This window comes from Panthera uncia, chromosome F1 (genome assembly GCF_023721935.1).
Source record: "Panthera uncia isolate 11264 chromosome F1, Puncia_PCG_1.0, whole genome shotgun sequence".
NCBI lineage: Eukaryota > Metazoa > Chordata > Mammalia > Carnivora > Felidae > Panthera > Panthera uncia.
The window spans coordinates 65,522,299-65,590,763 of NC_064813.1; the positions used below are offsets into that span (position 1 = coordinate 65,522,299).

The 68,465-nt window shown below is 60.6% G+C and overlaps 1 protein-coding gene across 2 annotated transcripts; it reads left to right on the top strand.

The window, feature by feature from the left end:
- The first annotated feature begins 5,241 nt into the window (after positions 1–5,241).
- Positions 5,242–34,610, top strand: MEF2D (myocyte enhancer factor 2D). 2 transcript variants are annotated; one of them, XM_049634789.1, is made up of 11 exons: positions 5,242–6,072; positions 21,935–22,009; positions 22,578–22,781; positions 23,897–24,034; positions 24,948–25,158; positions 25,337–25,393; positions 26,849–27,039; positions 28,517–28,646; positions 32,009–32,249; positions 32,621–32,927; positions 33,202–34,610. In XM_049634789.1, the coding sequence occupies exons 2-11, from the start codon at positions 21,956–21,958 to the stop codon at positions 33,211–33,213; spliced, it is 1,545 nt and encodes a 514-aa protein (XP_049490746.1). In that variant the 5' UTR covers positions 5,242–6,072; positions 21,935–21,955; the 3' UTR covers positions 33,214–34,610. The 2 variants fall into 2 exon arrangements, with proteins under 2 accessions (XP_049490746.1, XP_049490745.1); XM_049634788.1 differs by having other exon boundaries at positions 5,243–6,072; positions 21,818–22,009.
- The last annotated feature ends 33,855 nt before the right edge of the window (positions 34,611–68,465 follow it).

A 68,465-nucleotide genomic window follows, 5' to 3' on the forward strand; every position in this document is an offset into this window, starting at 1 on the left:
GGGGATGGGAGGCAGAGCCGGGCACAGGACAGACAGGGCTCCGGAGAAGGAGAGGCCAAAGATGGACCCGTGTCTGGGCTAAGAGACTCTGAAGGGGCAAGAAACTCCCCTCGTCCAGCTCCATTTAGTGTCCTCTGCCCCTGGCAGCCCAGCCTGGGGGTCCCGGGTCAGGGTTCTAAGCAGCAGAGCTGGGGTGGGGAGGCCCCCTCAACTCTCCACTGCAGACCCATCATTTCTGGCTTGTTTGCATAATACTTTTGGTTCAACCACAGTGATGAGGGCCTCACCCCAACCTCTGCCACAGAGCTGAAAAGCTGGGGCACAGAGGGGGGGCATTTGTAATGTTTTCTCCCTTTGGGTAACAGCTTCAGGGGTGGGTTTGGAGGTCAGATTTCAGGAAATACTGAAATCACTCATTCACTCATGTTTATTCACTCAGCAAACATTTTTAAATCACCAACCCTAAACCCTGCATGGTGTGGGTTCTGGGAATAAATTAGTGGGCACGGTCCTCGCTCTCAATAAGCACACAGTTTAGTGGGGGAGGGAAGCATCCTAAAACGCACTCCCCACCATCACTGAGCGGCTTACAATGAAACAGATACCATGCAAGAGGGGCGGCCTCCTTCAATCCCGCTGACAAGTATGTGGTCCAAGCAGCGTTAGCCCCATTTCACACTTAGCAGAGGTAAGATGAACACACTTGTTCCAAAGTCCCTCAGCTAGTAAACAGTATAAAGGGGATTCGACCCCCCGTGCCTACATCACTCCAAGATCTGAGCGCTTCAGCACTGCCTCGTGGTCGCTAATGCAAGGAAGGAAGACGCAGGTTCGTTGAATGCTGTGGGCGGTCCGTCCTTAGCAGTGTTCGCGCTAGCCCGCCGGTGGGGCTTTCAGGGAGAGCCTCCTGAAGGAGGCGACTTTGCACTGGATCCCATTGGTTCTACAAATACCGAATACCTGCCTACCAGGAGCTTTGCTCTCCGTGCTGGAGATGCCGAGGAGAACGAGTTCCTTGCGTTGCGGACATGCGGGGCAGGGATGAAGGAAGGACTGACATTATAACTGGGCGAGTCTTAAGTGCCAGCCTCCTCTACCCTCAGAGCTGTTCTCCTCCAGCGCTGCTCTCCCGGGCGCAAACCCCAACCTTCTGGGGAGTCTAGAGGAAACGCCTGGCCCTCCTACTCTGGGAAGGAGCACAACTCCTACCTGTCCTTCCTAACGTCTATCCTGCATGTCCTCTCGCTCCAATAGATTTCCCCACCTCTCATTTCACGCCTCCTTTCCAAGGCCAAACTCACAGCTGCGACCCTGCCGTCCGAAGGCGGCTGGCCCTTTAAGGCCACCTTCTTCCCCCCACGTGCCGTCTGGTTGGGCTGGCGACGCTGACGCACGCGTGACGTCAATGGCAGCTGGCGGAGTCTGGGCACGAGGAGCGAAGTTGGGATGGGGGCGGGGGGCGAGAGCGAGAAGGCAGTTCATTTGCATTTAAAGGGGCCACTCCCGAATTGGTGAGCAGGGCTTTCAAGAAATGTGTATCTGGCAAACTTTCTGTCCTGGGCTACGAGGCAAGAAAAAGGCGTGGTACTGCTGAAGTCGAAGGTGACTTGAGTTTGCCATGTCAATTATGTCCTTCCGCAGAAAGGGAGAAATAGTCCGTCGGTGCCCGGGCTAGAAGCACGTGACCTGGAGGGGGCGGGCTGGGGGGGGAGGGAAGGAGGGAGGAGCTGGGGAGGCGAATGTCAGGCTTCGTTTCAGCTGCCCCCACCCCCACATCCTGCCCACCCTCTTGCAGCTGCCACCACATCCTGCCCAGCCCGGGGCAGGGAACTCTTGTAGGGGGGGCACGGACCGAGGACCCGGCTTTGGCACCCCTTTCCTGCCCCCTTCAGATCCAGGGTGGGGCCTCTGCCCTTTGCCCCGGGCCTGGCCCCAGACAGGGCACCCTGGCACTGAGCTTGGGGCACAGCTTTGCCAGCACAGCCTGGGACAACTCTCTGCTTAACTCCTCCCCCCCCCCGCCCCCCTTTCTGGCCTAGAGCTGGACTTGTCTGGGCCCCAGATCAGAGCCCCATCCCTGGGCCAGCACAGAGTAATCAATGGACAAATAGAGGAGATATCCATTAAAGTTTTTGTAATCTTAACTGAGATACACGGCTACGTACACAGATATGCACAGATTCATGTAACAGACATTGGCTGAACGCGTTCCACTCCAGGCCCTGCAAAACCAAAGCTTATTTAACTGCTGCCCTCAAGGAGATCAGGACCTGGTGCAGAAGAGTAAATTGGAAACCAAAAATGTCAGTCCAGCCCGATGTGTACTGGCGAGGTAGCCACGTGGCTTACAGAGCACTCTACACAAGCAGATGATACACAGGCCCCGGCGGAGAATGTGCGCACAGGAGGGCCCCCAGGCCCCCGCTGATGGCCCCTGCCCTCACAAACAAGGTGGAAGGTGTGGGGAGAGATTGAAAAATGGGGAGGAAGAATGATCAGCCCAGTAGAAGGGATGAAATGGAGGGAGGTGGGGGGCGGGGATCCTCCAAATGGCAGTGAGGAAGGAGAAAGGGGTCAAACCAAGCAGCCAGAAGAAGGCTGGAACAGCAGCAGTGGCTTCCTAGGGTTCTGGAACAACAGGCAAGAAGGGAAGCAGCCCTTGGGGGTGAGGAAGACCTTTCCCAATTACGATGGCGGTGTGAATAAAGGGTGTCCCTTTGTTGTAGAAACTGCGAGGGCCACGCTGTACAGAGGAGTCACACACTTTATAGGCCTTTGGTGGGCACTTGTCTGCCTCCTCGGGGGTTTTATAGCAACTTTGGGCTGTAAGATGACTTTTCTCTACAAAAGATGGGTTGGGAGCCAGAGGGGGAGAAGGAAGAATGAAAACCCAGGCCCCTGAGGCTGCCAGGGTATTCTTCCCCCTAAAGGATCCTGGGATGGGTAGTGCAGGGGCTAGAAGGCAAAGATGCGGTGAGTCAGTTTCAGGAAGTTTTTATTATAATCTAACTCCCAGCAACATTTCTCCCTAGATCCTTTCTTAGTCTTTCTCGGAAATGAAGACCTTGTATTTGTTACTTTTCCTTTCCATGAATTTCTCCCAATAAATATATGTAAATTCTACCCCGCTTGTAACGTCAGTCTCTGCGACTCTCTCCTACTCTGTTCTCTAGCGAATTATCATTCAGCATCGCAGGGTTCGGGACACTCCATCTCCGTCACTGAACTGTTCCCTCGCTCCTTTCTCTCTCCAGCTCCTGGCCCTTTAACACCCTCCCAGGTGACTCACCTTCCTTCCTCATTCCTTTGTTAAGGACCCAACATTCCAAGGCAGGAGGACTAGCCAGCCAATCACAGCCCTGGCAAGCCGGCCTCCGGCTTGAGATTGGCTGGAGCTGTGGTTGGCGGGAGGCTCACCGCGCAGATCTATCAGAGGTTGGGGAGGGGGTTTCTGGGAATCAGCGGTCAGGGAGAATTTGTTCTGGGGGCTGCTTATGTTCTTGGAGAAAATCCTTCAAGTAGAGCTGGGGCCATAGGGGTCTCTGGCTTGGAGAGACTCCAAACTGGAGGCAGGCTGAGAACCCATCTCTCGGTCTCCTGGGGGCTTGGCTGCCCCGTGCCCACTTTGGTTTTTAACTACGATCTTGGGACCCAAAGGTCTGAAGGCTGAGTTCCCAGGCCTGTTCCTAAGAAGTCTTTTCCAGCAGCCCTGGATCTCTCCAGTCTCAACATTCTGCTTTCCCGACGTCGGAAACAGCCGGAAAATAAACACCCTGATGACTAAACGGTTTCTCCAGCGAGAGCCTGGGGAAGCACTAAAAATAGAGGCCACAAGTGAGGGGAGGTTCCCCACTTGAGGGGGGAGGCACTTTCCCATCTTGCTACTGCCACAGCCCCAGCCCTGGCACAAGGCTCTGCTCCTCTCACGGTCCTCTGGGACGGGACAGATGGGCTCCCCTAGCCTCCCCTGAGTGAGGTCTTTGGGGCAAGCTAGCCCTGCCTCGCAGGGAAGACTGACATCTTCTGGTGCTGGGGCCCCATCTCCCAGATCTGATGGAGAACTGAGAAGCTACATTTGGGGACAAAGCAGGACACTGTTTAAATCAGGTTTCCCGAAGGAGGGGCCAGGTGGAAGGGTTGGAAACTGAGGCCAAGGAAATAGGAGCCTGCTGGCTTCCTGTTTTAGGACATTTTTAGGACATACAAGATAAACCTCCAACCTATTGGCAAAGCAGTTCCACTGATCTTGCCTCCTTTGAGGCTCGTATGGGATAATGGGCCTAAAGTTGTCTTGGGAGTCCAACCCTTAAGTTATTATAATGTAGCGTGAGGCACTGTTCTAAGCAGTCTGCTTGCATACGCTCACTTAATCTCCACACCAAACGTGGGAGTTAGGCACTGTTATCACCATCTCCATTTTAGCCATGAGGATCACGAGGCTCAGGGAGGTTAACCGATGTACCCGTGTTCACAGGTAACATACATGGGGGAAGGTAACGCAGGGTAAGGTGAGGACTCGAACCCAGGCAGCTCCACTGCTCCACTGTTGATGCTTTCAATCACCACGACTAGCTGTCTCTCTCGTATGTATTAGTCTCTTCACCCAGAACTTAACCCAACACTTCACGCAGAATCTCGTCTTTGTTCAGTAAATCAGACCCAGCCAGATAGAAATCAGGGTGTGTGAAGAACTGAGCGCCCCTCTGTTCTGCAAGGTTCTTAGAGATCGAAGCCGGATTCCATCATTTCCTAAGGCTGCAGGTAGAAAGCAGCAGGATCTGGAGGTAATAGGTTTGCTGGAGAAGAAGTCTGCCCGGGTCAGTGGGGTAGGCAGGCATGGCACCCACACTCCTGTTGTAGGGCACGTGAAGATTCACCACGCCCTGGGGCAACTAGGGATTTTTTAATTTTTAATTTTTTTTTTTTTTTTTAAGAGCTACTACTGCTTCTTTAATAAGATGCTTTCGGGCGTTTCCTGTGCTGCGGGAAATTAAGGTCCCGCCCCTTTAAATTGCCCCCCTCGGCTGTAAGTGCTCTGGGACCGCAGGCACTGGGGATTAGGTCACCCAAGAACTATGAGCTGTCGCTTTAAATTGCTGGGCGTCTGCCGAACCGGGCCCGGGGAGGGAGGCGCCCGTCACAGGTAGAGGGGCGGGCGAGCTCCCCAGGTAACCCCCGGCAGAGAAGTGCTCCTCTGCGCGCGGCTTCGGCGCACACTAAGTGGGGGAGCCGGAATCTTGTCGCCATTTGGCGTCCACCCTGAATTTGTCTACTTAGACCGCCACCTCCAACTCTCCCGGGGCTTGGGGGCCGAGGGGGGCCGCTCGTGTGCGCGGCGGCTGCCGCGCCTGCGGGGAGGACCGCGGCAAGCGCACGGGGGCAGCAGCGCCGAGGGGCGCCCCGCGCCGGCCGGCCCTCCGCGATCGGCTAGCCTCGCCTCCCCGCGCCGCCAGCCCGGCCCCCTCCCCATCCCTCCCTTCGCCTCGCCTCGCCTCGCCTCGCCTCGCCTCGCCTCGCCACCCCTCCCCTCCCCTCGCGGCCGGCGGAGGGATCCGCCGCTCCCGGCGCCGCAGCCTAGCCTGGAGGGCGGTGGGTGGGGCGCCCGGCCCGCCCGGCCGGCCGCGGGAGGCGCGAGGCGGGGCCGCGGCCAGATCCGCCCCCTCCGGCCCCGCCCCGCCGCCGCGGGCTCCTCCCATTGGCCCCCCTGCCTGCCCGTCAGCCCCGGGCCCCACCCCTCAAGCTAGGCTGAGCTGTGCCTACGTCGGCCTCGACTCCCGGGGGCTGGAGGAGTTACCTTTGGAGCCCGAAAGGAGGAAGGAAGCAAAATATCAACAACGCCGAGGCGGCTCGGGCGCTCGGCCCCGGTTCCCCCTGCCCGCCGCGCGCCTGTCCGCCCCCGCGCCCCCGGCGGGGGCCCAGGCCCCCCGGCGCCGCCCAGGGCCCGCGCGGACGCCGGCCTCATTTGTTATTCCCCCCGCCCGGAGCTGCGGCTGCCCGGTGTTGAAGATCCCCCGGACCGGGGGCGAGGGCCACCCGTCCCAGCCGTGACACCCCCTTCCCCCAGCGGGGCCGGTGAGTAGGGGAAAATAATGCGCCTGCCGCTTTAAGAGGCCCCCTCCCCCACCCCGTCCTGGGTTTGGGGTGGAGGGTGGTCGGGACCGTCCCCCTGAGGGGTGGGATGGGGTGGCCCCCGGGTGGGAGGAACTCGCGGAGCTGGCTGTTTCCGGGCGGCGCCGGTGGGAGACTACGTGGGGGGCTGCTTGTTTGTGTGGGGGACGCGGCCGGGGGACAAGTGCAGGGGGCTCATTCCCCTGCGCGTCGGGGTCGGGGTGGGGACCCGCGCTTGGGGACGCGCCCGGCTGCGGGTGTCCGGGGTTACGACGGCCTCCGAGTGGTCTGCCGAAGGGGCGCCATCCTCAGAGGGGGTCTCCGGTGACAGCCGGGAGCGACTGACATTTTAACAGGCGGCCCTCCCTCCCTCTCCCTCCTCGCGCCGCCTGTTCACTCCTCCTTGGCCCGAAATGGTGCAGAAGGGGGCCTGGGAGGGCGGCGGGAGGGTGGGGGCGGGGGGAGCCGCAGCTGTTTGGGAAGCGGGGGAGGGAGGGGGGACGTCGTTCAGATGACACCGGGGTGGTGGGTTGGGGTGTGTGAGTGTGTGTGTGTCCGGGGCCCGGGTTTGCCGGGTGCCTGTGGAGTTGGGACGCGGGGCCGCCGCGGGCGTGGGCACGCTCGACCCTTCCTGGGGACCTCCTGCCCCCGTTCCGAGACCCCTGATCTGGATCGGCAGCAGCCCCAGTCGGAGAAACCCTGGCCAGAAGTTTGCAGCTGTTCAACATCTGGGCACGAGTTCTCCAGTCCCTCTCTCCACCAATGGCAGGCTGGACTGGTCTGGGAGTGGGGGTCGACGGAGAGTTTGGGGGGCTTTCGGGGAGGGAGGGCCAAAGGAGACTGGGATGCATCTTGTGTCTCGCGCCCACGCCAGCCCCCTCCTGTCAGGTTGGGGTCTTAGGGGGATGAGCAGAAGGCTCCTTCTTCGTGATTCCAGCCGACCTCTCAGCAGCCTCCGGAGGTCTGTCCCTGTGCGGGGAGGGTCCCGGTTGGGGGCACACTTTGCACCACGACTGGGTTACCTCGGGTTTGTCCTTCCGAGTGGGAGGCTCTCTGTACCTCCTCCTAAACGGTGCATTGTTGGTGGGTTGGGGGAGGGTACAGTGGGTGGATCCTGTGTCCCCCTTCCCTGTGCCCAGTCCCCTTTGTGAGGGTTCCCAGTTGGCCTGGTTTCTTTGGTTTGGGGGGTGGCCCTCCCCCCCTCCCTTAGCCCCTCCGCGGGTCTCCTAGGCAATTCGGGGGCCAGCCTGGACTATGGGAAGTTTGCCGTCTGGGGCGGTGACCTTGGGCTGCTCTGGCCTCAAAGTAGGAGGGGAGCCCAGGCCAGCTGGAGATTGGGTGTATTGAAGTTAGGGAGCTGTCCGCCTCCCACTTGTCCTCAAACCCCGGACAGGGAGGTCCTGGTAGCCAAGGAGAGCATTGAAAAGGCACATGTCAGTGTTCACAGCTGTCCAGCCCGCCTGTGGCCGCTGGGTCACACCCGCCCCAGGACTTAGCCTGGCTGTCCCAGCTCCCACGGCCTGCCTGGGAATGAATTTCCTTCCTGTGGTTTCCCAGTGTGTTGGGCAGGAGGTGGGGGCGGGGTGGGATCAGCGTGAGGGTGGCTGAGGACCCGTTTATGTGGGGTGACTGGGGGGACACTAGAGCTGATGTGTGGCTCTTTCCCACTTTGTCCTAGCACAGGCGTTTGGACCCTTAGGTGTCAGTGGTCATATTCTCTTTGTTGTCTCTTCCCCACCCCCCACCTACTCTGTATGTGCTTGTGTGTGTGTGTATTCGTGTGTATAGATTTGTAAGGGAGGGGTCTCTGGTTTCCCTGGAAAAGGAAGAGTTTTCACTCACACTCCTCTGAGACCAGAGAGGTTGAGCCTTTTGCCTGAGATCACACAGCAAGTCTGTGTCAGAGCTTCAGTCTCACTGCGCTGTTTCAGGCATGGCTTCGTAGTAGGGAGAGGCCATAAGAAAGAAGCCACAGTTCTTGCCCTTGGAACCCCTGGTCCAAGGGAAGAAGTGGGACCCGGTCAGAGAGCATCATAACCCTTGTGTTGGGGGATGGGCGTGAGAGGTTCCTCCGGGGCTTCTGTGCCCTGGACCCATTGGCTGGAGCAGAGTGGTGGGGGATTTAGAAGGGTGGCTGGTACTGCCCATTGCCCACCCCACTCTGTCCCTTCTGCTTCGGGGCTGGAGGGGCCTGGGCTTCCCAGCTCTGCCCTGGCTCCTGGCTCTTCTCACAGGCTGGGAGATATGATAGTCTTTCTGGCTGCTGTTATATAATCTTTCTCCAGCAGGTTTTTTTTTGTTTTTTTTTTTAATCTTCCCTGGTCTTTCCTGGGAGGTGTGTGCTGGGGGGGGGGTGCGTGGAGGATACACTTAGGTGGGGTCTAGAGTATCAGAGCAAGGAGGCGGGGTGGGGGGAGGCCCACTGGCCCCTTAGGGGTCCCGGGGAGAGGAAGCCTGAGGTTAGACCCTCACTGATTGTGACCTAACCCTTCCCACTGTTCCTCCTCTGAGCCTGCCCTGGGAAGGTGTCTCTGAGCATCCTGAGCCCTCGTGCCCGCAGAGAGGCCTGGTCCTCCGCTCATCTTGCTGACCTTCTCCTGGCCACCTGGGCCTGCACTTGTGCCCACCTTCATCAGCCTTCCCGAGGCTGGCACTGCGTCCAGAATCTCGGCGCTCACGCTGGCCTGGCGTGGGTGGGCCCCGTGCGGGACACCTTGCCAGCCCCTTCTCTGCCTGTGTGGGAGCAAGAGGAGGCAGGGACAGACGGGTGGGGCCGGCATTTCCCTACTTGCCTTTGGAGCCAAGGCCCCCGTTTCTCTGCCCTTCTAGTGCGGGCGGCCGTGGCCTTACCAGAGAAGGGGAGCTGATGGGGGGTGGGTCGTGGAGGCCCGACCTCCGGGGCACGGGTTGTAGCTGGCGTCCGTTCAGTTTCCGTGGCGGACGTGAGGATCGGACGTGGGCCTGGAGTCCGCCGTCGAGGGCCAGATCCTGGGTCTTGTGGTACGGTGGTGGCGGTGGGTTCTCCCCATCCCTGGGGACCACGGCTGGGACTCTCCGGGCTCTCTGAGGCCACCTGGTCTGAGGCAATTGTCTCCCTTTTTACAGGGAGGAGGAGGAGGTGGCGAGCCGGCAGAGCCTCAGCATCACTGTAATTGCTGGTGGCTTTTATGAGCCAGTCATGGGGCCGGAGTCCGGCCAACCGACCGTCCTTCTGTCCCAGTTTGGTGGCTTACTCATGGCGGGAGGGGGAGGTGTGAGGCGCTAGCCGCTGTGCGCGGGACGCAGGACACCTGGCCGTGCTGTGGCTGATGCTGCCCGGCCTGTCCACCCCGGCAGCATGCGGGGAGGGACCCGTGGGCGGAGCTGGCTCAGGGCACAGAGGTGGCTCTAGCCTGGCCTGGGAGAGACGGGGATCTCCAAGCACTTGCTTCTCGGGCGGTTCTAGGCGGCTCTGCTGGAAGGCCTCGCACGGCGGCCTTGTGAGGACGGGGTATTCATTTTCTCTCCTGCTCCCCTGCCTGAAGCCGAGGAGAGTTTGTCCTGGAGTCTTTGGGCCCCTTCCCCCCGGCAGGGGTGCTGGGGAAGGAGGGTCCCCTACAGACTGCTGTGCCCGGACGCACCTGGCACGTCCCCAGAGTTCAGTGGTGCACACGCATGAAGGTGTGCAAGTACACACGCGCGCACACGAGCGTGTGGACACCCACGGAGCCGCTGCCGGTCCGAGGGGGGCGGGGGAGGGCAGCAAATGGAAAGATGATTAAAGGCTCGGAGGCCCAGGACGGGTGGGGGACGAGGGGCGAGAACGTGCAAGAGGGAGGGCTGACCGGAGCAGGAGGCGCGGAGGTTAGACCACAGCTGGGCAGCCCCCCTGGCTGACCTCTGTCACCACCCCTGCAGCATCCCCACGTGCCCCTCCCCGAGGCCCTGGCTCGCACCGCCTCTGCCCCTCATGCTGACCTGTGCCCTGGGGTAAGTCAGCCCTCCAGGGATCCAGGAGTGTCACTAGCCTTGTGATCAGAGCACCCGGGAGTCCTGCTCTGGCTGTGGTCCCTGTCACCCTCCCCACTCACTCTGATGAGCAGGGTGGCGTCTGAGTCCTCAGGCATCGTGGGGGTAGATCCTCAGCCTGGCTGGTCCCCAAGCCCCTTTGCGTCTGATTTTTCCTTTTCCTGAGGCTGTGGCCGCAAACCCCCCCCCCCCCGCCCCCCCACCCCCCATTCCTGGGAGCCTAGCTATGCTTCTGGCTGGTCCTGGTTGGCGTGGAGACCTGAGGACGTGTTCACGGACTCTGCGCGGGACCCCAACAGCCTTTGCAGGGATGGGAAGTGCCTGCTGTCTGGGCTGTCTCCCTCTGCTGCAGGCTGCGAAGGGAGGGACTTGTCCAGAGCTTGGCCTGTTGCTGGCCACACCCAGGCGGGACCATATTTACTCATTTAAAGTCAGCCTCCCGGGAGGCTCCGGGCTCTAGGCCTGGTCACTGACCTTGGCTTGGTGCCCCTGGCCGGGTGCTCCGGCCACTCCCCTAGGAGTTGGGCAGACCAGGGAAGCATATAGAAAAGGAGGCGTTCTTGTCCTCTGGTCAAGGGAACTTCACCGTCGGCAGTACCCCTTTGCTCTGCTTTCCAGTATACTTTGGAGACCTAAAACTGAAAGTTTTGAGATCCCTGGGGACTGGAGGGAGGAAACTTCCATTTGTCGTGTCCCTGTGTGCCAAGCTCTGTGCTGGGCATGGTGACACGGAGACTTGCGTTTGTCTGCACGACTTCTTCCCAGTTGGGGAGCCGAGTCGGAGGTTGAAGCCACTTGCTTCGGGGCTCGTCTGCTCCACCCCTGTCTCCACATCACTCGATCCAGCTGGAGTAGGGAGACCTCACAGGCCCCTCTTCCCAGTTGGCAAGTGTCAGGGGCCTTGTCTGAGGCGAAGGGAAGGGTCCTGCCCTGCAGCCGGGGCCATGTAGCCGGGGGCCCGGGGAGGCCTGGGAGGAGGAAGAGGACGTTGGGTGGCACACCGAGGGACATGTTGCTTCGGTTCCCTGAGGAGGTGTTGTCCCCCGATGGAGTGCCACGGGAGGAGGGCCCCAGGCAAGGAGTGTGAGGGCAGGCCCCAGTGACCCCCTGCTTGTGCCCCCTCGAGCTGGGCACAGCGAGACACCAGTGCGGGAAGGCGGGCCGGGCCAGAGCTCTGACTTGCGGGAAGGCGGGAGGCCTGGCTGGTGGGGCCTGTGCCCTGGGAGGGGTTGCTAGAACCCCCAGGGGGAGGGAGGTGCGGTGGGCCCACCTCTGTCGCTCCGCTCCACCGCTGACCTGCTGACCGGGGGGGCCTGTCCCTGCCGGGCTGTGAGTTGACTTCCGCGGGGAGACGCGAGGCGGTCCGGAGAGCGGGGGCTTCGACGGTGTGCCTCTTTTCTTCTGGACCCCAGTTGCAGCCTGGCCTGGACCTGCCGGCCCTGGGCGGCCGCCCTGAAGACAGGGTGGGGGCAGGCGGTGTCCTGGCAGGGGCTTGGTTGTGTGGGAGGTACTGAGGGGGCCCTGCGGGGGCCTCCGGGCCTAGGGCTCAGTCTGACTCTGGGATGGGCTGGGGACACTGAGCGGAGCCCTGCCTCCCCAGCCAGCTGCCTCCCTGCCTCAGAACCGGCCCCTCCACCTCCACCTCGCCGTGAGTCCGAGCAGATCCCTCTGGCCGCATGCTCCCTCGGTCCTCAGGATTGCCCCCCGCCCCGCCCCCTCCCAGCAGATACTTGGGGTTCGGGTTTGGGAGAATACGGCGTAAGAGAGCTCATCCCCAACCTCAAGAGGAAACAGTCGGTGGGGGTCGGGGGGGAGAAGAGGGGTCTGTCTCCTTTCTGGAGACTTCCTGGTCCAGGCTGCAGACAATCAAGTAACCTGGAGGCCTAGAGAATGGAGCTGATGACCTCAAACCTCGAGTTTTCTCCTTTAAAGCGTGTCTGTGTTCTGCGTTTGGTGAAGGGTCACGGTTGGGGTGGACCAGGAGGAAGGGCTGATTTTGAACGGGGTGGGGGGGGACTTTGGCCTCCCCCCTCACATCTCTTCTTGACCTTTGAGCCCCTTTCCTCCAGCCAGCACAGTTGCGCCCCCCCCCACCCCGCCTTTGCTGACTCCCCGGTGCACCCCCCCATGGCAGGCCTGTGGGGCCCGGACTGACTGGGTGGAGACAGGTGTCCTGGCCCAGCTGTTCCCTCTTGTTTCTCCCACCTGTCAGCCCGGGGTGGGGGAAGGGGTGAGGGGCTGGCCGGCAGGGGAGGGTAGGAACCCCTCTGCCCCCTGGGTGGGGGTGGGTCCCAGTGGTAAAGTGTGGCAGAAGGGTTGAGAGTGGACAACTGGCCGGACTTCCCCCCGCTCAGAGGAAGGATTGCACCAGATCACAGGCAGAGAAAGCTGGTCGACAGCCAGGGGTCCCGGCCGGCGAGCAGAGGGTCTTTGCACAGAACCTTCACGCGAGGGCGGGATGCGGGGTAGCAGGAGGGGTGCGACTTGAATGTGGGGTCAAGTGTTTGCATAGCTGTGTGGAGGTACCCCCCTCCACCCGCCGGGCCCCCTCCATCTGGCTGGGCATCTTAGCCCCACCTGGCACCTTTCCTGAAAGCAGCAAGCTAATCCTGTAAGAGCTGCCTGGCTGGCCGCCTCAGCAGGCCCACGCAGCCGCACTGCCCGCCCTCCCCTGCCAGGGGCTTAGAGGACTGTCCTTCCAGTCCGGAGGAGACCCAGCCGCCGCCCTGAGCGGCCCCTTTAAATCCCCTGTGGCTCCCTGAGGTCATGATGTCTCTAGGAGGATTTGCCTTCTCTGATTGGATTGGCCTCTTTCGGCCCGGTGTGTACTGTGACTGTGGGTGGACGGTCACATTCTGACCCCCCACCTTGCCCGTCATCAGGATGGGTCCCACCCGGTGTGAGGGAGGGCCCAGGCCTCGGGCCTTCTCTTCCTCTCTTCTGGCCCCCGGGTTCTGGCAGTCAGGGCCCAGACCCCCTCCGTCTTCTTCAGCCGGGCCCCTGCCCTGTGGTTGGGAAGGAAAGATCTAACCGCTTTAAACAAGGGACCAGGCGCCGCCCTGGAAGAGACTGCCCTTCCGAGACCGTCCACCGCTCGCTTTCCTCCATTGTTTCCTTTTTAGCCTGCTCTCCCTTTGGTCGGGGGCCTCCAGTCCATAGTTACCCCATGCCCTCATTTCCACGGGAAGTCCCTCCCCTGGTCTAACCATCAGCCCACCCGTTTGCTATGGCAGGCGGCCCAGACACGGCACCGGTGGCGTTATGCTCACCCAACGGCTCCCAAGCTGACCCGCCCCCAAGGCCCCAGCTGCCACTTTCACTTCTGTCTCCTGAGACCCCAGAGGGAAGTTGGGTGGGGAGGTGGAAGGTGACACACTAACCGTCCCAACCGCTTCATCTGGCCAGGGGCCCTTGTCCACCACTCTCCTCTAGGCGACTGAAGCGGCTTTAGGTTCCAGTGGAAGGATCGGCCACTGTGGGAGGGAAGGAGGTTAGATAGCAGGAAGGACTGGCCCAGGATAGGAGGCCACTGCTGGGCTTCCCGTGTTTCAGAGGGCAGGGCTGGAAGCGTCGACACTGTAACTGGACAGGCAGAGGTCAGCTTGTCCGACCTCCTCAGGGCAGGCAGGGGACCGGTGGCCCTGGGGTGCCCATCGGTTGGAGTGGTGTACTAGGTCCCCATGCTCTCCCGTACGTTTACCCACTGCCCGTGCTTGGCTGGATGACTTTTTTTTTTAAGCTTATTTATTTTGAGCGAGTGAGCAGGAGAGAGAGAGAGAGAGAGAGAGGGAACACAGGTGGGGAAGGGCAGAGAGAGGGAGGGAGAGAGAGAGAGTCCCAAGCAGGCTCAGTGCTGTCCGTGCAGAGCACAGTGTGGGGCTCAAACCCATGAACTGTAAGACCATGACCCGAGCCAAAGCCAGACATTTAACCGACTGAGCCACCCAGGTGCCCCTGGGTGACTTCTAACAAAGCAAACTTGAGCCCCAGAGACTATTTTGAGGCCAAAACTTCAGCCCTGGGAAGTCCTCTCGGTAGCTTTGCATCTGTCTTGCCTGCTGCGCTGGGCCGCCCCCTCTCGTTTGGAGTGTTGGAAATGGATTTTAGAAATAAGGACAGGGGCAGAAGTAGAGGACAGCCCGCCGCATCCTTCTGCTGCCCCAGCCTTGGGGCCTTGGTGCTCAGCCGTGGGGCAGGGCTTTTCTCCTGGGGAGCCCCGGGCAGCCGTGCGGCGGGCACGCTTCACTGCCCGAGTCTCTCCTGCCGCAGCCCTCACTCCTCACTACACCTGCTCCCTTGTCCTCACCTGGACAGGCACCTGGGCACAAGTGGGGGACCCTGTTGCCTGAGAACTTAAGACAGGACCACCAGGATTATTGATCAATCCAGGAGTGCCTTCTGGAGGAGAAAGATGGCACTGGAGGTCTGAGGTACCAGGAACGCCATCCGAAGTGCCTAGGGATGGGGGGGGGGGGGGGGGGGGGGCAGTTCCTGGAATGGGAAGTTGAGCCCAGATGGAATAAGGTCAGAGACACTATGCAAATCCTCATGCAAATGAGTGGTAGTGAGTCATTCCTGATCAGTCGGCCCGGTAGAGTGTGAATCAAGGCTCAGGCTCGGGTTCCAGAACTGACCCCACTTATGACCATGACCGTGACCTTGGGCCAGTCATTACTTAGTAATCAGCAGTAGGACCCCAAGCCCTGGGTCCGATAGGCATTCCAGGTGTGCTTGGGCAGTGCGGTAGCTGACTCTCGGCTGCCAGGGCCCTGGTGTCCCCTCCTGGCGTGCCCTCCTCGTACCCGCCCTGGCTGACCCTGGGCCTCCATCGACCCTCGCCATCTGTTGTGAGGATGACTGTTCAGAAAACACCTTCCCCCTTTATCAGCCCCATCCCTACTCTCTTCTGGCCTCTACGCTGTCCTTCCCTCTAAGCTGGAGGACGGTGGACCCAACCGGGCCGTCTCTTCTGTTACCTCCCCATGGAATAAGCCACTCCGACCTCCCTTTTGGGCCTCTCCAAAGGGCACGGGAACCAAATGTCCTGGCTGGAAGGGCACTCAGGTGCCTAGTCCCTGCCACCCACCCATTGTACTGGCCAGCGGTGTAAAGCCTGGAGGGGGCGGTGACTTCTTCAAGGTCACGCTGCGATTTAGGGTCAGAGCAGGGACTAGAACCCAGGCATCCAGAATCCCTGTGTCCAGAGACCCCACGCCTCCCTGGGCTGTTGATTGCCCAACCGCACCCACCCCTGTTCTGCTAAGATTCAGTCTCCTGTGACCCCCAACTTCTTCCTGAGATCAGACTGGGTGGCTCCAGAAACTGGTGAGGAACTGGGTCCTCGGAGCCAGCCCAGAGGCCTCCGGGGAAGGCCAGAGCTGCGGTGGGCGGTGCTGGAGCCTGGGGGGTGGGCTGGCCGCTGCCTGTGTGGGAGCTGGACACCGACAGCTGCCGCAGGAAGGATGGGAGCTAGACTACAGGAAGGACAGGCTGGGGGGAGCAGCGGAGGAGGCTCGGGAGACGGACCCTCACTGGAGAGGCATCTCCTGGGCAGAGAACAGGATGACCCCATCCCGGGAGATTTGCCCAGAGGGAAAGCCTGGGGTGGGGCGCGGGAGAGGTGTCCAGCGGAAGCCGCGGGGAGGGCGCCCGGGGAGCGGCCACTCCGGTCGGTGCTCCTCTGGCGAGTCCATTCCTGTCCCTTCAGCCCGAGCTGCAGAGCCTGCCTCCACTTGCCCTCCTGGGGCGCCTAGGACCCGAGACCACCCGTGCCCGGGGTCCAGCTTTCCCGGACCGCTGCTCCCCCTCCCCCCAGCCTGCCAGTCCGCCCCCAGGTCCCTGTCGGTGAGTTAAAATTAGCTCAGTGCCCAGGCTAAAAATAGCCCCTGCCCAACCCTGAGGCTGCCGGGCTGGGGGAGGGGAGATCCCGAGGGAGGGGAAGATGGTGGGAACCCGGGGTTTGGGAATCGAGCCTGCCAAACAGAACTTTGAGGGGAGGAGGCTAGGGACTGGACGGGCATCGCCTGTGCCTTTGAAAGCAGACGCTGGAGCCCTGGGTTGGACGAAGAGGCTGCCCTGGCTGGGGGAGGGGCGGGACCGGAGAGGGACACCAGAGAGGAGCAGGGGAGCGGTAGGGGAGCCGGCTGGGGGCGTGAGAACTGGGCACTGCCCCCCGCTGCTGGCAACTTTGGAGTTTGCGGAGGAAGGCTCCCTGTGTGTCCCCCAGGGGCCCCGAGCCCCTGCACCCTCTCGATGTTTGGGGCCGTCACTGGGCTCACCTGCCCACCGTACCTTCCAGAGGGCACTTCCACATGTCCCTGCTTGGGGGGAAGAGGGCTGCAGGGCCAAGAGGGTGGCCAGGAGGGCTGTAAGCTCCAGGTTGGGGTGGGAACAGAGATGGCACCCAGGGGGACCCACAGGGCTCCTGGGCCTCGTGTTCACCTCTGCCCGCCGTGCAGGCCTGCCCGCCCTCAGGAGCCCAGATGCCCCATCCCAGCGGGGTCTGGGCCCAGTCCAGGCCCCTAGGGCCTGCTTGCCTCGCCCTGCCCTTGCCCTGGGTGGGACCTGCCCTTCCCTGGCCTGTCTCTTGGCTGGACTGCAAGTATTCGGAGGGCAGGCCTGGCGGCCCATCCCCTTGTGCCCACGCACCCAGCCCAGCTCCGGGGCGCTGTTGAGCCTGCTTCTGTTGTCTGCCCGCTTCTCTGAGTCTGGGCTCCAGCCTCGCCCTCCGTCCTCTGGCCCTCTGGCCTGTCGCTGCCTCCTGCCTCTGCCCCACACTTGGCCTTCCTCTTGGCCTCTCTGCCTCTTTTTTCACATCTGTGTGTCTGTCCCCTTCTCCCACCCCCCTCTGTGTCTGCCTCACCCACGCCTCCTCCCTCGTTAGTGAGCAGGCTGCTTGAGGCCGCCTGACTGTGGGGGTGACAGGTGGATTGGATTGTCACCCCCTCCCCCAGCGCCTGCTGCTTATTTCATGCCCTGCAGCCCAGCCACGGGGAAGGGGCGGGAGGAGGGATGACAGCTGTCTCCAGCGCCTCCTGCCTTCCCTTCCAGTCCACAGCCTGCAGCCTGGAGCAGCCTGGGAGGAAGGGTTGGAGGGCCTGCCTAATGAGAGCTGCCTTCCTTGCCGTGCGAAGCCCAGTGCTCTGTGATGGGAGGCCGCTCGCTCAGCCTCTCTGGGCCTCTGCTCCGTTTTGACCTGCACCGGTATGGCAGCTCCGGAGGCAGATAGGGGCCAAGGGCAGGCAGATGTGGGCGGGAGGCTATGGGGGACGCGAGGAGGCAGGAGAGGGGCTGGAGGCTGGCTGCTGGAAGGTACTTCTGGGCTCCCCGGGAAGGCCAGCCCTGCCACAGCTGCCCTGACCGCTCCCCGCAACTCTCCCCACTGGCCCCAGGCCACCCTCACACAGGAACTGAGATAGCATCATTCTGAAACCTGAGAATGGTTTGAACATTGCTCAGGTACCAAGAGGTGTTAAATTGGGGGAGGCAGGGGCCTGTTTTTTCTCCCTTGCCCCTTCCAGACTGAGACCCCCTTTGGGGTGCGTTTTGCATATTGTTCGCACCTCGTTTGCATGTAGATACAACCCTCTGGCTTCCCATTGGGTCTGGATCCCGGCTTGGGCCTGGACACATGTCTGTCTGTGGGGTCCTTCTGGATTTCCTACCATCTCTGGTTCCCTTAGCCCCTCCTTCTTGTCTGGGGTGTTGTCAGATGAGCTCCTGCCCTGCGTCCCTCTCTGTTCTCCATTTGCTAAGGCTTCTCTGCAGCCACCCTTCCCCAAAGAAGGTGGGTCTGTGCCTGTCTCCCCAGGGATCAGCCCAGCTGCCATCCTCCCCCTCTGCTCTTTCCATCCTCGCTCCCCACCCCCAGGAGGCCCACCCTGCCCAGCTCGGTCCTGCCAGCACTGCCTTGAGTGGGAGAAGCAGAAGCAGCAGCGGCCGGAGCCTTCCAAGGGCTGCTTTTGGTGACCCAGATGCTGCCAGCCTGAGGAGTCCTAGCTGTGGCCTGAGGTCAGGCGGGCCCTGGGGCCGCTGGAGCCCGAAAGCCATCCTGGCCAACCCCTTGTCTCCTTGGCGTCTTGCTAAGCCCCCTCAAGCTCTGGGCTCCAGGAGAAACAGCCAAAAGCCAGGTCTGGGAGGGCTTCGTAGAGGAGGAGGCCAGAGAGGAGAAGAGGAATGGGGGCAGGCCGGGCCAGGGAGAAAAGGTACACATCTGGAGAACAGATGCCCAGGCCTCTGGCTCCTGGCAGTTGGTGAGGTAATCAGGCAGAGGGCTCATTAAGGAGGTCCAGGTGTTCATTAGGCTCTTCCTAATTGAGTAGGAGGGAAGCAGGACAGGATGGGTCTCCGTACCTCGGGAAGGGTCTGTATAGGGTCCTTTGTGCCCACCCGGGCCCCAGCGCCCTTCTTCCAAAGTGTGTGCCCAGTTCCTCTCCTCGCCCCAGGGCTTTCAGACTGCGGCAGCATAGAAGGGATAGAAAGGATGGAAGGGGAGAGACATTATTACAGACAGCCTGCTCTGTAGGAGGGCTCCTGGTTAGATAGGAGGAAGGACTGCCGATTCAGGGGCATCTCGTGCTCTGGCAGGTGTTGTTGGCACAGAGGTAGGGGCGGCAGTGGGCACGGGGCCCTGGGGACATGGGCGGTTGGTTATAGAGGTGCTTGGGGTCCCTTGGCAGAGACCGGGGATGGATGGAGCCTGGTGTGTTCATCCCTGACTCCCCTCTGCCGGAGGACGCTCAGGGGGTCTCTGGCTTCCCTGTCTTCTCAGCCCTGATCCCTCTCACATCCCAGCTCCCCCAGCATGAGGCGGGGGTGGGGGGGTGGTGTAGGAGATCAGCCAGGGAGCTGGTTGCCAGGCGACAGTTGCCTAAGCAACCCCATCCATGTGCTCAGGGCTGCTTCTTAGAAGACTTTAGAGTCTCACCCTCTGCACCAGCCGGAGGGCCGGGAGAGTTGAGGCCTGGAGAGGCCGGTGTGGTTGGAGGGTAGATGGTATCCAAATGGACGAGTTCGGGGCGGTTGGGGGAAGAGGGGTTCCGCCCCCACGGAGGACAGAGGGAAAGGAGCTGGTCCCGCAATAGGACTGACCGAAGTTAGACCACGAGGAGCACTTCTCACAGGGTCCCGGCAGTGACACAGTCTGCCCTTTCAGCAGACGTTTCCTGAGCTGCTCCTTCCAGGGGTGGAGTAGTGGAAAGGGCAGATGTGGGTCCTGCCCTCACGAAGCCCCAGCAACTTGGGAGCCAGGCATGAAACGGAAGCTCAGACTTGGAACTAACGGACGGTCGTGACGAGCGCTAGAAGGGAAGGAACAGGGCGCCCCGAGGACCACGGGAACAAGGTCGGGCTGCAGGGGGTCGTGAGAGCAAACACAGGGTTCTCTCTCCACTTGGAGGAGGAGGCAGAATTGGCCATAAGCTTATAGAGGCCGCGTCTCCGCGAGAACCTGCTTACGCACAAAAGGTGGTGAGAGGGAGATGGGAACAGGGGTGTTGGAGGGAAGGTGGGTGCTCTGAGCCACAAAAGTGCAGCAGTGACAGCATTAACCAGTCTAGACTGGGGTTTTCATGGCCAGGCCCCAGAATCCAGTTGAAAAAGCCGTCGTCTTCGCCCCCTTGTCCTCCGCGTTCCCTCCCCACCCTCCTGCCAAGCCCAGATCACCGGCTCCGGAAGACACAGCCTTGGGGTTGCACGGGGAAGCAGCCTAGCTGTAACCCTTGGGCAGGGGCCTTTGAGGTGGGGCTTTGGCTGAGATGGGCGTCAGAGGCAAAGAATGGGGTGTCTGTTGGGCCCCCTGGGCCGTGTGGGTGTTGTCCAAGGGGGGCAAGAAGGGGGGCAGTAGGAGGCCCAGGGCCCGTGGAGCACCTTGAGGGCAAGGAAGAGAGGAAGAGGTTCTGGGATCCATCTCTGGGGCGAGAGAGGGGTACAGGACCCCTCTAGCTGTTTCCTGAAGGTCTCAGGACAGAGCAGAAACTGTCTTTGAGGCTGGGCTGGAGAAGGATGGGAAGAGGTATCCCTGGCTCCTCCCAAGTCCTCCGATCCCCTCCTTCCCTGCCCTCCGTGGCCGAGATGCCGGCAAGGGTGAACTTTGGTTTCTGCTCTGGCACCTTGGGGGCCACGGTTGAGAGGGGCTGGAAAGGCTCCAGGAAAACTCAGCAGCCGTTGGAAATGGGGGTTGGGGAGGGGGTTCCTAACTACAGGCATGGCCATCACCTGTGCCCAGGCCGGGGGGAATTGAGAACCCACCTCCCTGGACTCTGCAGTGGGGTCTCTCTGCCTGGGGCTCTATGGGGGGGAATCTCTGGAGGGGAGGCCTGGATTCCTAGGACCTAATCAGAGTGGCCTCAGGACGCATGGGCCTCGTGCTCACTGCCCGCTTGCTCGGTGTCCTGGAAGGCTCCGCCCCCAGTTCTCCTGGAATCACAGAGCTGAAGGGGTCCAGGGGTCGTCAACTGCCTCCACCCCACCCAGGGCCCTTCCAGGCCCCAAGGGCTCACCCAGCCTGTTAGGGCACCAGCCTCTCCCACACCTGAGAGCACGTAGCTTTTCTGGGTCAGGCTGGGTTTCCATCCCCGCGCCCCCTCCCGTTCTGGAAGGGCTCCGTGTCCCGTCCTCCGTCCTGGCTGTGGAACTGGGGCTCCTCGCCCGTGGGCCATGACTGGTTTATGGGTGTGTGAGATGGGGCGCCCTCTTCCCGGTGCCTGCCCCGGCCTCCCCCATGCACACCCGCGGCTGTGAACCTGGGTTCTAGACGTGGCCCGCTCCTCCAGAGCGGGACTCGGCACACTGTGACCTCTGGGCCCTATCTGACCCATGCCTGTTGTTATAAATCTGGTTTTGCTGGAGCTCAGCCACGCTTACTTGTTTATGTGTCGTCTGCTGCTGCTTTCCCGCCACAATGGCGGTCAAGTAGTTACAACAGAGCCATGTGGCCTGTGAGGCCTAAAGTAGTTGTTATCTGTCCCTTTACAGAAAAAGTTTGCAGACCTCTGCTCTAATCGGGGGGCGGTGGTCACGTATTGACTCATTTTAAGCAGCAGAGCCCTTTCTTCTAACGAAACCGTAGGCCGAGGCCCACTGAGTAGTGCCGATGGGTGTGGAGCAACCCCTGGCGGAGGGGAGACAGCCCTCCCAGCCGCCCCAGCCCCGTCGGGGACTCCAGGCTCCGGGGTTCCGTGAGGCTGGTGCGAGGACCAGCGCTCTAGCCCAGCTCTGCTGTGCTCCGGACCGGGGGCCCCAGGGCCCTGCCATCTTGGCAGGTGCACCGTGGTAGCCGCTCACGGCCTCAGCAGGTGCCCTCTGCCCACCGGGCTCCAGGACTGCAAGTGCCGTTCTAGGCCAGAGGGGCAGCCGGCGAACCCCGATGTCTCTGTTCTGGGCAGGGTCCGGGGAGAGGAAGGGGTGCGGGGCGTCCTCCAAGACCCAGAGCCCTGGACATCGGCTCTGTGTGATCTCGAACCGGAGCGTGGCAGGGCTGGTGTGGACAGAGCCTGGACCGGAGCCTGGGCCCTGGGTGCGAGTTCCAGCTGGTGCCTGGCCGCGGCCTGCCGTCATCCCCTCAGGACATCACCATTTCCTCATTCTGAGGATGGGGCTGGGCGCTGCCCAGCCTCCCCCGGGGGTGCTGTGAGCCTGGCCTGCGCGCCTGTGTGCTGGCACTCGCCGGGCTGACAGCCGTCTCCTGGCCCTCCTCTCCCAGGAGGCTGTGCAGAAGGTGTCCTGCAGACCATGAACTGAGCCCTGGTCCCAGGCCGTTCATGAGCACAGTGTAAGGCGTGCCGAGACCCGCCACCCAGCGATCCCCTCCCCTCCCTAGCACTGAGGATCCCCGGAGAAGATGGGGAGGAAAAAGATTCAGATCCAGCGAATCACTGATGAGCGGAACCGACAGGTGAGGAGGTCTTGGAGCCACGTAGAGTGGGATGAGGAGGGCAGGGAGCTGGCCTCTGCCTCCACTCCTTCCCGCCAGTCCAAGAGGGCTTCCTGGAGGAGGGGGCCTCTGGAGGCCATCATGGAAGGGGAAGGACTGAGTTAGGAGGAGAGGAGCCCCCACCTCCCGCAGCTCTTGGAACCCCGTGTCTCAGAACTCTGAGGCTCCTCTGTTGCTGCAAGCACGTGGACCTGTGCCCCCCCCCCCCCACCCAGGAGCCATACCCACGCCTCAGGCCATCCCTGGGCACACCCTCTCTTCCCCCAGAGGAATTCTTCCCCTCTTCCTACTCCAGGGGAGGAGCTGGGAAGCCCTTCTCTTCTCCTTCCCTGACCTCCTTGTAGCCCCCAGCACAGAGGTGTGGCGTTCTGTGCATCCACACCCTCTCCCTTCAGCGAGTCAGCTCTAGGCTCCGTCTCGGCCCTGTGTGGGCAGAGAGGCGCTGGCCTGTTTCTTCCCCGGGGCCAGGGGCTCCCGGGCGGGCTTTGACTGAGCCAGACCTGGCCACCCCCCTCCCCGCCACCTGCAGGTGACGTTCACCAAGCGCAAGTTCGGGCTGATGAAGAAGGCGTACGAGCTGAGCGTGCTCTGTGACTGCGAGATCGCGCTCATCATCTTCAACCACTCCAACAAGCTGTTCCAGTATGCCAGCACCGACATGGACAAGGTGCTGCTCAAGTACACCGAGTACAACGAGCCGCACGAGAGCCGCACCAACGCCGACATCATCGAGGTGGGCCCGCCTGTCCCGCCCCTGGCAGCCCCTCGCCCGTGGGCACGCCGTAGGGACCCACATCCTCTCTCGCGCTCGCTCGAGCCCAGGCTGGGGGAGGCGGGCGGGACCGGGAGGTCGAGGTCGAGGTCGGGTGGGGGCCGCCCGCCCGAACTCTCCGAGCATGAGTTCATGCTCGGCCGGCTCGCCTGACGTCTCTGCTCTGGCTTCTCTCGGGCTCGCTCGCTCGCTCGCTCTCTCCTGCTCCGTCTTTTGGGCTGCTCCTGCTTCCCACTCTTCTGCCTTTGTCTCCCTCCTTGTTTCTGTCTCCCCTGCTCCGCCGCGGCCCCTCTGTGGGTCCCTGTGGCGCAATTTTCCGTTTCACAAAGAGCCAGTGTTGCGAGCCGTCCAAGGACACGGGCTTTGGGATCCAGCTGTGGCCCTGACTGGCCACACGGCCTTGGCTGGGTCAGCCTCCCAGGGCCTCGGAGCCTGCCCCGCTCAGGTGCCCTCCCAGGGCACAGAACTGCCAGTGAAGAGGTGCCCGGAAGCCACGGGCTTGCCTTCCCCGAGAGGGACTTTAATTCCGAGATGGGGAGGAAATTGCCTTAGTTTTCTGTTCGAGAAAACAGGTTTGGTCTAGGATGGAACATTTACACTCGCTATTGACTTTAAAGACAAACCACATCTGTGAAGATGTTCTGACAGGAAGGCGGCAGCCCTGGGGTCTACTCCAGGCCTACCGGGCGTGCCCCGACCTCGTGTGGGCATGTGCGGGGAGCCCCCGGCCTCTGGGCAAGGACAGCACACGGGGCGTCGCGTCGTAGGGGCTCAAGAGACGCTGCTGTCCCCTTGGCCTTTCTCCCCCTCCTTCCTCTCCCCCCGTCTCCCTCTCTGCTTCTCTCCCAGAGCCCAGGGGCCACGCGGGGCACCACCAGCCCTGGCTGCCGTCCCCCCCCCGTGGCGCTTCCTTAGGGCCCCTCCCCACCTGCCACCCTGGAGGGAGGGGTCTGTGCCAAGTGCATGCCGCATTCTGGGGTAGGGCCCCCCCCCCCAGCACGCATTCACCCCCCCACACCCCGGGGTGGGGTTGGCCGCCCCCCCTCCCCCCAGCTGACACAGTGGTGCGCTTGCAGACCCTGAGGAAGAAGGGCTTCAACGGCTGTGACAGCCCGGAGCCCGACGGGGAGGACTCGCTGGAGCAGAGCCCCCTGCTGGAGGACAAGTACCGACGCGCCAGCGAGGAGCTGGACGGGCTCTTCCGGCGCTACGGGGTGAGCCCCACTCACTGTCTCCCTGTCGGCCCCTCCGGCCCCCCCCCCAGGCGCTGCACAAGAAACACAGGGAATGTGAGAGCCCTGAGGTGGACGAGGTGTTTGCCCTGACCCCCCAGACGGAGGAGAAGTATAAAAAGATAGACGAGGAGTTTGATAAAATGATGCAGAGTTATAGACTGGCCGTGAGTAGTCGCGTGGAGGAACGCCTGCCCGTGCTGCATGGTGTGGCTTCGTGCCGGCCCTCGGCTGCCCCCGACGGACGCCCGCCCTGCGCCGTGGGGGGCGTCGGTCGCCCCCGAGCAGCCGCTGACCTTGCTTGTGAAAACCCCGTGACCCTTGCCGAGACGCGCGTCGTGTCGGACGCAGCACAAGCGGGAGAGGCCTGGAGCGTCCCTCTCCCCGGCGAGGCGTGTGTAGATGACGTGAGGGCTTCAGCCGACAGGAAGTAGGGACCGCGCTCCTTGTCCACGGCGCCAGAGGGCAGGGACCCTGTCGGGCCTGCGCCGACACCCCCTCCAAGCAGGGAGGGCGGCGAGCGGGGTGCCGGGAGACGACAAGGGACGTGGTGGCCTGGCCGGTGGTCGCGGGCCCTTCCCGGCTGTGCGGGTGCGTTCGGGGCTGTACTCAGGGCCTCTAACCTGCTCCCTGTGTGTCCCGCCTGGCTGAGGACTAACCACCTCCTCGGGGGGCCTCGGGGCATCCCTGGGCCTGTCTGTGGTGAGCGCAGCTCCACCCCACGGCACCCCGCCCGCGTACTTCCCCCGAGAGGGCCCAGGGCAGAGAGGTCGAGCTGCTGGCCCTCGGACACACAGCCCAGAGACAAGAGGAAGGCTTGCCTGCCCCCTCAGGCAGAGTGGGTCCGGGGCGAGGGGTCACCTGGCCTGACCCTGCCTCTCCGTTTTGTGTCTAGTCAGCCGTGCCGGCCCCCAACTTTGCTATGCCCGTCACGGTGCCCGTGTCCAACCAGAGCTCACTGCAGTTCAGCAATCCCAGCGGCTCTTTGGTCACCCCCTCCCTGGTGACATCATCCCTCACGGACCCCCGGCTCCTGTCCCCCCAGCAGCCAGCGCTGCAGAGGAACAGCGTGTCTCCGGGCCTGCCCCAGCGGCCGGCCAGCGCAGGTGAGGTGGGACCGAGCCGTGCCGGGGACCTCAGGATTCCGTCTCTAGCACTGGGTATTTCCCTGCACCCAGTGCAGCATTCTGCCGTTTGTGTGGCTCCTCCCGCTGCGGGGTCCCTCGGGACACACCGTGGAAGGGGGCGTCCTGCCGACTCATCACGGTTCTGCTTGTCCCCCAGGGGCCATGCTGGGGGGAGACCTCACCAGTGCTAACGGAGCCTGCCCCAGCCCTGTCGGTGAGTGCAGCTGCCTGCCTGCTCGCGGCCTCGCGGGCCCAGGGACCAAGAGGGACCCCCATTAGATGAGAGGAAGATGCCGGGGCCTGAGTTGGCTGGGTCTCTTTTGTCCGTAGCAGTGACTGGTGTGGACGATCATCAGAGACGCAGGCCCGGGGCGTTCTGGGCAAGTGGGGGAATGAACCAACATTTCTAGTTGGATGAGAATATCCAAGTCCTTTCAGTTGAGTGGGGGCACCTGGGTGGGATCTGGAGCGTATGGTGTTGCCGATGGACTCCCACCCAGACCCCCGGCAGCCGACAGCCTCTCCCGCCCTGTGCTGTTGTCCGACTGGTGACTGTGACTTCGAATGTCACCATTGACGTCACCCTGACATTCTTGCCATTCCCAGAGTGATCCGGGAATTGGGATGAAGGCAGCCCCACACTTCCAGGGGAACAGTGTGCTCTCAGGGGACAGAGCAAGGTGACACGTCTGACTGTGGTCATCGCCACTTCTCTGGGCCTTAGAATCCCCCAGCTTAGCCCCAGGCACCACATAAACACCTTGGTGGCAGTGATTGTGTGTTGGGGTCAGAGGCGGGGATGGCGACTTCCTCTTCCTCTCGAGGAGAGGGCCAGAGAAGCGCCCGCAGACTCCCGGGCCCTCCCGGTGGTCCTTGCAGGTGCCCAGGCCCAGCGTGTGGGGTGCGGGTGCGAGCCCTGGCTTGGCCTCCGCCCGGCCGTGCTGCCCCGGGCCAGTCCTCACAGCTGTGGCAACCAGGCCTCGAGTCTGGTCTTTCGTGAATAGGGGTGATGGGCCACATCCGGTCTGCCTCGCACGGCGGGCGTGAGGATTAAATGAGATCATGTGCACGTGAAAGTCCCGTGAGGTGTTGAGCGTGGGGCAGACGTAAGAGGTAGTTGTTATGCCTGTTGTTGCCAGTGTAGTTATGGTGGTGGCCGTGTCGTCCGTTCCCCATTACCAGTGACGCCACCGCCGCCAGCGATGGCTTGTGTGCCCCAGAGCCGCGGGCGTGTTGTCATGCACCCACCCAAATCAAGGCACCCGTCTCCTGGCCAGAGGCGCTGTCTTGCGTCAATTGGCCTCGGGGGCCGGGATCCTCACCGAGGGCAGCTCCGGGCTGCCCACCCCTTCTCCAGCTGGGGCCACCGTGAGCCAGTCGGGGCAGGTGGGGGGATTGGCAGGACTTCCCGTCTGAGACCAAGAGGAGGAAAGGTGGGAAGGGCTGGCCGCGGGGCGTGGCCGCTCCTTCCTACCGGCCTTCGGGCTCCCGACCGAGCGAGCTCCGTCGTACATCACTTAGAGGCAGAGGAATGAGCCCGGCGATGCCGGAGTCAGGGCGGTTTTAGGGGAAAACCGAGAGCTCGGCACCCACCGGCAGCCTGAGCGTGGAGTCCTGGTGCGGGGGGAGTTAGCGGGGCTCTCCTTTTACCCCCATCTCTTTCTCTCAGGGAATGGCTACGTCAGTGCCCGGGCTTCCCCCGGCCTCCTCCCTGTGGCCAATGGCAACAGTCTAAACAAGGGCATCCCTGCCAAGTCTCCGCCCCCGCCCGCCCACAGCGCCCAGCTTGGAGCCCCCAGCCGCAAGCCCGACCTGAGGGTCATCACTTCCCAGGGAGGAAAGGGCTTGATGCATCACCTGGTGAGTGGGTGTCTGCACCGAGGGGTAGGGGCTGGGGAAGGGGGAAGAGCGTGAGGCTAGCCAGCAGGTGGGACCTCCGGAGAGAGACTGTAGAGGCGGGACTTCTCCTGAGCTTTCTCTCGCGAGGGCCCTGCGAGAGGTTGGAATGTGGAAGTGCCACCCACAAGGGCAGTAAGGGACAGGAGGTGGGAGAGAAGGAAGGGAGGGATTTGACATCCCTGTGGAAGCATGAGGACTGGATTGTGAAGGTTTCGTACCTGGTGGTCGTTGGGATATAGCATTTTCCGGAGTCCGAGGCTGGAGAGCCGTCCCGCTCCTGTGTGAAGAGGTAGATGGGGTGGCTGTGGGGACAGGGGTCTGGGGGGGTGTGCGGAGGTCAGAGACTGAACCAGCCCCTTGGTTTTATTTCCGCTGCCAGACTGAGGACCATTTAGATCTGGTAAGTTGAGGCTGTGAGGTGTGTGCTGTGGCTTTGAACTCCGGGTCCACCCGTGGCTCGTGCCCCAGCATGGAGTGTGCGTGTGCCCCCTGCCTCCCGCCTGCGTGTGTCGTGTGTGTTGTTTGTTTACTCGGTTGTTTGCCAGGAGCTATGCTCAGTGCCAAGCGGGGTATAGAGGTGAATGGGGCAGGGGGCAGGGTTAGACATGCATGTGTTTGTACCTGTGTGGACGTGGACGTCTTTATGTGATGCGTTCACACAGACACCCCTTAACCCTGTGTGTGTGTGTGTGTGTGTGTGTGTGCGCGCGCGCGCAAGGGGGTGGGCCGGCCTCTGGCCTTGGAGGGCCCGTCTGGATGTGCCCCAGGACGCCTGCATTGGCGGGGCTGGACCATACTTGCCCTCTGACTCAGTCCCACTGAGCACTCTTGGAACCCAGGACAGGGACCTCCTTGGGAGGGGTGCCAGCCAGACCGTGGCAGCACTTTCCCAGAGGCAGCTGCGGCCCAGGGCCAGGCCAGGGGCGTCCTTGGTAACTCCCTGCCTCCTCTCGGCCTCCTCGAGCTCAGTCCCGCTCGCAGCCCGCCTCACCTGCGCTCCCAGGCGCTCGCAGCCGCGCACGCGCGCTCACGCTTCCCTCCCGGCCCCGAGCCAGGAGCGGGGCGGGGGCTCCTCCCTCCCCAGCTCCCTGACGGGAGGCCAGAGAGGCTGGAAAAGGCAGGCGGGCTTTGGCGGCCAACACGGCGGCAGTTTCGGCCCCAGCGTGGAGCTGGAATAAACAAGTGACTCAGCGGCAGATGGAGCTGACAGCCCCACACGCGTGTGTGCTCACACGCAGGCACACGCCACGCCTGGCAGATGCGGGCGCGCCTTCCTCCCTGCACGCGTGCATGCGCCCCTCGCTGGGCCCCGGCGTCCCCGTGACGGCGTCGGCGTGCGTGTCCGCGCCGAGGCGTCCCCGTGCGTGTCCGCGCCGAGGCGTCCCCGCCAGGCGGGCCCGCCCCCCGCAACCCGTTGACACCCGCTTCTCTCCCGCAGAACAACGCCCAGCGCCTTGGGGCCTCCCAGTCGACCCACTCGCTCACCACCCCGGTGGTTTCCGTGGCAACACCGAGTTTACTCAGCCAGGGCCTCCCTTTCTCCTCCATGCCCACTGCCTACAACACAGGTGAGTGGCTGCGCGTGCCCTTGGCCTTGGGGCACTGTTCCCCGGAGGGGGGAGGGGGGTGGGGAGGGGGAAGGGGGGTGCTCCAGCCCCAGCGGGGAGACCCCACCTGGCTGCCGGTGCCAGACTCAGCAAATAGAGAGAGGATGCCCCCTGAAATTTGAATTTCAGATGAAACCCCGAGTAATCTTGCAGTATAAATACGTGTCAAAGACTTTTTTCTGCTAAAGTATGTCCCAAAGACGTACTCGTATTAAAAAAACTATTCATTGTTTTGTCTGAAATTCAAATTTGCTAACTGGGGATTCCTCGTTTTAATACAGGACCTAATGGAAGAGGAGTTCCTGTCCTTGAGGAACCTCCTTGTCTGAGGAGGGGCCAGGCCAGCGGCAGGGGTGGGGGTGGGGGGCTGAGCACATGACTCAGGCTGCCCTTGGGGGGGCAGGACAGGCTTCCTGGAGAAGGGACAGACAGGTGGAGGAGGCCAGAGAGAGGGAGGCCCATCAGGAGGGTTTGCCCAGCCTCTCGGGAAGGCCAGCTGGGGGCTTCGGGCAGGGGGAGGAGGGAGGAGACGGCCTCTCACCCAGGAGGTGGCTCTGCTGTGGGGGGTGATGGGGAGGGGAGAGGAGGGCCCTGACAAAGGGAAGGTCAGAGAGGGGTGTGAAGGTGGAGAGCCGCTTGGGGGGCGCAGGAGAGGCCTCTGGGTAGAAGAAATCAGGCCACCCAGTGCCCAGGCTGTGCTGGGTCCCCGGGGCTGTCCTGGCCTGTGTCACCCACTGTCCCCTCCCAGCAACAGCCTGTGACACTCAGCCATCCTGGCCTGCACTCTGTTGTTGCATCAGGAAGGACTTCTCGGTGGGGACGTTTCTTGTCACCTCCTTTCAGAGCACTTGTTTCCCCGCGAAGAGACCTCTGCAGCCCCCACCCCCCACTGCCGGTTCCCTCGCTTGGGAACAGCTTGCGTGAGGGCTGTTTTGTGATCAGATCAAACTAGACCAAAAGACCCCTACGCTTCTCCAGCCACCCCACACCCTGGTTCCAGAATCACACCATGACGCCTGTACAAATACAGAATCGAGGTGTCTGGCTGGCTCCGTTGGTAGAACGTACAACTCTCAATCTCAGGGTTGTGAGTTCGAGCCCCACGTTGGGTGTAGAGATTGCTCAAAAATTAAAAAAAAAAACAAAACCAAATACAAGATCCTATCTCTTCCCCCTGGGCAAAAATCTAGAACCCAGCAGCGTCCATAGGGATGCCCCTTGGGGCAGGTAAGAGACCTGGGGGAACCACCTCATGTTGAGGGGCCAGACCCTGACGTGTGTCTGTGTCCAGATCTTATCACCCAGGTGTCTAATGAGTCCCCTGTCCCTGTGTGTGTTCCTGTACGTGGACCCACTGCCCGGTTACGCTGTCCTGGGGTAGCCTCAGGCGGCCGTCCTCCTGGGCCCCGGTCTCCTCATCTGGAAGAGTCGTGGGCCCGCAAGGGGTCTCTCAGGCTCCCTGGGGGCTGGCAGGGCGTTTGGCGGAGGGCAGTGCAGGCCACTCTCCAGGAGCTGTTGTCCGGGGGGTTCCCGAAACACGTGGTGATGCCTTCCTGCCGCCTTCTGTGGCCCTTGCAGGTCTCCTCAAGCAGGAGGGGAGCTTAGTGGGTGTCCATGAACCAGGGACAGGCGCCCAGCAGGGCCAGACTTTAGACTCCGTTTGTCAGTCTGGTGTGAGGGCAGATTGTGACCCTGAGCCTGGCCCTGCGGCCCCGCCGGGAAGTGTGGGCTTCTTCACGTTGTCCCAGAAACCAGGGGCCCCGGCTCTCTTGCTGAAGGAATAGGTGAGCAGGCCTCGGTTTAAACAGCACGTGTTTTCAGGTGACCCTAGGTATCTAAACAAAACCCCGGCAAACACACCGCTGTTTAGTTATTCCCCGTTCATAGTCCTTGGCCCCCCGTTCAAGTTCCGGCTGAGGTTGATCTGGCTCCGGTAATGTCCTGGGTAAGGGACAGGCCTGGCCCCTTGTTGACCCTGGCTGCGGAGGTCTGGCTCTGTTTGCTCCGGGAGCAGATCGAGTGGGCCTGTGGGCCGTGTTCCTCCTGCCCAGGGCGGCGGGCGACGACGCAGTGCGCCTTTCTAGGCTGGGCTTCCTTTTTGTAAGATGAGTGTGGCAAGGAGCTGGTCCTAGGGGCTCCTCCTGCCCTGGCTCTGGTTTTTAAGCAGGCGTCTCGAAGCTGCTGGCTGATGTTAGAAGATCAGAGGCAAGTGTGGAGCGGATATCCCTAGGGGGGATTTACGGGTAATCGGAAGCCCTGGGGTCTTGCCTCAGCTCAGCCGTTGGCTTTCTCTGTGAGAAGCCCACGCTTCTCATAGAGGCTCCCCAAATGAGAGGCTGCAGTTGCCTCGTTTGTGGATTCTGGAATATTTCCTGAGTGCCAGAGTCTGTTGTGTGCGCCCCACGTGTGAGAGCTCGGTCCTCACAACCGCTGTGCGGTGCATTTGGCTCTCATGTGTCCGGTCCATGAACAGGGAGCAAGGCACTTGTCCCCGCTCACGGACCTCCGTGGAGGCCACCGGGACATCTGACCACGTCGCTCTGGCCCTTCCCCTTGCTCTGTGCCCGGCGGTGTCTTCCCTGCGCGGAGCTGGGGCCACGGTATGCGACTCCTCGAGGAAGAGCATGGTGGTGTGGTGGCGACAGCACGCGGGGTGTGCCCGTGCCCACTGCCACTGCCGTTGTCACCTTGGGCTCCGAGGGGGACGCTGCTAAACCACCCCAAACAAGCTGCAGCGTGAAATACACCAGCGCGTGTAAATTGTGAACCCCCTCGCATTGGTTTAGTCTCTGGTGGAGATTCCGCAGCTTCTTCACGAAGACAGGAATTTAGAAAGTGAGAAGCAGGGGAGGCTTGGCCGGCTATGCTGAGGGCAGGCTCCCCTCCCCGCCCCCCTGTTCCGCGGGGGCCCGTCAGGGCAGGCGAGCGGAGCCTCGCCGCCCTCCTCTCCCTGACTGGTGTTGGCGGTCTCGAGGCCGCAGGTGGAAGGGCGGCGACGGTGGTCTGCCCCAGAACGCCATTCCCCGGGTGTCCCCGCGATGCCCCTCTGTCTGGGAAAGGCCCCGGAAGTCCTGGCAGTGGAAGAGGTGACACTTGACGTATATTGGGCCTTCCTGACGTTTTCCTCTTCTTTTCCAGTCGACATTCTGAAAGCGATACTTACGGGTGGGTTAGAAAGAAACGACTTCAAGGCCATTTTAAAAACCCAGCCCCTGGTGGTGGTTACGATTTGCTTCAGCTTTGGGTGCCGATGCCCGGCACGGTGACGGACGCCGCACGGGGGTGTGCCCGCTGACCTGTCCCTTTCTCCCCTGCCCCTGCAGATTACCAGCTGACCAGCGCAGAGCTCTCCTCCCTCCCAGCCTTCAGCTCGCCAGGGGGGCTGTCGCTCAGCAGCGTCACCGCCTGGCCGCAGCCGCAGCAGCCCCAGCCGCCCCAGCCGCAGCCGCCCCAGCCGCCGCCGCAGCAGCCGCAGCCGCCCCAGCCGCCCCAGCAGCCCCAGCAGCCCCAGCAGCCACCCCAGGCGCAGCCCCACCTGGTCCCCGTGTCTCTCAGCAGCCTGATGTGAGTCCCGGGGCTCCGTGGGAGGGTTGGGGACAGAGCCGAGGGCGGGAAGACGGGGTCCTCTGGGGGAGCTGGGGCCCCTTCGAAGGGCCCTGTCACTGGCGGACAGCACAGAACACTGAACGCCGAGCGGCCCCGGAGACCCAACCGGAGCCCCTCCCCTGCCAGCCCAGAGTACCAAGGGGCCGTGGCTGACACCGGCCAGAAAGAACTAATGTGGCTTCTTCCTTCTTTCCCTCCCGTGGCCCCTCTTCTCTTGTCTCCTCTCTGTCCGCTCATCCCTCCCCACCCCCACCACCTCCTTCTCCCTCCCTTGCCCCCCCATCACCCTGTGTTCCGCACCTCCTCTGCTTCTGCCCCCTGGTGCCCAGCCCGGGCAGCCCCCTGCCCCACGTGGGGGCCGCCCTCACGGTCACCACCCACCCGCACATCAGCATCAAGTCAGAGCCGGTGTCCCCCAGCCGTGAGCGCAGCCCTGCGCCGCCCCCTCCAGCTGTGTTCCCGGCCACCCGCCCTGAGCCTGGCGACGGCCTCAGCAGCCCCGCCGGTGGCTCCTACGAGACCGGGGACCGGGACGACGGCCGGGGGGACTTCGGGCCCACGCTGGGCCTGCTGCGCCCGGCCCCCGAGCCCGAGGCCGACGGCTCTGCTGTAAAGAGGATGCGGCTCGACACCTGGGTACTGTAGCGTCACCCTCCTGCCCGCCAGTGTCCGCTGCACCCCGGGGCCCCCTCCCCGCCCCCCCCCCCCGCCCCCGCGTCGCCCTCGTGGGGCAGCACCGCCACCTCTGCCCACCCCCACGGGCCCGTCCGTCTGTCCCTCCAGCACCAGGCCCGCACCTGTGTCCGCCGGCTGCCTCCAGTGCCCTGGCCCTGCAGGGAGAGGGGAGTGGGGGGCGCAGACCCCCACAGCCTGGGCCCTCACACCCCTTCTCCATCTCCTCTCTTCGCAGACATTAAAGTGACGATTCCCACCCCCCTCCTCTCAGCCTCCCTGATGAAGAGTTGACAATCTCACCGCCCACCCCTCCCCGCCCCGGGCTCCTCCCGCTCGACCCCACTTCCTTTTGTGCCCCGTGTCCTGTTGACGGTTACATTTGTGTATAATTATTATATTATTATTATTATTATTATATTTTTTTTAATTTGGATTCTCGCTTTGGAGAGGGGATGCTCCCGTCCCCTCTTTCTGCACCCCCACCATTTTACTGGCGAGGGGTGCTGTTTTTGCGGGAAGGGGGGGGGACACTTTGCACGTTGTTCACATATGCTGCAGGAGGGGGTGGGGAGCCCGATAGGCCTTTGGGACAGGACAGGTGCCGAGCCCTCCCGCCCCGTCCCCCAGAGAGAGGGAGATAACCAAAAAAACTACCAAACAGCAAACCCCCTTACAATAGACTGAGCCCCAAAGTCGGCTGGACGGGTGGGTTTGTGTTTCGGGGGGGAGGTGAGGCAGAGGTTCTGGAAGGGGTCTCTGCTTCTGGGCTGTTCCTGCGGCCACAGGCACGTGGGGTGGAGTATCCAAGCCCAGCCCCTTCATGCCCCCCCCCCCCCCACACGACACACCCTCACTGATTCTCGAGCGAGCTGCACCCCCCAGGTGTGGGAGCGCCGGCCGAGCTTGTGGGCTGGGAAGGCCACCCGGGAATCTGAGGCTGGGGGCAGAGAGCTGGGGTGAGGGGCGGATCGGGGCCCCCTTCCTTCCCTAGCGGTTTCTCTAAGACACACAGTGCAATAGCCCCATCCCTCAGCCGACACCAGCCCCAGGAAGCGGCCCCAGAGCGCAGGGAGGGGAGGGAAGCTGCAGTGAGGCTGCTCAGCAGGGTCGGAACCCTCGCGTCCAGCGGCAGGTGTGAGTGGGGCTCGCTCTTCCTTGCACGGACACGTCCCCACACCCCCGTAGGAGGGACGCCGGGGTGGCGAGAGGGTGGGAGAAGGGAGATGGGGGAGGAGGTCCGCAGAAGGCCCGCCTCCCTCCTTCCCGCCTGGGCCCTCCCTCCCCGGCCCCCTCCGGGCCCCTGCCACCCCCGCTCTGGGCGTCCTCCTGGTCTGCTACCTCCTGTCCCCCCACCCCCAGGCCGCATCCCGCCTTCCCTCTTGGCTACTGTAATTGTAAATAGCAACCTTTGGAAAACGTTAGCAGTGTAACAGTCCAGGAAACTGTTTTTTTCTGTTGTTGTTGTATTGATATGAAATGAGATTCTATTTTTGTCAAAGTATATTGTAATAATAATGACTCAAACGGCCCGTACTGTACAGATGGGATTCTTCTGCTGTTGTTCTTGCCCCCCTCCCCCCCCGCCCACCCCCCCCTGCTGCCCCCCCCGTGGGGGCCGCCCCCGCACGGGGTCCTGAGACCCCCGGCTGGGTCACAAACCAAAGGGGGGGGGGGCCGCCCCCCCCCCCCGCCCCCCCCCCCCCCCCCCCCCCCGCCCCATCTAAGGGGCCTGGCCTGAGGTAGTGTGTGCAGGCGGACTGGGGTGGGGGGCGCCCCCATGTCTCACAGAAGCCTCGCTCCTCTGCTCCGGGGGTGCAGCGCTCCCTGGGGGTTTCATCCCAGCCCAGCGGGAAAGTAGACTAGACAAGGCCCAGTCTGTGGCAGGAAACTGTGCCTGCCTCTGTGACCCAGCCGCTTGCAGTATTCTGACACCTGACGCAGGGAAGGAACCAGATCAAGGGGTGTGTGTGACCACACGAGCACCTGAGCGTGTTCACGAGGGCATCTGGTATTTGTGTGTGCATGGGCGTACCTTTGTGTGTCTCTGAGCCTGTCTGGGCATATACACGGATATTTGTGTGGATTGAGCTCTGAGGGCATCTCTGGGGGTGCACGTGCCTGGGAGGGGAGGGGAGAGGGGGGAGACAGGTGGCTGTGTGCCACACGTGCCCCTCCACCCCGATCCCCATTCCCGGCCCTGTTCTACCCTGAGCTCTGACAGGCTTGCGCTGCAGTTGGGGGGGGATCCGACAGTCGCCCCATTTGCTTGTCCTTGCGGCCCTACCTCTCCTGGGCTCCACGCACAGGCGGCCCCCCCGGCCCCCGGCCCTTTGCATACACACAGCTCTCTTTCCGGCTGTACACTCTTCCCCCACCCCGGCCCTGCCTTCAGGGTGACACTCATGTTCCCCTTCCTTCTGGAAGCATTTTCCTCGCCCGGGCAGTGATTTCTTCCTTACTCAGAGTTTAACCCCCACCTGCTGGCTGGGCACACAGCGCGTCCGGTCTTCCTGCAGGTTCCTAGAGGGACTTTCAGGAGTCGACGAGACTTGATCGGGGCCTGGAAAGACAGTTCAGGGTGTAGCCTTGTGCATGCATTCCCAGAGCCCTGCCCCGTGTCTGCCGTAGGTAGTGCTCAATAGATGCCGAATGGGTGAATGATCGGCGCTCAGTAAACCTTGGGTGCCTGGCCGTCCCTCCTCAGGCTGTTCCTGCCGCCAGTCTGCCCACCTTTGGAAGCCGGGCTTGGCCACCACCAGACACGGGGCGGGGACGGGAGCCCCTGAGGCTCGCGGTGCAATATTCACCAGTTTTGCCCTCTGCCTTGTAATGGCAAACCTGGCTTCCGATTCCCCTGTGTGGATGTGTGTCTGTCTGTCTTCTCTCCCCCTGGGGGCGGGGGCTGGTCCGTGAATGGCTATGTGACATTTCTGTGATGCGGTACCCCGGGCTTTCTCTTGGGGGTAGGGGCTCCTGGCTGGCCAGATGAATGGGTCCCTGGGAACCCGGACCTCAAGCGAGGACTTCATTTCTTCCTCTCACAAGCCAAATTTGCCTCCACCTACTCCTTCCTCCTGAGAACTGGGCATTCGCCAAAGTACTCACTGGAGTCCCCCACTGCCCCTCCCTCCCCAGCTTTCCCAAGCTCGCGGGGACAGTGGGCAAGAGGAGCCTCCCATGCCGTCGGAGCACGCCATTTTCCCTCCCGCCCAGCAATGCACTCGGCACGGCGAGACCGACCCCTGACCCTGACCCAGCCCTCCCCACCTTGGACAGGAAGGAAGTAAAGCACCTTCTCTTGATGATTATTTATTTGTTTGGAGAGACAGAAATGCTGTAAAAGTGTATCTAGAAATATCTATATCTATATATTTTTAACTGACTTCTTTGGAATCTCCCGGGGAGCGGTGGGGGTGAGTCTAGGCTTTCATGGAAGAGAGAGGCCTGCAGCCTGGGAACTCTGGTTCTCTCCTCCGCCGCCTCTCTCCACCCCCTGAGCCGTGGTGGAAGGCGTGGGGTTTGTGTGGGGGCGGGGGGCTGGAATGTTCTGTGGAGAATCTGGATTCTCTTTGTCTTCCCCATTCAGGTCCCAGAGGGAAGGGGGGAGAGGGAGGGGAGGCATGGAGGCGCCCCCGCCCCCGGAACCCGACAATCACCCCCACTCCTGGGGCCGCTCCTGGGTCCCGGGCAGGGCGCGTCCAAGTGTGTGACTGTTGATTTGTTTTCAATATTTCTTTTCGTGCTGTATGGTGATGCTTTCTTAGTATTCTACACAATAAGAAGACAAAGTCCTCGGGATTCTTATGAGTTTTGTTTGAAAACTCTTTCACTATATTTGTTGTAAAGAGGTTTACTATTAAAAGAAAGAGAATACACGTTTCTGATACTCGGGCTTGGGTTCTGGTTTCTTTGGTGCGGCCGGCAGAGGAGAGGGTGACTGTGGGGGGGTGTCCCCTCAGCAGGAGGGGGTGCTCTCCGGTGACAGTTTCCTCCAGGTGCGGGGTCAAAAGCAGAGGCAGCCCCAGGAGGAGAGGGTTGTCCCGCAGGAAGTCCCCCAAAGGATCTCGGGACACGCTAACACCCGTAAGAGCACCCAAGGCCAGGTCAGGAACAAGGGGGTGGCCGGGGGGAGGCTTCACTACTGCAAACCCTTTCTGTGGCAACAACTTGCCGTGGATCCCATGGTCACAGTGCGCGGGCACAGTGCACGGGCGTGTCTGCCCTCTTCTCCCTCTGACAGTGCCGGGGAGCCTCCCCCTGAGGTCCTGGGGCGTCCCCACGGGCCCCCCAAGCTGGTGCCCTCCAGCAGGGCCAGGGGACCCCTATTCCCGCCCCCACACCTGCTGAGTGTCCGCAGAGGCCCAGCTGGGTGCGAAGACGGAGGTGCAGGGAGTCCACGTCGCATGGTTGACGCTCTGGGCCTCGGGTTCTTCATCCGTCCCGGCCCTGCCTCCCCAGGGCTGCCGCGGGGCCGCACCTCACTGGGCCCCCCTGCCGCGGCAGACAAAAAGGAGGAGCCAAGCAGGAAGGGCCCGCTGTCCTCCAGATGTGACTCCACTTCCCCTTGGCCGCCAGCTGCCCCGACCTGGCCCTCGTGCCCTCGCGCAGCCGGCCCGTCGCCCCGACTCGTGGTGGGCGTGCGTGACCGCGACCGCCGCAGAGGGGAAGGCCTGAGACTGCCGAGGCCAAGTCGTGACTTCCGTCTCTCTCTCCGTCTCGTCCTTTGCCCCTGGGGAAGCCAGATGCCACGCTGTGGGCACGACCGCAGCCCCGGGGAGAGGCCCACGCGACCGAGAACCGGGCCTCCCATCAACAGCCTTTGCGAGCGGTCCCTGTCTCCCCTGTCCTCACCGTGTCCGAGCTTCCGCAGACACTGCTGCTGGGGACACCCACCTGCGCCCGCGAGGTGCCCTGAAGTATCACCCGGATCCCCGAGCAAAACCCCTGTCCTTTGTCCCTGGCACCTCTGTTCCTCAGACCGTGTGACCTGCATCACCACAGCCCACAGGCATCTCCCGCCCTGCTCTCCTTCCTGGACGTGTAGAAGACTGTATTTCCCAGTCACCGTAAGTCAGGCGCGGTCATCGGACTGGTTCTGGCCAAGACCCGCGTCGCTCCCGAAATGGCACTGGCGCTTGTGCTCCAAGCGCTCTGTCCCTGTTGGGGGAGCGGCGGGAGCCATCCGAGTGGCCTGGGTCGCTAAGGGGTCTCCGGTGCTGTCCAGTAGGACAGGGACTTTGTGTGACTAGGAAATAAGCGTGTCGGGCCACAGAGATGTTAGTGCTGTGTCTGCACCATGACCTCTCCTATCCTGACTGATGGGGCATCCACTCACACCTGCACAGCCCCGAAGCCCCACGGACCGCGGTACCCCCTGTGGCGGGGCACAAAGGTCTCTGAACTCGCAGTCCGCAGCTGGCTTGCCTGCTGGTCCCACCGCCTCGCGGTCGTGCGGCCTTGGGCGGTCCCCCTCTCCACGCTGCTGTGTCATCAGCTGGAAGATGCCTATTTCATAGCCGCCTATTTGCTCGAACCCCTGCCTCCCCTTCCCCGGCCACCCCCACCCACCCCCGTTGTGCCGTTCCGGTCCTCTAACATCGCAGGGGGCTTTGGGGCCAAGTCCAAACCCCACCGCTTGGCTCCCAGCCCCCTCAAAGAGCCAACCCAAACTCTTGTTCAGGCTTAGTCCCCGGGTGTGTCCCAGCTGCACACCCCTCGGAGTCCAGGCCGACCAGGAGGCCCGCTCCGGGCCCTGACAGACCGTTCGTATCTTTGCTCCCGCCATCTTTCCGTCTGAAATGCGACAAGCGTGTATTGAGCGCCTACTCTGCGTGAGCCCGTTTGTTAGGCCCCGGAGATGGAGAGACGGACCAGACGCATCGAGATCCCGATTCCAGGCAACTCACAGCTCAGTGGGGACAAGGGCCAAGTGACGCAACACTTACCACCTGACTCAGCAGTCTGTACTAAATGTCACATAGGAAGGGTGTGAGTGGGCTGTGGGGTCAGACTTGAGGCACACCCAAATCCAAGCCAGTTAGAGATCAGGAGAGTCTCCTTGGAGGTGTCTGGGCTGGGTCTGAAGGCATCCGGAGTTCCTGGGCAAACGTGTACAAGGAAGGCATTCCTGCTGGCAGGGAGAGCATGTGGGGTGGGGAAGGAGAGCGGTGTGCTCAGGAAGAGCGTGGGGCAGGTCGAGGGAACAGCATATAAAGCTGAAGCCTCACTGAGAAGGGCTGTGATTGCCAAAATTTGCACTTTATTCTGGAGATGTGTGATCATCGAAGGTTTTTTTTTTTTTTAATGTTTATTTTTGAGAAAGAGAGCACAAGCAGGGGCAGGGTGGGGGAGGGGCAGGGAGAGAGGGAGACACAGAATCCAAAGTGGACTCCAGGCTCCCAGCTGTCAACAGAGCCCGACGTGGGGCTCGAACCCACGAACCGTGAGATCATGACCTGAGCCGAAGTCAGACCAGATGCTTAACCAACTGAGCCACCCAGGTTCCCCGGTCAGGCCATCAAAGGGTTTTTTTGTTTAATTTTTTTTTAATGTTTTATTCATTTTTGAGACACAGAGAGACGGAGCATGAGCAGGAGAGGAGCAGAGAGAGAGGGAGACCCAGAATCCGAAGCAGGCTCCAGGCTCTGAGCTGTCAGCACAGAGCCCGACGCGGGTCTCGAACTCATGAGCCGTGAGATCATGAAACGAGCTGAAGTCGGATGTTCAACCGACTGAGCCACCCAGGCGCCCTCCTCAAAGGGTTTTAAGTAAAAGAGGGACTTGGTCAGATTTGCATTTCAGAAAGCTCCAGCCTGTATAAGCTCCTCCTGACAGCAGAACTGAGGCCCAGATGGGGTCCTTTACAAGTGAGAGAGGGTCAATTTAGTAAATACTATTTTTCAAGATTTTATTTTTAAGAAATCTCTACACTCAGAGTGGCAGTTGAACTCGCAACCCTGAGATCAAGAGTCACACATTCCACTGGGCCGGCCAGGTGCCCCTTAGTAAATATTAAAAAGGGAGAATAACAGGGCTTGGAAACCGCCTGGTGAAGGTACAGGAGGAAGGAAACGGAGGAGCACCAGTGGCTCCCAAACTGAGCCTTGGAATTCTGACGGGGTGGTCGGGCTGCAGCCCCAGGTGTGTCTGGAGAAGGGAAGTTTTGTTTCAGATGAACCGAGTCCCGGCTACACGTGGAAGCCATTGCCCTCTGTTGATAGATGGTCATGCTGTTCAGGCCTGGAGGGTGAGATCACCATGTGGGCAGGGAGGTTTTTCTGAAGAGGGAAGCCATTCATGGTGTTGGTCACCCATGAAGACATCAACCTCAGGACACGGGAGCTCCAAGGACCATGAAGGAAGGCTGGGGGGCCTGGCGAGAAGAGTCATGTAGAGGCCCTGAGCCACCGAAGGGTAGCAGTGTTGTGTAGGTGCGATTAACCAGACATGTATTTCCTATCTGTGGTCTCCTGTCTTTACTAAAGCCTTGCTTGACTCACTAGCCTTGTGCTAATCTCAAACAAGGGAAAACTCGATGAATTCTTTGAGGCATCAAAGGGGGGGGGGGGGGGTACAGGTGCTCTGCTCCCCAGGGGTGGCTGCGGGGGTACATCAGGGGTGGTAGGAGAATGGGGGAACCTCAGGAAGATCTGGTTCCAAAGGCCCCACTGCTTCTTCATAAGGACACCCAGTGCACCCTCAGAGGTTCTTGGTTTTTTGCTTTTTAATTTTTTAAAAATCTTTATTTATTTTTGAGAGAGAAAGAGACAGAGTGAGAGCAGGGGAGGAACAGAGAGATAGGGAGACACAGAATCTGAAGCAGGCTCCAGGCTCCGAGCTGTCAGCACAGAGCCCGATGCAGAGCTCGAACCCACGAACCGTGAGATCATGACCTGAGCTGAAGTCAGACGCTTAACCCACGGAGCCACCCAGGCGCCCCTCTTGGTTTTCTTTTGATGAGGGAAGAAGACACTTCTCAGGCACCTGAAGAATATTCCAGAGGAACAAAAACCATTCTTGATCCATAATATGGGCTCAGTGTGAGTCACTAATTTTGTTACTGCTGCTTGTCAAAGACAAGAAACTGGATGGATGACTTCCTAGGGTAAGAAGAGGCCTGTGCACCCAACCTGCTCTACACCTGTTTCTACCTTTGAAACTTTTCCTGCCATTCAAGGCTCCCTTCCTAGGAAAACTTGTCCTGGTTTTCCTGTCTTGCCCCACTGGTTCATGCCAGGGGTCTTGGGAGGCCTCCTTCATAGCGCCCAGCTCATCCTGCCCCGAAGTGCGGGCCCTAGTTTCCTATTTTTTTTTTTCTCTACAACTGGACCGAAAGCGCTCCCCTTTCTCGTGTCTGGCTCAGTGCCTGGCACACAGCGTGTTCCGTCGGACTAAACGGGACACTGGGCTTTGTAAACTGCGGAGCCCTACAAACGTGACGACGCTTTTTTTCCCCCCCAGGGTGGGGCGACTTTCTGCAGCTTCTCTACTTTCCAGCTCCTGATCCAACAGGGCGGAAGAGGGGTGTGGCTTCCAGTTTCCTGGGTCCACTGGAGAACGAGCACCCACTGGGCTCCTGTCCCCAAAGAGGCGGCCCTGGGGAGACGGGAAGCAAAGGGTGGTATCTGGTCGTCCAGCCGAGGAGGCGGCCAGGCCAGTTCGCTGTAGCTCATGTTCTTCTGACTCATTCCACAGTCCCATGGGCTGAGTAACTTTTCCAGCCTTGTGATTGTGGAAACGTGTTTCAGGAACAGCGAGCGGATGGGAAGAGGACACGGGCGACCCCACCCCAGGCTCCAAGGTGGCTCCTGCTGGAGTCGGTACAGACGGCTTATTTGTTTGCAGACTTCCATCACCCCGTGTCACTGCCTTCCTCCACAGCTGGTAAACCCGAGGGCCCCAAGCAACCGGCGGCTCCCGGGTCTGTCCCCTGCGCGTCTGGCAGGCCCCGGGTGGGAGGTCTAGCGCGGAGGAGCCTGGGGGCCAGAGTTTACGGCCGCTGGGACTCGGCTGCATTTGCCCTCCCGCGATGTGGGCTCGCTTTCCCGCAGCCGCCGCTCTCCGGCCCCGCACGACGACCGGGCCGCCCCGCCCCCGCCCTGGCTGCGTCCCCGCCACGTGCCGCTCAGGAGCCGGAGGCCCCAACCCCTGGCGACCCCGGCCCCCCCGCCGGCCCGGAGGACGACTCCGTGCAGGGCGAAAGGGGGGGGGGGTGCAAAGGAACACCGGACAGCGCCAGGCATACAGCAAGCGCTCAATAAATGGCCGACTGGCAACTGCCCGTCGTCACTGAGCCCAGGACCGTTTACGTCGGCCCGTCAGCCGCCCACTGCCCCTCTCCGCCGCGACGCGGCAAATAAAGCAAACGTTAATGGTTAAGCAGCAGGTCAATCGCTCTCCCCCCAGCGCGGGAGCGGACAAAGACCCGAGGCCACGCCCAGCGCCCCCACCGTGGGGCGGGGTAGTGGATCTTGAGAATCCCCCCCACGCCCCCGTTGGCTATTCCAGTGACGGACGGGGTCATCAGCCAACCGCAGCCCGGGCACGACGCATGCGTCCACAGAAGCTTTAGCCCTAGATGGGGAAAAAAAGCCGCGGGCGCACCGCTGTGGCTGCGTCTGGCCAGGGCCCGGGGCAGCGGGTGCGCATGCGTGAGCCCGACACCACCCTCTCGCTGCGAGACGCGAGCGTACGCAACGTGGCCGGCCGGGGTCTCCGGGGGCGCGCCCCGCAGGGAGAGGCCTCGGCCCCACGCGTGCGCGCGGGCCGCGATCTCGCGCGAGGCCGCCGGTGGACGACGCCCCGCTGGCCCCGCGCGCCCGGCCGTCGGCGGGGGCCCCCTCCTGGCAGCCGAGGGCCCCCCGATCTCTGGAGACCACAACCCCTGACCGCGCACACCGTGACCCCCAATCCAGGAGGCCGCGACCCCCACCCGCGCAGGCCAAGACCCTCAATCCTGGAGGCCGAGACCCCGGCCCTTGAGAGGACTGCCCGCCCCGTGGGGCGTTGCTGCGCTGGACAGACCAACAGAGAAGCCCCGGAACACGGCAGACATTCGGAACCGTGTTCCTAAACTGCAAAATACGCACAATGAAGCAGTATAGTGTCTAGGTGTGTGTGGTAAAACTTTAAAAAGGCAGAGGAATGATAAACACAAAGTTCATCAGTAGTTATGTTGGAGAGGGGTTGGGGGTGGGATGCGGAAAACCAGGCGGGTGCTAGTGGTAACGTTCTAGTTATCGGGCTAAATGGTACATGGAAGGGTATTTCCTTATGGTTTATACATAACGCATAGGACCGTTACTCATTTGTATAGAATATGATTTAGAAATAAGTGGAATCACCTCGCCTCCCAAAACCAAACAAAAGACGCGGTTGGAGAAGGAGAAGGTCTTACCTGTATTGCACTCGATTTCCAGAGCATTTCTGCACATGTTCTGTCAGTTGATTCTCACGCCAGCCCTTCAAGGTATCGTCTCCATGTGCAAGGTGAAGAAAGGAGACCAAAGATTCATGAGGCCGGTGGCACAAAGACAGGAAAGGTGAGCGTGCAGAAGGTCAGCCGGGAGCCCTGGGCAGTTAAATCTCCAGGGTGCCGAGCACTGTGCCTGGAACAGAGAATGTGGTCGGCAAGCACTCGTTCAGCGGGTGAGTGACGGAACTTTCTGACCATGTGGGTGTCCAGGAGTGACAGGAGCTGCCCCGAAGGCAGGTGCCCTGCTCAGCAGCTGGCTGACCACCGTGGGGACCAGGAGGACGAGAGAGGCCACTTGGGGCAAACTTCGGAGAGAAACCCCCTCTGTGACTGTTTATGTGAGTCTGTATATCAGAGGCCGAAGACAAGACCATGTTACGATAATAAGGTTCTCGCCTGCAGCGGTCCCCAGAGAAGGGCCGGGGCAAAAGAGACATGTTGAAGGGAAAGTTCATAGGACTCGTTGCCGGAACGGGTATGAGGTGTGGTGTTGTTGTGTGTTGTCTGTGGCTCCTGGATGCTGTGCCGCTGACTTCACAAGGGTGTAGAGGAACGTGGATTCGTGCCTAGCAGGTGGTTTGCGACTGAGGATAGCGCTCAGGACGGGTGAGGGCTGACGACACGCCAACGCGCCAGGGAAACAGCACCTCAGTTTGAGTTAGGAGACCCGATTCCTGGGCCTGTCACCCGGGACACGTCACTTCATCTGAGTGTTTGGTACAGAACGTATACGCGCAACAAGAACTGAAAAGAAGAATGTGCCTGAGCCCCTTGTCCAGATCCAGTTAAATCGACTCCTGTACTTAAATATGCAGATACCCGCCCCTGGAGCTGTGCTTGCCTCCGTTGTCCCATGATGTTACGTCCTTCATTCTGGGACTGCCACATTTGTGCTGGAAGTGCTGTCTTACCCGAGTTTCTGTTCCCCCCGCCGTGCCTGGCACAGAGCCAGAGCTCGGTAGATGTGTGTTGCCCCGCACAGAATTGTGTGAACTAGAAAGAACATTCATTTCCCCAAGACCTAGGTTTCCTTATTTGTAAATGAGACTAGTTGACCTTTAAAATTCTTTTGAGTTCTGGACTTCTGTTATCCGACCACGTTCTATTGATTGAGAAGGTTGAACTAGCTGATTGCTGAATTCCTTTCCAGCTCCAGTGTTCCGTTGTAATACTGAGTGGCAGGTAATCTCACAGAAGCCGCGGTCGGGCGGGTTCTCAAAGGGAAAGCGTGGAGAAGGTTGAGGACAGAGACAGCACCCGGTTGTCCCCAACCAGAGTGGCACAGAATGACCAGGCTGGGAAGCAGGAGGAATACGAATGGCAGAGTGTCAAACTGAGACGCCCAGAGGAGCCAGGCGGAGGATGTGAATGTGGGACGTGGCCCTGCCGTGGGAGGGAGGCCGTGCCCACCCAAGGAAGTCCACGGTCTCTTCCAGTTTTTGAGATGAAGCTGGACTCCCAGCGTTTTATTTGAAATCCCGTGATTTTTAAGTACTGACAACCAACTCAGATTATTTTAAAACTCCGCGCAGGTTAAAAAACAACAACAAACGAACAAAAAAGCCCTCCGCGCCTCTTGGCCTGCTGGTCTCTACCCTCGCTGGCATGGTGCCCTCAATCCGCGCATGCCCCGGGACGATGTTGCTGGAAGTTTCCCGTTTCTGTTCACGCCGGTTCTCCGATAGGCCAACCCTTCCCGATACTCCCTGGACTTTGATCATTTATCCCCTCCCTGCCTTCTGTTTTCAGCGTCCCCCTTTGTGCTTGTGTCTCCTTCAGTCTCGAAACATGCCAGCGTCTTTCCACATCCTGAAGACGCTGCTTCGTTCTCCTACGGTCCCTGCCAGGGCCTTTCTAGAAAGTTCTTTCTTTTTCCCTTCCACAGATTTCCTAGCAGAATCCACTGCATTCTCCCTGTCTTCCTATTGTAAGCCGGCTTTGCTGCTCAGCTCGCTGTAGTTTAAGGTCTGCCTCCGTGATTCCACTGAAGGTTTTCTGACCAGGGCAGAGGTCTCTGTTGCTGAATTCGTGAGACTGCTCCAACTAGGCTAAACTCACACTCAGAGACCCAAGTGGTGTCCTTTGCTTTAATCTATTACCTGAGAAATGTCGCATCCGTGTTTATGCAACCAAACGGGAAAGTGTCCTCGAGAAAGAAGGACAGTCGGCACCATGGGATTTGCAGACAGATCAAAGTCTGTGTCGGCCACACGAAGCCCACTGGGTTGTAAGAAAAGGAGATTGCCACTAGCTTTTGAGAGGACAGTTTCGGCAGAGGCAGCTGGAAGGTACGCTGCTGTAGTCTGCGAAGAAAAGGGTGGTGACGTGATGACAGACGGTGCCCAGAGGTGGCGCCTTGGACAAGTTTGGCACCATGGGAAGTGACATCAAGCAGGAGGTATTGGAGACACGCGTGCCCGTCAGAGTCCCTGAGGTTGAGGAAATCCCGGCATGTCTGCAGGTAAAGCGGGCAAGCCGGTGGCACGGGAGATACTGGAAATGCTGGGGAAGGACTACCTGAGAGCCGGCCGCCAGGGGCGTCGGGAAGAATCGAGAAGTCAGCCAGTTGAAAGGACTGGTCCGCCTTGACGAGGAAGCGAGGAGTCTCTGAAGTAGGCAGAATGGTTAAAGGCATGAGTCGTCATTCTATCCGGACTCTCGTGGGGGCAGCGGTGATGCAGGAGAGCCCCGGTGTGCGTTTCATCCGTGACACGGAAGCGACGTCCCGTCTCCAGTCAGAGGGAGGCGTAGCGGATCCAGGATTGTTGGCCGCCTTAGCGACATCACTCTGCACTGGCTGTGTCCCTTCCGCTCCCTCTGCACTGATTCCAGGGGGCTCGGGCCTTGGCTGCCCCCCTCTCCTCGTCAGGGAAGTGTCGTCCCCACACCTGAGGTTTAAGCAGCCACCTCAATGCTAGTGACTCCCAATCTGTGTCTGTGACATAGATTTCTCTCCTGTGACCTAGATCTCTCTCCTGAGCCTCCCATCTATGTGCCCAGTATCTTTATGACTAGAACTGGTCATTTCTCCTTAATGCTTTATTCTAATTTTTTATTTGATTAAAAAAATTTTTTTTTTGATGTTTATTTTTGAGACAGGAGCCACTGAACACGAGCAGGGGAGGGGCAGAGAGAGAGAGAGGGAGACACAGAATCGGAAGCAGGATCCGGGTTCTGAGCTGTTAGTACAGAGCTTGAGGCGGGGCTCAAACTCACAAGCCGTGAGATCATGACCTGAGCCGAAGTCGGATGCTCAACCGACTGAGCCGCCCAGGCGCCCCAGTTCCATATCCTAGCTAATGGTCGCAGTCATTTTGCAGTTCTCAAGCCAGATCCAGGCTTCACCTCCCTCCCCCCTCCCCCCGCAAGTGTGCATGTGTATAGTAGATACTTAAAAGAACAGGAACATATTTATATTTCGTGTGTTGGGTTTTCTTTTTCACTTACTACCGTCATGATCACTTGCGCATGTCAATAAATGCCTTTTTACATTCTTAGCTGCCGCCTGGTGTTCCCTCGTACACGCCCACTCTGGTCTGCCGCCTTGTTGAAAACCGTTTCCTTCTTTCTGTTGCGCACAGCACTGAACATGTCTGTGCGTATACTTTTTATTTCCTTAGACTTACCACTCAGAACTGAGAGGAGGACCGAGGAGTGGGACATTTGAAAAGCTTTTAATACCTATTGCCAAGTTGGCCTCCCGGAAAAATCGTACCAGCAGTATACGGTCCACTCATTGCCTGTGCCTTTGCTAGGATTGGATGATCGATTTCATTTTTGCCGATTTAATAAATTCCATCTGAGCCTCCGAGCCCAGCCCCCATCCCTCTCCCCAACCACCCCCACCCCGTGTCCTTCTGGGTAGCTCCCCAACTCACATGTCACTTGGGACACACGTCACTTGGGAGGCGGAGGGGAAGGTGACGCCAGATTTCCCACGGGGACAGGTCTCAGTCTTAGGCTCTGGCCCCACTTCTTCTGCTCTTGTGCACAGAGCTAGCTTTCGGGCCACCCTTCAGTATCTTCCCTAATCTCCCTCTTTTCCTAACTTCCTGCCTCCGGAGGTGGTGGTTTTCTCCTTGCGCATTGGGGCTGATCCCCCAGGGGCACAGCTGTCCTCCCCCCATCTCTGGAAGCTTCGTCTCCCATCAGCACCGGCTCCCAGGAACAGTGTTTCTGCCTTCCATTGCCCAGCCAGCAAACCTACTCAAATCTGTCCTGTACAGGGGAAGACAGTTCCGTCACCCTGTTACCCTCTCAAACTGCCACTTTGCCTCCGCCTTCCTTTGCCATCAAACTTCTCCCAAGGTCCCAAGAGTAATTAGGAAGAGTGTTCGTCCTCATTTGCCTCTCTCGGTTCCAGTCCCTTCTTCTCTGCTGAAACCGCAGTCTTCAGGGTCCCCAGTGACCTCAAAGCTGGCTGGAAGGCCAAGTCGCCCCCCTCCCTTCAGTCAGCTGGTGACACAGGCCACGCCCTCGATGCCCTGGGAGGCTGTCTCCCCTGTCCCCGCTCTCCCCTCTCGGGACAGTGCCTGTGATGCTGCGTGCCCTCCAGAGGTCTGCAGGCCCTCACCCCGTCTCCCCTCCCTCGCTCTCCTTCTCTCTTGGGTTTTCTCGCCTCTTTCTGGGGTACCAGGGGTCTCCTTTGCACCGATGACTCACAGGCTCTCCGGGATGCCGGACCCCGGGTTTTATAGTCACCTGCTAGGCCGCTCCACCTGGATGTGACTGCGCGGATCCCACAGGTTAGCCACCAGGCCCTGCCCACTGCTCCCCCGCCATCCGAGAGCTGCCCTGTGGCACATCCCTGCAGCGTGCCAGGTGCTTTCCGTAGGCATCGAATCAGGCTCTCCCACAACCACGCGAGGCTGCCTGACTATTCCCGTCCCGGCTGTGAGGTCTCTAGTAGACGGTGGTGGTGTTCAATGAGCCTGGCTCGTGCTAGAGCCACGGTGTGGTGTTTGCCCACGTAATCTCTTCCTGCTCCCCTGTGCCAGCGGCGGCCGCTCTCCAGTCCCCCCCACCACCGTCCCTGGGAGTGTTCCCTGTGCGCCCACCCAGTACATGCCGACCCACTCCACGCAAATGTGCGTCCCTTTTGCCTGAAACCAGCAAAGCCCTCTTCCACTGTCCCTGACAGACTTCATTCTAAAGCACAATTTTAAATAAACCGCCACAAGCAAAGAGCCTAAATAGTTTTGGTGCCGGACACGGTTCTCGCCTGCAAGGCCCCCACTCCCGTGCCAGCTTTTCGCCCTCTGGGGGCCCGTCATGCGCGTGTGCTCCGCCCGGCCGAGAGCGTGAGCCCTGGACATGCCCCCCACCCTGCCGCCCAGCCCAGCCCCTCCGACCCTCTCCTTCCCATCCTGTCCTCACCCTCCGGTGAGGAGGACACTGCCCAGCATGGCCACTGGGAGGAGCCCTTGTGCCACAGGCGCGCCCGCAGGACAGAGCTGTGCGACTGCGTGCTACTGTCTGGCGAGGCCACCACCGTCCCCGTCCCTCCCCGCCCAGCAAGCACGGGGCCCTCTGCGTCTCCGTTTCCATGCTCTTCTTCCAGATGGTCTGCTCTAGACGAGCGGACCCTGGATGGGAGCCAGGGGGCCCAAGACCGCCGCCCCAGCTTGGCCACCGGTTGGCTAACAGCTCGACTTTTGTCACCTGTGAGTCAGGGGCGCTAAGCCCCGCCCTGTGAGCCTAACAAGAACTGGCCTGACGCTATTTACCAGCTACCAAGTGCCCCAAGGTTATACCTTCGTCTGATCTCAGATGGTGTCATTCCCCCCTCCCAGGCACCCTGGGCCTCCGGCTGGGAACTCACCATCCGTGAGGGGTTCCCGCCTCCCTCCCACCTCTGCTAACAGAAAGGGATGAGCCGGAGGCGCAGCGAGGGGGCTGGAATGGACGTGACCCGAAACATCTGGAGAAAGGGGCAGAGCGGGAGCCGCAGGAAAGGACAGGCGCGGAAAGGAGCTGGGGAGGCGGTGGCCAGGTCCAGAGCCAGAGGGAAGGCTCCTCGTAGTTTTGCTAAAACACTAAGTGAATTAAAGGGAACGTATGCACGAATCTGAGCAAGTGAATGAAATGCCCCTCCCCCGGGGGAGGGATTGGAAGGCTTGGGGACACTAGGTGGCAGCACAGGGCAGCAAACCAGGGGCGAGTGCCTTCCGGCCGCGGGAGCCTGAGCTCCCCACTTTAGGCACCGCGGCCCCTTCTCCACAGGTGTTCTTGCGAATGAGGACACCCTCCGTGGCGAGGACACTGAGGCGGGCGGGGAGGAGAGGCCCCCGGGGGGAGCCAGGTGTTCGTCTGTCGTCTGGGGTTGTTTTCAAAGGGCCTCCGAGGATTAGAGTTCCCAACTTTCAAAAGGATACCAAAAAGAGGGGGAGTTTGGAACGAGGTATGGGGAATCTGGATTAGGGTCAGGGGGATTGGGATAGGATTCCCCGAACCCAACTGGCTGGGAAAAGAACTGTTGCAGAAATCTTTTCTTTTCTTTTTAATGTAGGAATGGTCCTACCTCATCCATTCCTGCCTGCCCTCGGGACACCTCAGACCCCTCTCCTCCAGTTTCCTCATAGACGGAGAGCCCCTAACCTTTCTCCGCAGAGCAAAAGCAAAACAGAAATCAGGCATGTAGCTCACAGAAGCTCTCCATCCTACCATTCCATCGAGTTTGGGTTCTTTGCTACAGGATAGAAGGCTCCGCCTGAACCCAGGGACCACTGAGGACACCCCCCCCTCAGCCAGGAAGCCCTGAAAAGCTCAGCGTGGCACAAAGCCGCGGGTTGGCCGCCGAGCCACCACCATGCAGGTGTCCTGTGTCTCGAATATGGCCTCAGCGGAAGATGCCGCCTCCGCCGTGGCCTCACTCTGCTTGCGTTTGTAATTGTGAGACAAAATCTCCCTTTCTGGATCATTTCCCCTCCCCTGCTTGCCCAGTTCAACCTCCTGTTTTAGCAGCCAGCCTCGGACACGGACACGCAGACCCAGCCCCGCCTCTCATCCTGTCTCCTTTGCCTACGGGCTATGACCCCCTGCTTCTTCCCATGCTCTTCCTGTGACTGAACCCCTGTAACACTTACTGTCTCTACAGTAATGCACAGAAAGCACCTGAGACGCCATTCAGCAAATGTCAATGATTGTCATTGCTAATTCTAACTTTACAAGAACTCGGTTTATAAGAACTTCCACATGCACTGTCGAACTCACCCGTCCACTCGTGCATCCATTCAACAAATTTTATCAAATACCCGCTAAATGCCTGTCGCTCTTCTGGGCGCTTGAGAGAGAAAAGAACCCAATGGGCATGATCCCTGCCTTCACGGAACCTCCAAGGAAGCTTGTGGTTTTCAACATCAGCTGACACCTGCAGAGTATTGGCGGCGTTGGGAAGAATGTTAGAAACTGGCTAATCCAGTCACTTGCCCCGGACAGAAATTCCTTCCACATCATTCACGGGTGGCCATTCTTGACCAATCATTCTCTAGATTTGGTCTTTTCCAGCTATTTGGACAGTCTTCCTCATGCCAAACCTAATTGGCTTCCTCCCTGGCATCTCTGATCCTTCCTGCACCCTTAACTAAGTTGCCCCCCCTTCGGCGGGACCCCCAGGGCGAGCAGCGAGAGACCACAGCCCGTCTCCAGCAGTTTCTTCGTGAAGCTTCTCTTTTGAGGAGTTAGATCCTCTTTTTCAGGAATCACATGGGGTGTCTCCCGCTTCCGCAGATGCTTACATATCATCTGACCTGCCCCTGGCTTGCTGTGCGGAAACAGGTGAGCATCCCCCCACCCCCCACCCCACCCCCGCACTCCACCGAGCAGAACGACTCCCAAGGTCGCACCGCTCACTCGGCGGACCCTCCAGGCTCTGACTGACCCTCTTCTCGCGGCTTGTATGCGAGCAGCTCACTTGAGGTGAGCCTGCTCCAAAGTATCGTGACGGGTTTTTCATCTTTCTTGATCCGGACGTGATTCCCCCCTAACAGAGGGAGGATGGCATCGGCTTCCCAGGTCCGTGATGTTGCTGGCTCATAACGAGCTCGTGTTTATCCGAACGTCCAGGGCTTACTGGTACACATCATCGCCAGGCGATGTCTTCCCCACATGCTGCACCTCCGGGGCCTAGCATCCTTCAAGGACCAGCCCTCCACGCTTCCCTGAGGAAAGCTTTCCCGATCCCACAGTACCCCATACGCGGTGCTCTCTTTCTCTCTCCAGAGAATTGCGGTCTTATTTTCTGCGCACACGTCATGTCCCGCAACGTACACCAGCAGTTCGTGTCCTCGTCTGCCCTCTTTAATCGGGGCACGTGCCTCAGTGCTCTTGGTGGCCCTCAGAGCTTTGTGCATCCAGGTCCTCAGCACACGTCTGCCAAACGGGCAAATCTTATAACTCGGGAATTGATATTCCGTCCCAACATGTGCCAATACTTTGCCCATCCCTGTGGAACTTCTTGAGCAAATGCTTTCAAAGCTTCCTGCGGTCCTGGGACTAGCACACTGTGTGGTACCTCACTGAATGTCCACAGCAGCCCTGCGAGGCGGGCATGACCTTTTACAGGGAGGGGGTGGAGGGTCCGCACCCGGGGTCACCCTGCCAGTGAGAAGCCGCCGCGCTGGGGCTGGTTCAGGCTGAGGTCCTCCCGACTTCCGTGACTTGTTTCTGCCGCCTGCTGCTTTTCAGAAGCAAAACATGTGCCTTTTGGGGGACCAAGTGTGTCTGGGACAGTCGCCCCAGACAGGCAGCTGTTGGGCAGAGCTGGGGAGCCCTGCCTCTGCAGGCTGTCTTGTGGTGGTTGGGACAGGCTACTGGGAGTCACTTCAGCTCTTTTTATTTTTTTCAGGTAAGCTCTACACCCATCGTGGGGCTTGAACTCGCCACCCTGAGATCAAGAGCCGTAGGCTCTACTGACTGAGCCCCAAAAAGGAGACTGGGCCCCAAAAAGGAGAGAATAAAAAAGAAACAAATTTTTTTTCAAGTAATAGCCCCTTTAGTTTCTTGAGTGGGTTAGAAAACAGCTAAAAGGTTGGTTGAGGGCCAGGGTGGGGAAGAAGTCGGCACATGGACAAACCTGTGGAATACCCCCTGAATACCCCTCTCACCTAGAAGTCCTTGTTCACAAGCCACCTTTTCAAGGAGCTCCCCCCGCCCCGTTTCAGGCCTCATGTACTTCCCTTCCCGTGTGACTCCTGGGGCCTGGGTTGCACCTGCCCACCCCCCCCACCCCCCGGGTTCCAGCCATGAAACCCCCTCCAGGCTCCCCTGAAGCCCCTCTCCCCCCAAGTATGAGGCCCCTGTCGTCGACAGAGCAATCACAAAGAAGAGAATAAATGTCTATAAAACAAATGACTTAGATGGAAACAAGTTGGTGCTCCTGTGCATTTTCATGTGCCGGGTCGGCTCGGCTCGGAAGCTAGATCTCCCCAGGGACCCAGGTGGGAGAGACTCAAAGAGGCCAGGCCAGGGCCCGGCGGGCCGGGGCTGGGGGTGCCCCCGGGCAGCCAGCCCCACACCTCCACGGGGCCGGCCGCCCCTCTCCCCGATTCCCAGCGCCGCGGGCTCCCGAGAAGAATACGGCTCAGGAGCATAAGTGACCTTTCACACCTCAGACAAGCCAAGTTTGTTTTCTCCTTTTCTGTCCAGCCCACAGCAGGAGGCAGGGGGGAACGGGCTGGGCCTTGTCGAACTTTCTCCCGCTACAATACCCCAGAGGGGTTGAAGTGGAGGGAGTAAAGGATCTATTTATTTTGGCTCAGGAGGGACAATGTAAGCAGATGGTCTTTGATGGGATTAGCGGCGTAATCTCTAAGACCCTGGTAAATTGGAAAATGATCCATTATATTCCACGAACCTTTGGCGGCTTGGGCTCCTGGGGAGGGAGGGGCAGGGCCCAGGGGCACCTTGTTAGAAAAGACCCCCCTCTGGGAGCAGCCCAGTCCCGCCCAGAGAATTTGGGAAGGGGCTCGTTAGCTGCGCCACCCCGGCCCCTCTCCTCCCAGGGCTCTCAGAGCCTCCTCCTTCCCCGTCGCCCTCCCCCCTCTTTTGAGAGTGTTGAGGTGTCCGCACCACCGCCCCTGCCCCCAACCCTTTCCATTCCCAGGGTGTCCGGGGACTCTTCTTTGTGGAGAGAATGGTATTGGGTCTCCCGCCTTGGAGGGGCAGAACATCCTTCTCAGGCTCCAATTTGTAACCCTCGAACTGTACTTCCCAGTCTGTCCCCCACCCCGCTCCCGACCGGACGGGAATGGCCCAGAGGACCCCCGCCGCGCCACGCCGCGGGAAGCGGGGCAGAGGCTGGGCCAGGGAGAGGGGGAGGGGCAGACCCTCCCCCCTCCCCCAGGAGGGACGGGGGCGGCGAAGGCATGCGGAAGGGGAGATGAGGTGCTAATGAACCACTCCGCCCAGCCCTCCGCCCTCTTCGCTCACCTCCGTCCCCCAGAGCCCCGGCGCCTCCAGGAGCGGGAGCCCCTGCGTCTGGGGGACCTGGGCGGGGGCGGGGCGCCTGGGGGACGGCTCCGCGTCAGGTGCGGCGCAGTAGGTCCCGGAGCTCTCTGCGGTGTGCATCTGCGTAGTAGCCTGTAGTTTATAGAGAAACTTGGACGTTCGGAAAGTCATGTGGATCTCCCCACCACGGAATGAGGAGGGCATCGGAAAACTTGGGAGGCAGGTCGGGAGGGGGCCGGCGGCTTGCGAGACGGGCCCCGCTCCGGGGGTCCCGGCTGCCTTCGCTTCACTAGCAGACCCGTCGGTGTCGGTCAACGCGCGAAATGGGTCTGTTAACCCGCCGCGCGATCTGTTTTTGGGGAGTCTTGTCCGAGACCTCGCGTGGTTACAGCCATCCTTGAACGGGTGTCTGGTCGTAATCGTATCACATGTATGCATTTAATTTGGGGGAATTAAAAGCCAAAGCAGAAACAACCAAAGTACGCAGTTTTCCGCACGTAGAATCTCCACAATTCTTTAAAACTAAATACACAGATAAGGGAAGCTGGAGGGGGACAGACAGAGAGGCAGCAGGAGTTACCTGGAACAGAATAGAAATGCAACGTTTCTCAGTGTATTAACTTTAGCTGTAAGAGGTGTAGCAGGTGACTGGTGGGGGTTCCAGGAGGAATTACACTTGTACAATATTTTGTTTCAGGCTATTTCAATGTATTAAGATATAGTTTACTTTATTTTAGCATTTTTTGAAAGAGGGACACTTTGTAATGTATGTATTTTTTAAATATTCTTTTTTTTACTTTACTTTTTTTTTTTTTTTTTAATAATCTCTATGCCCCACCTGGAGCTCGAACTCAGGACCCTGAGATCAAGAGTAGATCAAGAGTCACCCGCTCCGACCACTGAGCCAGGCGGGAGCCCCTAATGTATGTATTTTTTTGAGATAGCTTGAGCCGACGGGGATTTGCAGACTGGCTGACACAGGAAGGCAGAGTGGAGGCCCATCGAGCTACAGCCCCCCCCCAACCCCCTTTCCCACCGCCCCCCCCCCCCAGTGAAAAACTCACAAAGTTGACCGGACAACCCTGAATGGGAAGAAAGTACAATCTCGTGAATTTCTGTGGATGGCCAAGCTGGCACACAGGCACACACTGGGCACGTTAATTTACTGAGTTCACGGCCCCAGGAAGTAAGTTTCCTCTCGTCCATTTTCCCTGTTCAGAAGAGAGGCTCAGAGAGGGTAGGCAACTGGCTTAGACTCACACAGCCAGTTAAGTGGTGGGGCGACCATTGTAGACTGTGTCCTTCCCAGCACCCGCACCCTCCACGGGCCCTCGGGCCTTCACATCAACCCTCTGCCAGGAACAGCCCGCCTGGACGTTCACCTCGGGGCAGGGACCCTCCTGGGCAGCCGTCCTGCTCCCCGTTCTCCTGGGTTCTCGCGGAAGTACCCGCTCTTCAGCCTCACTCCCACAGCTCGTGGTGTCCTCTCAAGTCTGTGCGCACCCTGCCCCGGATTAATGCCGGAGACACTTACTGACCAAGTCCAACACGTTCTGGGGTGAGATTGAGCCACCAAATCCGGGTTGGTCTGGTTCCCTCCCGGCTCTGGTCACCTTCGCACTGGAAGGACGCTTCTTTTATGGAGGACGGAAGGGGTGGAGGAAACGACGAGGCCAAGGCCACAAGGTTGGTGGTGGGAAGAGGCTGGGGGGGGGCACCTATTCAGGTGTTCTGAGAGTGAAATGCCCCCCTCCCCCAGGCGGCCGGGACTTGCTCTCAGGTGGCAGTGATCCCAGGATCCCACCTGGATCTGGAGGGCTTGGGCGGGCTGGGTCCCCCTCTTGGCTATCTGCTCTGTGCCCTGGAATGTTAGAGCTCCCCGGGAGCGCGGCTCTCCATCCCCTTTCCCTGCCCGGGAGAACCACAGACAAGGTCCGCGAGGTCTACACGGCCCTAACTCTCTGGAGCCGGGCTCCCTCAGCCCCTGGAAACCTGGGTCTAGGAACTACGCAGCTTCGGAAGGGAAGGGACGGGAAGGGACACCCGGCGCCGCGGGAGGAAGGGAGGGTAGCAAGGCCTCCGCCAAACTCCGTGAGCCCCCCCCTCCCTTCCAGCGCCCTGTCCGGTCCCTGTGTCCTCCGTTATTTCTCCGTATCTCTCTCGCCTCCGTATCTCTTCCCCTCCTGTCCCCTCGGTCTTGGCCCCTCTTGTCCCCAGCCTCTGTGTGTCTCATCTTCCTCGTCCCAGGCTGCCCCCGTTGCCCCAGCTTCTCCGGACCCCGAGGCCGGGACGAGCGGGGACGAGCGGGGAGTGCGGCGGCCGCGGACCCGGGTCCCTACGCTCTCCACGGTTCTGGCTTCGCGAGCCAAAGCCTGGCGCCGCGAATCCCGAGACGGCGTCTGCAAAGGCCTGGCGGCCAAAAACTCAGACTCGAGGGAAGACCGGGGGGACGGCGGTGGCGGGGGTTGGTGGGGGGGCGGCGGGGGGGAGGTAGTTCTCGGCTTTATTCCCCCGGGACGGGCTCCGCGGCGGCAATGGGGGAGGGGGGTGGGGACCCGCACAGCCTCGAGCCCGCTTTTCGCCTGACCCGGGTCGGGGGAGCGGGCGGCCAGAGGAGACCCCGCGGCCCCCGCTTCCCCGCTCCGGAGACCCCGCGGCTCTGGTTCCTGCAGCCCCTTGGATCCCGCGCCTCCTGCTTCCCTCGGCCCCCCATCCTGCGCCGCCCCCTCCCCGCGGCCCCGGATCCCGCGGGCAACCCCCCCCATCCTGCAGCCCCTCGGTTCCAGTGTTGCCTGCTTCCCGCAGCACCCGACCCCCGCTCCCCGCACCCCTGAAAGCCTGGGCCCGCCCGGATCCTGCAGTCCCCCCAGACTTCCCGAGCCCCCCCTTTCCTGCAGTCTTCCCATCCCGTGCCCCCCTCCCCCGCTTCCCGCGGCAGTTCCCGCGCCCCCTGGATCCTGCAGCACGCCCGCCCCCCGCCAGGACCCGTCCCCCACATTCCCACGGACCCCCAACTCCAACGCCGCATCGCCCCGTCTCCGCCCCTCCCCTCGGGCGCCTTGGAGCCTTTTCTTTTCCATTTTGTTACCTTGCCTTTATCATTTAATTTAACGTTTTTAATATCCTTGTTATGTTTCCCTTTTATTTCATTTAGGGTCATTTTATCCCTTTGGTTTTAACGTTTTACCTCATTTCGCATAGTTTTTGTTCTCCTCCTCCTCCTCTGTTTCCCTTTCCCTGTTTTCTTTTTCTTTCTTTCTCTGTTTACTGGTCGCCTGGGCCGTCGCGTCCCCGGAGCTGGCAGAGCCTAGAAGGACCCCCGCCCCCAGCGGGGACTTTGTGGGAAGCGGGCAGCCAGCCACCTGGAAAGCACGGCTGGAGTCGGAGGGCAGGGGGCGCGGGGCCTGGCCCCAGGCAGACAGAGGCACAGGCGCACGGTTCACCCTGGGACTCAGGGACCCCCAGACACACACGCAAACACCGAGATCGACAAATGTCAGACACGCAGCCTCAAGCCACGCAAACACGCCGCCCTGGCAGAAGCAGAGCCGGAGCCGGGGCGAAATGGACACAGCACACACATCACTGCGCGCCGTGGAGACAGGACTCAGACGCACTTAAACCTGCGTGCACACCCTGGGCAGCCCAGGGGGGTTTCAGCGCTAATAAACCATCACAGTGTGACCCCCCCCCCGCAGCCTCGGGGTGCAGAGGGAACCTGCCGGTCTCCGCGCAGGCACCGCGGCCGCATACACAGCCGCCCAGAGTTCATTACCTCTGCCTCGACTGAGGTGGTAGGGGCTCCAAAGGTGGGGAATACTGGCCGCCTGTTTGGCCCAGGGTTCCGGCCCAAATCCGGGAGCCCCAGCCCCAGAGGTGAGCATCGGACCTGGAGACCCTTCTGTGAAGCAGACAGGGGCCAGCACGGCATCCGGAAAAGGCACTGTGTTAGAGTGGCGGGCGTGGGACCCGTGTGCCCGTTCGTTCGTATTCCCGCCTCGCGGATCACGGTGCTGCCGTTTGGTCAGGTGCCCACAGAGGGACCGTGATTTCCGTGAAAAGGAACAGAAAAGATGTGTGCGGTTCTAGGAATAAAAGTACAGATATAGTTACCAAGTAGACACCCAGGGAGATGTCAACAGAAAATCTCTCTCCAGCCCATGGGTGTTGTGACCAAGCGGGCACGCTAGCCGGACCTCTGTGGCGAGGTCTGGGGTGACTGGTGCCTTGGGAGCTGCGTGGGGAAAGGCTGGTTTGTGGGGAAAACCCACAATTATCAACTGTGTTTGACAATACATTATCAAATCAACAAAAAGGGATATTTTGGCAGCCTCGGGGATGAACTCTGGGGTAAAAGACCAGCTGGACCGGGTCCCAGAAGTCCTGGGTCTGGAAGGGACCCTCGGGTATAGCAGCACACGAGTGGTGGCCAGATATGTGGCCAATGGCGATGGCGGACCCTGACCCCAGGCAGGCGTCGGGACACACAGACCCTGCTGGGCGAAAACACAAAGCTGTGCGTGCCCTCTCCAGACCTGCTCCACCCATGGCCCCTGAGAACCATACCAGGCAAGGGGCAGGCAAGGTTACAGATGTCCAACTGGATTGCCAGGGACATGCATTTTGCAGGAAAGAAGAGGAGAGAAGAGATGTTCACGTGCACACACACAACTCCATAGGTTTGGAGGTCAGTCATTGTATGTGAGAGCCACAGACGTGGGCAAGTGCATAGCTCAAAAGGGAAATGCTAGTGAGTCCCTGTCTGGAATGCTGGGTGGCTGGAGGCCGGGTCTCTATGGGATAGCCCTGGGAGGGGGTCCAGCCACCGTCCAAAGACTCCAGATCCAGGCAGGGGGATATGCCTGCTGAAGCCGCCAATCCATTCGCCAGTTTCTGGACTGAGCCTGAACAGGCAGATGTAAGGGCCACGTCCCAGGTCGCTAACGTGGGACAGAGAAAGGCAAGCTGGGCCCCTGGGGCCTGCTGGCTGTCAGCCTCCTGGTCTGCCCTGCCTTTGACTGGCTCCTTGGTGCCTTTCTTGTAGGTGTTGGTCTCTGCCTCTCTGGGCTCCTCTCTCTGCTGGGTGTGTGTGTGTGTGTGTGTGTGTGTGTGTGTCTTTCTTTCAGTCCCTCTTCGGCTCCTTCACTGTTGTGTATTATACGCCAGAGGAGCAAACAGACCCGGGAGGACACACAGAGACAAATGCATTTCGTAGACGTGGAGGTCATTGGCCATAAAGCCCGTCCATCATGCTGGTCTCTATATACTTGATGTGATCACACATTTTCGTGTTTGTGTAAAAATCTAAGTACAGCCTCGACATCTTGTTCCCCTGCAGGCTTCTGGCTACTGTCTCTTTGGGTGTCTGTCTCTGCCCGCTTCTTTCAAAGATCCTTCCCCTTCTTCATTCTACCACAGCTTAGGTCATCTCCCCAGTATGGCCTTCTTTGAAGTCGGCCTCAGGTGGGCAAAGGTTCTGTTGAGACGGGGGGAGCTAGATGGCCACTTTAGCAGTACCTAGAGGGGGACATTTGGAATTGCTGGGGCTGCGGGTATCTCTGGGGACGTGAAAAGGCCTTTGTGGCCACTCAAATGGAGAAGTCCCCTTGATCCACTCGGGGGTGGAAGGGCTCTTCCGAGGGGAACGGAGGAAAGGACGTCGGTGAGGCTATGAAGTCCGTGGCTCCTGCCCGGCCAGGCAGAGGAAGGGGGACCCCGAGTCGGTGGGGCGAGTCCTGGGAACAATTGTAGAAAAAGGAGAAACCCCTCCGGTCCCGCTTCCCAGCCCGAGAGGCGGTGTACAGGAGGCCTGAGTGAGACAGGGCCGGAGCTGGGGAAGGGAGACAGTGATGTGGGTCTTTAGAACCCGAGGCAGCAGGGGACATCTAGGTGGGGAGCCCCACGGAGGCCGGACACCCTGGGGGAGGGGAGGGGCTCCAGTGGGACTCTATCCTCCCCGTGGGCGCTCACCCAGCAGCTGGACCGAAGCAGGTGCCAACACCCCGTGCTTAGTGCCCTCGACTATTTACTAGGTGGGGCAAACAGGGCGGGCACAGGGCCTGGGAATGGGGTGGGCTTTGGCAGCAGCTGGGAGAGCGCCCAGCCCCAGGCCTACGACCAGAACGTCCGGGATGAGCCCATGCCCCCCCACCTCCAGATAGGCAGGCCCTCGTTTTCTCCCCCAGTCAGGACGCCCCCTCCCCCTCCGTGTGCCCTCCTGAATGTGTCCCCGCTCCCCCACTCCCTTGAACCGTGTGTCCGTCTCTCCACCTCTGTCACTCTTCACAGCTTCCCTGGCTTCGTCCGCCCCCCTCGGTCCCAGGTCTCTGTCTCTCCACCCTCACCCCACCCTACCTTTGTTAATTCAAAGACTTCTTCCCAGCCCCTCCCTACTCTTCCCAGAAGAAAGCTGAGCAAAATGTCCCCCTCCCTCAGCCCCCTCCTCCAGGCCTGCGGCCCCTCTCCCAGTGTCAGATAATTGCTGGCGTGCGGCTCTGATGCCAGAGCTGGAAGGAGAGGGGGGAGAGAAATAAATAATAATTTGCTTCCATTCAGCGTATATAGGTTACTTGATTTGCATATATGCTAATAATGCTATAATTACCCTGCTGTTCTGGCCTAGGATCAAGTTCTATAAATACATGGGTAGCAGAGTTAGGCCCAGCAACACCACCCCAAATTATAAACTATGTGTCCCCTAAATCCACAAGCCTCTCTTTGTTACAACACAGCCCTCGGAGGTCCTGGCTCCCGGCCCCTCCTGTGTTCGGAGGAGGGGAGACCGGCCTGGATGAGAAAATATTCTAGATCACATGTGATTTGTATGTACTGATGTTATGAATCAGGTGTGACCTGTTTTAGGAATATCGAAGATCTCCCCCCCCCCACACCCAGTTGTTGAATTAGTCGTTATTACCCGGATGCCCTCACCTCCTGGGGGGGGGGCCGTACTTTGGGGTGCAGGTTGGGGCACAGGAAGACGACACCTCCCTACCCTTGGGTCTGTTGAGATGTTTAGGAAAGTGCCGGCTACTGGGTGCCCCCGCACCTCAGCCCCCCCACCCCACCCCACCCCCACCCCATCCCCCCGCACGTCAGGGGGACGGTGCTCACGGAGCCGTGCAGATGTTTGGGGGACGGCAGAGGTGGGAGGAGGCGTGGGGAACATAAACGACGAGATCCACAGCTGTCTGCTTTTAATTATAATTATCCCCTTTCGCTTCCTTTCTGGCTAATGAGGGGGGGGATTCGATCTTTTTCTCCCTTTTCTCCCCCTCCCTCCTTTTCCTGGAATTGAGGGGTGGAGTGAGTTCAGGGTCCTCCTCCCCCCCCCCCCCCCCCCCCCCCCCCCCCCCCCCCCCCCGCTTACTGGGAGAAAGGCAGACTCCAGAGCGTGGGGATAGTGTGAAGAGATTTGCGGGAACAAAGGGAGGACAGGTTTGGATTGCTGGACACGTCCCTGAGTTGGAGAGACCCCCTCCGCCCCACTGGCACCCTCCCGCCAGCCCCCCAGCCCCCTAGACAAGGAACTCAATGTCTTCCAGCCGGTGAGAAAGGAGCTGAAGGGAGCCCAGGCCTGGAGGGAAGGAGGAGGGAAGGGGTGGGGAGCTGGGGGCGCAAAATTAGTCTCAAAGGATCTTTATTTCTGAGCTAGTGAAGCAGATGTAATCAAGGGGAGAGCAAAATAATCATAATGGGAGGAATGGGGGGAGGGGGGCCGAGGCTGGAGTGGGGGGCAGTCTGGCCTTCCCCCACCCGCCCGCTCGGTCTCCCTGCTCCCTGCTCGGGGCGCGGAAGGAAGCTCCGGGCCTGCGGACTCTGACCTAAGCCCTCGGAATCCCGCCTTCAGAGCTCAGGGACGCAGGCCGGAAGGTGGCTGGGAAGGCACCGGGCAGGAGAGAGGCCCCCGCCCCAGCTCAGGGAGGCAGTGGGCAGGGGGGACACTGAAAGCGGTGGGGGAGGGTGAGAGAGGGGAGCGGGCAGGGACTCGAGTGGCCTCCAGGTCTGTGGGACAAAAGTTGGAGGGAGATTTGTGTATGAGAGAGGAGGGGAGGGGGCCTTGGGGAAGGGGGGGTTTTGACAATGAACTTGAGACAAACTTCATTAGCATGCAGGCCTGCTGTCTGTCACGTCGAGCTCAGACTGAGTTCCCAGGCCGGGCCGGGAGAGTGGGAGGGAGGGGAGGGAGGGGCGGGGTGGGGGTGACAGAGAAGACGCGGCCATTGTGCCATCCTGGGCGCCCCCCCTCCGCGTCCAGCAGATATTGGGACCCCGGCCCTGGAAACCAGCCCTCGAGTGGCTCTCCCTGCTCTGAGAACAAGATAATTTATCTCCCACTTTGAATCTGTGGTCCCACCCCTCCCGTCTCCCGTCTAGACTTCCGAGCGCTGGCCTTCGCCGCCCCCACCCTGCTCCCCCTCCCTCAGCCCCCAAGTGTCACTTTGTCCTTCACAACTAAGATGTGGACTTGTGATTCGTCCAGCTGACGGAGACGGGGGTCGGGGGACACCCTGAAATGGCAAAGTGTCCTCCTGCCGTCACTCCTCACCCCCCAATCCGGGACGCTCCCGAGTCCGGAGGTCAGTTCGATCTGGCGGGAGACTGGGGACCGCGCGCTCCTGTCCCAGCCTGTCTCTCTCTTCCTCTGGGGATGAGGGTGGCCGGGAGGAACAATAGCTTCCCTCGCCCCTTCTTCCTGCCTCAGGTTAGAAAAGGCGGCGGGAGGAGGTGGGGACGGACGAGTGACAAAGACCCCTTCCCACACAGGCATGGGAGCCGGAGAGGAGGGGGCGTCCTCCGGGCGGGCTGTCATTTCGGTGGCCGTGGTGTCTCCAGACAGGGGCAGCACCCCCTCTTTGCTGCCTTCCAGGGAGAGCAGCAGGAGAAAGAAAGAGCGAGGCGAGCGGAATTCCTGAATGGACGGACCGATGCTACGTCACCGTCACCGGGCCGCACCCCCGCGCCACGGGAGGCTGGGAGCCGCGAGAGAGGCAGTCGGGCGGGCGGCAGGGGCCACCGAGCCGCCTCTCCTCCTCCCAGAAGCCGGGTGAGTGGCCATGGGAGAGGGTCCTTGCTGCCTCGGCCATGCGGGCTGGGGTGGGATGGGATCCCCTGAAATCAGTCGGGGCGCCCCACCTGGCCCAATGGCTAATGGAGGCGGGCGCGATCATCAGAGAAAGGAAAGGCTGATGAAAGATTTAAGGGGGGGACCAGAAGGGGTGGGGCGGGTGCGTGCAGGGGTGGTTGGCAGAGCGGGGTCTCCCCTCTTGGGTCCGGGGCGCCCAGGGCAGCGAGCCGAGGCAGCGGCCCTGCCCCGCCTCCAGAGCCTGGGGTGGGGGGGGCCCTCCTTCCGCTCGCCCCGGGCGACCACGAGACAGCTCACCAAGTTTGTCAATGGGATTCAGGGGAGCTTTAGGGTCACGGTGCTACTGATCCCATTAATCTGCCCCTCCCTCTCTCCAGCAGACGGCCAACATCTTAATGCTGGTACCAGAGGAGGGGCGGGAGGGGAGAGGAGTGCGGATGGGAGGGAAGAGAAAATGGTTCTGTATCTGGACTCCTGACCTTTCCTTTCCTGACTCTGGGCCTCTCCGCCCTTACAGACCTCAGCTCTTAGGAAAGGACAAAGTCTGAGGGGCTGGGGGCACGAGGGGGAAAAGGAGCCACGTTCCCACACAGGGGGAGACCAGAATTAGGAAAAAAATCCAAGAGCGTTTTGTAGGATTTAGATTAATTCAATTCCCCCTTCGTCCCCGCTTTTCCCAAGAGCTGGCAGGTGGGAAAGGGGCTGAGGGGAGCTGAAAGGCAAGTGAGGTGTTGGGGCCCGAGCTGTGGGGAAGGAAGGGGTAACAGCCCTCCCCATCCCCTCCCCTGCCCATCTGATGCCGTCCATAATCTCTTGTTTTTTTCAGAAGGGCCAGGGGATGTAGACAGAAGGCACTGGTGTCCCCACCTGCACGGGGCTTCCTGGGGGCAGGCTGGGACCACTGTGTGGCAGTGGGGGCGGGAGGCCCCCAGACCACTTCTGGTCCCCCAGAGGCCAGATTTCTGGGAGAAGCCGAGGCTGTGGGTCACCAAACATACACACGCTCCATGACCCCAGAGCACGGACCTTGTCACCGTGTTTCCCTGGGCACTGTGTGTATGTTTTGGGGGTGGGGTGGGGTGCAGGGCAGGGCTCAGCAGGGAGAGGCACACACAGGGACCCCGCGACTCTCTCTGAAGAGGGCGGAAGGAGCCGGAGGCCCCCAGCTGTGTCTGTGTCCATTTTCCAGGGGGTCTGCAAGCTGGAGGGTTGGCGCCTCTGAGGCTTGAGGATCATTTCAGAGGAAACATCCCTTTATGCATGGGTGGGCTGGCAGAGCTGAGGCTGGGAGCAAGGGGGGGGCATTCCAAGCACTCCTTCTAGAAATCAGGCTTGGAGGTAAGACTTACTCCTGACCCCTTGCCTTCCTTTTTATGATTTCCTCTGCATTAAGGTAGATTATCTTCCTGATTAAAAAAAGGAAGGTGAGGAAGTTGTGGAATTGAGTTTGAGGCAGAAGGATTCACCACCTTACCCCCCCCCCTACACACACACACACACATGCGCGCACACACACCCACACGTACACACAAATACACTTCCCTTAGTGTTTTAGGAGCCGGGTCACCCAAGTCATTCCCCTAAATAAAAATTCAGCCTGAAAGCAAACTACTGGGCCGGGAGAGTAGGTTCCACACCCAACATCGAAATGAAAAAGCTGCTTTGTATTCTCACCTCTTGTGTGTGTGAGCCGGGGGGAGCAGAGGAGGAGAGGGGAGGCCAGCTCCAGGATCTGCTCCTGCGGATAGGAGCTCTAGAAAGCTCCCCCGCGATATCCTGAGGGCAGGGCGCTTTACAGCTTGCAATGCGGTCGAATCTGGATGGAAAAACAGAGGCTTGCCCCCGGGTCTTCCCTTCTGTCCTGAGCAGAGGGGGCTGCGAGGAGAGAGTGTCCGGCTGGGCGAGGGGCTCCTCCTCCGGGACGAGCGAGCAAGCGAGGGCCCTTGCTTCGCTTCGGACCGAGGCACAGCAGGCTGTGAGTGGGGGCTGAGGACACGGCGTCCAGGCAGCTTGGGGCTGGAGAGTCCCCGGGCTGCCCAGGGCCCTGCCCTCCTGCACATCTAGGCATTTCTCTCCCAGCTGCCGCCCTGTGCTGCCCGGAGGGCTGGTGATGGACGAGGGCAGGACTGTGGAGGAGGGAGAGATGGGAGGGGGGAGGGTGGCAGGGAGATGGGGGGGGGGGACGGAGAGAACCGAGCCACTCCGGAACTGTAACCTTCGCATTCTCCTCCTTGACAGGGCTGGGCTTCCGGAAGCAGCGGCCTCGGTCCTGTGTCATCGTCGTCGTGGGCGACCACCTTGGCTTTTAGGGTATTTATCTTATTTGTTTGCTTTCAATGGAGGGGCAGGCGGGGGAGCTGGCCCTGTATGGCCTCTGTGTCCTCTCGTTCTCCCCACCTCGTCAGGTCACCCTGCCTCTTCCAGCTGTGGGCTCTGACTTTGCTCCACTCTGATGGCAGTAAGACCTGTGGAGCCTTGATGATGGGCGGGAGCGAGGGAATGAGGGGCCCCCCTTCTCCCAGTTCCGCGAGAGGGAGGAGAGGCCCTGGGGATTCAGGGGTCCCTTCCCCTTCTCTCAGCGGCTCCTAAGGGCGGCAGCCGGGGGACCCCGGGGAGGCCCGGAGATGTCTGTACCTGGTGACAGGTGAGAGAGGAGAGCGGTGTGGGTTTTGCTGAGCGGGATCCGGGAAGCAGGCACGTGAGGGTGTAAGCCTCTGGGAGCATCCGACGCTCCTGCTGGGAGGGCCGAGGACATACCCTGGCATTTGCCTGTGAGTGTGCACAGGCTTCTGTGCGTGTGTGTGCAGGCACAGCGCCCTTACACACCCACACTTTTGCCCCTCAAGGAGGCCATTTGCTGATGTTGGACCCTCTGCCACCTCTGTCTCCTTGTCCTCACCTCCCCGGCTCCATAGGGCTCGGAGGCAAGCGGGCGAGCGCACCGCCTGTGGGTTTAAGGGGGGACCGGGGGCAGGAGGGGGCAGCCCTCACAGAGGCCGGAGGAATTCTCAGGCTGGCCTCTCACCACGAGAAAAACACTGTCTTGGGGGCAGGGAAGGGCGGCAGCCCCAGCGACAGGATCCTGCAGATTGTGTCCCCAAGCCCTCAAACCTCCTCTGCCCTTATGGAGGTAGACGGATTGGTGTCCCCCAGAGCATCAGCATTTCTTTTCCTGCCAATTCTTGCTTTCCGAGTCGCTATCCCACAGACAATGCAAATATTCCATAGCAAAAGGATAATGGGCGACAATGTTCATAATAAGGATGCACTTAAAAGGCAGAAATAAATACCTGAACCCACCTCCTCCAACCGCCGCTTCTATCTGTGTCCTCAAGGCAAACTCCTCTGGTGACCGAGACAAAGAAAAAATATGCTTTTTATTTAATTACCTGAATATTTCACGAGCGTGGCCTAACGCCAAAATGTATTCTGGACCCAAAGTATAAAAATCTGTCCCAAAGCTGCATCCAGAGAGCACAACTGAGGCCATGTTTTTCTCTACGTGGGCTCTTCAGGCACAGACAATGGGTGGGCATCGGGATGGGGACCGTGGCGATGGGGGTGGGGCAGGCACTGGCAAGGGACAGGCTCCAAGCTGACTGAGACACTTCCAGACTCAGATCAACGCCGGGGACTTGGGGGGCTCTCCCCGCAGCACCCCCAGAATCTCCCTGGAAGGACGGGGATGGGGTCTGCAGGCCATGGCTCTAGAGAAGAGCGACCGCCGCGGAGAGTGCTGTGGGCTCGGGTGGAGGCCTTTTTGGGGACACTGAGGCTGACAGGCCAAGCAAAAGGGGACCTCAGGCCCCCTCTTGCCCTAGCGGCCGTCTCCCTCAGGCCTGCTGCATCCGGTCCGAGATGGCGGAAGGGTCCCCTGCGGCCAGAGGAGCCGACACACGCGGCGAGGTGGCCCCACCCCTCCCCTCCCACGCGGATCCCACTCGGGACACGCATTTTGGCAGCACCCTCCCTCTCCACCCACAGCTCGTGAGAGCAAACCCAGACTGGCAGGCGCACCCACAGGTGCAGGCCGTCACTCCTGGGCGCCCACCCCGTGTCAGACCCCCGAGACCCCAATGAATGGGTGTGACGTCGCCTCTGTCCCAGAGGGCGGTCTCCTCTGCTCCCCTTCAAGTGGTTTCCTTTCGGAAGCTGGAATGCGGGCGCTGGCTGTGCAAACCAAGCCCGGCTAAGGTGCCAGTGGAGGTGGGGGGGGTGTCTCTGCTTCCCTCAAGGCTTACAGCCCCGTGTCCCTGGGAATGAGCCCGAGGGGACCCCACTCTCCGCCACCCCTGAACGGGAGCCCTGGGAGTTCGAGTCTGCCCACACAAAACCGAACAGAACGTTGCTTCATCCGGAATCTGGACAAGATAGGGTGATTCCGACTTAAACTAATCTCCATTTTCTTTTGTGGGGGACTCCTTAAATGTGGACGCTGTCGGGGTTGAGGTGCTTCTGTAGAACCCACGGCAAGAGGCAGAGGACCTAGCTCTTTATCTAGCTATTTGGGGGGAGATTGGGAAACGTACCCATTTCTTCCCAGACCTCAGTTTTTCAGAAGGTCCAGCTGAGTCTGATGTTGGCCAATAGGGGTGGGGGTGGGGGCTCTCCACGGGGCAAAGAAACCTTTCTGTGTCTACCTCCCCCACCCCCACAAAATTATAGCAGTGGCTGAAAGAGAAGGAAGGTTCGTGCTGATCCCCACTCTGAGCTCACAGCGCTGCTGGGTGGCTCTGGGGTGGGGGTGGGGGGCTAAGCCTGGGCCCACGGAGGGGAGGGGCCCCGCTGGCATTGGTGACAGAAGAGAAGGGAGCAGAGCCTGTTGGCTAGCGGGAGAGCCAGCTCTTTCCCACCTGCCGCCCGGCCTCGCAGGCACTGGGCGAGGGGGCTGGGAGGCCGAGAAAGTTCGCCTAAGGTGCTGTTAAGGGACCTTGCCGGGAGGGTGGGGGCAAATGCGGAAATATCTGTAGGGCAAGCTGGTGTGTGTGTGCGTGCGAAGTGTAGGCCCTATTTAGGGTTACTGGAACGTCTGGAGGGTATTGGGTATCTTATAAGGGGGTGTGAGGTCGTGTACCTAGAAATATTGGGGGAGGTCTGTAGGTGGGAAGCTGGAAGGCTGGAGGGGCCTATAGTTTCTCTGGGGCCTGTTTTGGAGGGTGCATTTAAGGAGTGCGTCTAGCAGCACGCCAGTAGGGTAGGTTTATCTGTGAGTGTTTGGGGAAGGTTCCACTTTTCTGCCACTGAACTGGGGCAACAGAGACCCCAGTGCACGCCCCCCCCATGCTCCATTTTGAGTTCGAGGGGCACCTGGGAGGGGCAGGCAGAAAGAAAGCAGGCAGTGGGCACTTGATCTCTTTTCTTCTTTCCCCACTGTTGGCTGCTGTGCTCCCAGTTCTGAGAGGGTAAAGAATTGATGCTGTGGAAGCTTCTAGAAAGCCTTTCCCTTAGGTAAGGGTCCTGAGACTCTCTGGAGGCTGACAGAGGGGGAAAAAAA

What these genes read in the sequence shown, in the direction of transcription:
- MEF2D (XM_049634789.1), top strand. Translation starts at nt 21,956, where the DNA reads ATGGGGAGGAAAAAGATTCAGATCCAGCGAATCACTGATGAGCGGAAC. An exon ending in CCAGCGGCCGGCCAGCGCAG is followed by an intron (nt 25,159 to 25,336) that starts GTGAGGTGGGAC and finishes CTTGTCCCCCAG; the next exon opens with GGGCCATGCTGGGGGGAGAC. An exon ending in GCCCACTGCCTACAACACAG is followed by an intron (nt 28,647 to 32,008) that starts GTGAGTGGCTGC and finishes CTGCCCCTGCAG; the next exon opens with ATTACCAGCTGACCAGCGCA.